Source organism: Oryctolagus cuniculus, chromosome 13, assembly GCF_964237555.1.
Source record: "Oryctolagus cuniculus chromosome 13, mOryCun1.1, whole genome shotgun sequence".
Classification (NCBI taxonomy): Eukaryota; Metazoa; Chordata; class Mammalia; order Lagomorpha; family Leporidae; genus Oryctolagus; species Oryctolagus cuniculus.
Genome location: NC_091444.1, coordinates 36,026,463 through 36,098,032, shown reverse-complemented (window position 1 = coordinate 36,098,032; position 71,570 = coordinate 36,026,463). Strand labels below are relative to the sequence as shown.

General features: G+C 43.8%; 2 protein-coding genes across 5 annotated transcripts; one reads left to right on the top strand and one right to left on the bottom strand.

Annotated features, from left to right (window-relative positions):
- Nucleotides 1-15,510: 15,510 nt before the first annotated feature.
- On the bottom strand, nucleotides 15,511-16,459 carry LOC103350965 (uncharacterized). Its single transcript, XM_008268402.4, has one exon. The coding sequence runs from the start codon at nucleotides 16,457-16,459 to the stop codon at nucleotides 15,617-15,619; it is 843 nt and encodes a 280-aa protein (XP_008266624.2). The 3' UTR covers nucleotides 15,511-15,616.
- A 127-nt stretch (nucleotides 16,460-16,586) lies between these two features.
- Nucleotides 16,587-65,103, top strand: DUSP10 (dual specificity phosphatase 10). 4 transcript variants are annotated; one of them, XM_051821348.2, is made up of 4 exons: nucleotides 16,587-17,111; nucleotides 19,232-20,085; nucleotides 59,866-60,237; nucleotides 63,853-65,103. In XM_051821348.2, the coding sequence occupies exons 2-4, from the start codon at nucleotides 19,275-19,277 to the stop codon at nucleotides 64,116-64,118; spliced, it is 1,449 nt and encodes a 482-aa protein (XP_051677308.1). In that variant the 5' UTR covers nucleotides 16,587-17,111; nucleotides 19,232-19,274; the 3' UTR covers nucleotides 64,119-65,103. The 4 variants fall into 4 exon arrangements, with proteins under 4 accessions (XP_051677308.1, XP_002717543.1, XP_008266622.1 ...); XM_002717497.5 differs by having other exon boundaries at nucleotides 16,965-17,170; XM_008268400.4 differs by having other exon boundaries at nucleotides 16,975-17,216.
- The last annotated feature ends 6,467 nt before the right edge of the window (nucleotides 65,104-71,570 follow it).

The following is a 71,570-nucleotide window of genomic DNA, read 5'->3' as shown; positions in this document are numbered from 1 at the left end:
CTGGTCATTGAATATCTTCTCTCTGTGTTAGACATTGTACTAGCTATGTGCATTCTGTCTCTCAATCCTAATCCTCACAAAACTCTGGAAGGCAGTGTTACTATTCGCATTTTACCAAGAATTAAATTGACATGTAGAAAAGATAGGGAGCTTTCATGCAAGAAAAGAAAAAATGTTGGGGTTGCATTTTGTGATTATCTGTTTGTTCATGTTCTGTTTGTTTTTTTAAGTCTGTTTCCTTTCTAAATGGTAAGACCTTTAAGTGGCAGGGAATGTGCTAATTTTTCCCACCAATGAATCCCAGGCACCTTAAAGGTAAACAGAGTAGGCAATTGGGTTAACATGCCAATCATCTGATCAAATTAAACTCCCGGGTCTCTTGAGTCTAAAGACCCGTTTTGTTAAGAGATTTGGTCCTTGATAATTGCTATGCTTGTGTCAGAAAATTTTGGAGGAGACATAAATGAGTGTCATATTAATGATTTTTTGAGGTGGCTCTCTGTCATTTTTGGCTAGGTCTTGCTAAAGAGTATATATCCTGACAAATAGGGCCAGGATGTCCAAGTATTATTTGGAACAACTGTGGGGTTGAGGGAGAGGAGTGAGAGGACAAAGATTATGTAGTCACCATGTGTAATTCAAAATGTTTTTTTTTTTTTTTTTGACAGGCAGAGTGGACAGTGAGAGAGAAAGGTCTTCCTTTTTCCATTGGTTCACCCCCCCAATGGCCACTGCGGCTGGCACGCTGCAGCCGGCATGCTGCAGCCAGCACACTGCACTGATCCAAAGCTGCACTGATCCAGGTGGTTCTCCTGGTCTCCCATGAGGGTGCAGGGCCCAAGCACTTGGGCCATCCTCCACTGCACTCCCAGGCCACAGCAGAGAGCTGGACTGGAAGAGGAGCAACCGGGATAGAATCCGGCGCCCCAACCAGGACTAGAACCTGGCGTGCCAGCGCCGAAAGGCGGAGGATTAGCCTAGTGAGCCGCGGCACCTGCCCCAAATGTTCTTTTGAAATGTACTTTTTAAAAGTAAGCAGAAGCTGGTGAAATTGACCTTTATAATATGATTTGGTGGCACTTGTGGTGCTCCAGGTTAAGACCTCACTTAGGCTGAGACTCCACTTGGGATGACCATGGAGTGCCTAGGAGTGAATCCTGCCTCTGCCTCTGCTTCTAACCCAGCTTCTTGCTTAGGCCTCAGAGGGAGTAGATTATGGCTCCGGTACTTCCGGTCCCTGGCACCCACGTGGGAGACCCAGATAGAGTTCCTGGGTTTTAGCATCAGTCTGGCCCCACCCCAGCCTTTACAGGCATTTGGGAAATGGACCAGTGGATGGAAGACAGATTCATTTCTTCTCTCTCTCTCTCTCTCTCTCTCCTTGTAATAGATTTTTTTAAATTTAAAAATTAGACTTTGGGGCAAGTGTTTGGCACAGTGTTTAACAGCATTATGGCCACTCATATCTCGTATTGGCATGGATTCGAAATATGGCTCTGGCTCTCACTGCCAGCTGCCTGTTAATGTACACTCTGGGAGGTAGTAGATAATGGCTCGAGTACTTGAGTCTCTGCCACTCATGTGGGAGTCCTGGACTGAGTTCCTAGCTCCTGACTTTGACACAGCTTGTCCTTGCTGTTACAAACATTTGAGGAGTGGACTAGTGGATGGGCCATCTCTCTAACTCTCTCCTCTTGTTTTTCAAATTAAATCAAAGAGAGAACAATTTAAAATAATGTTTTATTTAACAATATATCTACAATATTACTTCAACAAATAAATCAATATAAAATTATGAATATGCTGGGTTTTTTTCGTATTGAACCTTCAAAGTCTCTTGTGTATTCCACACTTAGTTTAAATCTTAAAATGCAGATCAGCTACAGTTCAAGGCACTCACAGTTAGTGGCTATAGCAGTGAATAGTGTGGGTTCAGAGAGGCAAAATCTGGTATGTGGACAAGCTCCACCAAAATCACTAGAAAACATGCTAGGAAATGCAGAATCTGATCTTACCCCAAGACCTACTGAATGAGGTCCTAGATACTCTGTGTGCATTTTGAGTTGGAAAAATGCTGGTCTAGGTATCAGGCAGAGAGCTTTCGGTGTACTGGAAACCAGAGAGGGTGAGCAGTACCATAGTGTTTTGATTACTATAACTTTGTAGTATGCTTTGAAGTCAGGTATTATGATGCCTCCAGCTTGATTTTTCTTGTTCAGGATTGCTTTGGATATCCTGTGCCTTTTGTGATTTTCCTATTAGGATTGCTTTTTCTAATTCTGTAAAGAATATCTTTGATATTTTGATAGAGATTGTATTGAATCTGTAGACTGTTTTAGGTAGTATAGACATTTAATGATATTGATTCTTCTGATCCATGAGCAAGGAATATCTTTCCATTATTTGTGTGTCCTTGATGATTTCTTTCATCAATATCTGATAACTTTCAATGTAAAGATCTTACACTTCTTTGGTTAAATTTATCCCTAAATATTTGATTTTTTTGTGGATATTATGAATAGGATTTCTTTCTTGATTTCTCTGTGAGTTTATTTTTAGCATATTAAAAAGTTCATTTTTTGTATGCTTACTTTGTAACCTGTAATTGTACTGAATTGGTTTGACAATTCTAATAGCTTTTGGGTGGTGAGTTTAGGTTTTTCCATATATATCATATCATCTGCAAACATGGATGATTTTACTTCCTCTTTTCCGGTGTTGATGTCCTTTAATTTCTTTCTCCTCCCTATTTGCCCTTGCTAAACCTTATGGTACTATATTGAATAAGAGTGGTGAAGGTGGATATTATTGGCTTGCTCTGGATCTGAGAGGAAATGCTTTCAGTTTTTCCCATTTTGGTATGATATTGGTTATTGGCTTGTGATATGACTAATGTTATTTCTATATCTAATTTGTGAAGGCTTTTTATCATGAAGAGGTGTTGAATCTTACCAAATGCTTTCTCTGCATCTATTGAGATGACTATATTTTTAGTTGTTGGTCTTCATTCTATTGATGTGATTTATGGTGTTTATTGATTAGCAAATGTTGAAACATCCTTGCATTTGCAGGATAAATCCTACTTGATCATGTTGCATGATCTTTTTGGATTCAATTTGCTAGTGTCTTGTTGAGAATCTTTGCATCTATGTTCATTAAGGATATAGGTCTGTAGTTTTGTTTTCATGTCATGTTGTTGGTTTGGGTATCAAAATAATTGCTGGCCTCATAAAAGTAATTTAGCAGAGTTCCATCCAGTTCAATAATTTGGAATAATTTCAAGAGCATTGGAGTTACTTTCTATTTGTAGATTCAGTAGTAATGCTATCAGGTCTTGGATCTTCCTTGTTGGAATACCTTTTATTACTGCTTTAATCTCATTTTGGAGTCTGTTTAGATTATCTATATCTTCTTGATTTAATCTTGGTAGGTTATGTGAATCCAGGAGTTTGTCCATTTCTTCAAGGTTTTCCAGTTTAGCTTATAATTCTTCATAGTAGTTTCTCATGATCTTTTCTATTTCATTGGTGTCAGTTGTAATGTCTACTTTTTAATCTCTAATTTTATTTTTTTGAGTTCATTCTCTTTTTTCTTTGCTGGTCTGACTAGAGGCTTATTCATTTTGGTTAACTTCTCAAAAAAGCAACTTTTTTCATTGATCTTTTGTATTGTTTTTTCAGTTTCAATTTCATTCATCTACTCTGATCCTTATTATTTCTCACCTCCTACTAATTCTGGGTTTGATTTGTTCATGTTTTTCTAAGTCTTCAAGATGTATTTCTCTTTTTTAATGTATTCATTTAATACTATAAATTTCCATATTAATACTGCTTTTGCTGTATCACACAGGTTTTGATATGTAGTGTTTTCATTTGCATTATTTTGAAGAACATTTTTATTTCCTTTTTAATTTCTTCAATGACCCATTGATCATCCAGTAGCATATTGTTTAATTTCCAAGTATTTATGAGTGTTCTAGTGTTTTTGTTGACTTCTAGTTTTATTACTTATTACTTTATGGTCTAAGAAGATATATGATATGCTTTCAATCTTTTTTAAATTTTCTGAGGCTTGATATGTTGCCCAATACATGGTCTATCCTAGAAAATATTCCATGTGTAATGAGAGCAATGTGTATTATGTAGCTATTTGGTGAAATGTTCTATTAGTGTCTGTTAGGTCCATTTGCTCAATAGTATGCTTCAACTCTGATGTATCTTTATTGATTTTCTTTCTGGATGATCTGTCCCTTGATGAGAGTAGGGTGTTGAAGTCACCCGCTATTATTTTATTGGAGTCTATCTCTTCTTTTATGTCTAATAGTATTTTCTGTATATATCTGAATGGTCTTGTATTTGGTGCATATATATATATATATTTATTTATTTGATTATTATGTCTTCTTGCTTTTGTCAAAATATAATGTCATTCTTTTTCTCTTTTTAAAGTTTTTGACTTAAAGTCTGTTTTATCTGATATCAGAATAGTTATGTCTGCTTGCTGTTGGTTTCCATTTGCCTGGTATAATACTTTCCAACACTTCACTTTCAGATTAAGTGTGTCTTGATTTATAAAGTGAGTTTCTTGTAGGCAGCATATAGTGGGGTTGTGGTTTTTTTTATCCATTCAGCCAATCTAAGTCTTTTGGCTGGTGAATTTAATCTATTTACAGTTAAGGTTAGTACTGATAGATAAGAACTAAGACTTGGAATTTTGTTGATTGGATAATGATTCCACTTGCCCTGTTTAGTGGTGACATGTATTTTCATGATGTTTGCTACTAATCCAGGACACCCTTCGGAATTTCCTGTAAGGCTGATCTGATGGTGGTGAATTCTCTGTTTTTGCTTACCTGGAAAATATTTTTCCCTCACTTTTAAAGGATAGTTTTATGGATATAATATTCTTGGTTAGAAGTTTTTTTCTTTTTTTTCTTTTCTTTTTGACAGATGATCCGAAGCCAGGAGCCAGGTGCTTCTCCTGGTCTCCCATGTGGGTGTAGGGCCCAAGCACTTGGGCCATCCTCCACTGCCTTCCTGGGCCACAGCAGAGAGCTGGACAGGAAGAGGAGCAACCGGGATAGAATGCAGCGCCCCGACCAGGACTAGAACCTGGTGTGCCAGCGCTGCAGGCAGAGGATTAACCTAGTGAGCCGCGGCGCTGGCTCAGAAGCTTTTTTCTTTTAAGACCTTGAATATATCATCCCACTGTCTTATGGCCTGTAGGGTTTCCGCTGAATAGTCTGATGCTAATCTAACTGGTTTTCCTTTATACATAACTTGATGTTTTTTTCTTGCTGTCTTTAGGAATCTCCTCTTATCTTTAACTTTTGACAAATTGACAGCAATATGCCTTAGAGAAGACCTTTTTTGGTTGAGTCTGCTTGGGGTTCTTTGAGCTTCTTCTATCTGGATGTCCGTATCTCTTTGAAGTCCTAGAAAATTTTCAATTGTTATTTCATTTAGCAGGTTCTCAATGCCTTTTTCCTTTTCTTCTCTTCAGGAATACCTATAGTATGAATATTTGGTTGTTTAATGGTGTCCCATATTTTGCATAAACTTTCTTCCTTTTTTAAATTCTTTTCTCTTCCTTTTAATCTGATTGGGTTGTTTCAAAATTCTTATCTTTGAGATTTGAAATTCTTTCTTCTGCTTGGGCTATTCTGCTATTAAAGCTTTCAATCATATTTTTTATTGCACGGAGAATTTCATCTCACAAATTTCTATTTGGTTCTTCTTAATGAGCTCTATCTCTTTAGGAATATTTTTATTCATGTTACTCATTGATTTCCTCATTTCTTTAATCAGTCTATCTGTATTCTCCTGCATCTCATTGAGTTTCCTTGCAATCATTATTTTGAATTCTATATCTGTCATTTCATAGATTTCCTTAATTTCAGCATTTAATTCTGAAGAATTAATCTTGTTCTTTGGTACCTTACTTCTTCATGTCTCCTGTGTCCCTGCATTGATGTCTGCTCTTCTTTATGGAGTAGGCTTTATTGGAACAAGAGTTTAGGGTTTAGTAGGGTATCACTTGGCTTGTTGTTTTGGCATTGGTTTCTAACTGAGCTCAGTAGTGTAATCTCTGAGTGATTTACTTTGTCTTAATCAATATCAGCTGTGTCCACAAGGGACACAGTGGTATAGACTCCTGCAGTTCATAAGGATAGAAGTGTGGCTTTGGGATGAATAAGGGTTATCTTGGATCTGTATCTTTGTCCCACAGAGCGGTCAGTGTTGGTCTTCTTGATGAATGTGATAGGCAGGGCCTTGTTCTTGATGCTGATGGAAACAAAGATTTGTTCTCTTGTCCCACTGCCAAGCCTGAATGATGCCAGGGCTTGTGGCACCAATTGCTGTGGCTTTAGGACTGTGTGATATGGATGGATCCTTCCTCAGACACTACTAGGAGAGTCCATCCAGAACTGTGGCTAATAATACCAACAGCCCTAGCCTTAGGACGAGAGGATGTGAACCTGATCCTGTTTCAGGCCTACAGGGTGACTACAAGGTATACAGGAAATTTTACGCGGGAGAGTATGTGTCCAGAGAGTTTGAATGTGATAGATCCTTCTCTATGTCCACCAGGTAGATTCCAGTGGCACTGAGAAATTTAGAATGAATTGTTACAGTCCTGGTGTTACAGGGAATAGTCAGGTCATTACCCAGATCTCCCAGGGTGGGAGCAGATTCTCTCATGGGCTGCTTGTGCTGTGAACTCCCAGAAGCTAAGCTCAGCTATCTCACATAGAGTGTGTAAGCATAGCTCTGGGGCTAATACCACAAAACTCCCAGAGTTGCAGGATGCAAGGGCTCCGTCCTGTGCCCCACACATTGCCCTGACTCTGACTACAATGCCGGTAGGAGTAGAATAGAGGCCAGCTGCACGACTTTTCACTGCCAAGTGTGGCATCCTTTGCGGGTGGGGAAGGGGAAGAAAGCAACGCAGCTTTCCTGCTCCATGTCCGGCAGTTGCTCAGACCCCAGTCCACTCTCCAGGTTGAAGTAAAAGCCAGCAGGTGTCTGTGGAATTCCTGTCAGCTAAATCTGCCAGCAGCAGGGTGTGCAGCGATTTCTTCCTATTGCAGAGGTAAGATGGCAGCTCGCAGCCAGCAGCTGACTGTGCTGGTGGCTGGCAGCGGCCGTGTCTCTGTCTTCTCTCCTTTAGTTCCGCAGAGTCTTCATTGTTTTTTCACTTTTCCAAAATTTCCACCAGTCAGAGCCCTGGAAACGTAGTCCTTCCGTTGTTCTTTTCATATCCCAGAGCAGCATTAGTGTGGCTGCACACTACTCAGCCATCTCGGATTCTCCTACAAATCCAATTTCAAGTTGAGAGTCGCAGCTCAGTTTTTCTAGTCCTTGGGAACAGGAATTGCAAATAGAACATGCAATTGGCTAGGATTCCCTGTGAATTAGAGTAGTCCTGCAGAAAGGTGACACAACTGCTCAGCACCCATACCTGCTATACCTGCATTGGCAGGTGAATGAAATACGGCTTCTGCTCTCTGTTTGACCACTCCCAGATCCAATCTATTTCTCTTCTTTACATTCTGACTTTTTGTGAGCTGGACATGTATGTCATCAATAGCCACTCCTACCAAAACTAAAATGTTAGTCAATTCTGATAGGGATTTTTGTCTTATATGATGAACATCTTGAATTGACTTGACCTCACCTGACTTGAGCTGAATTCATCTGAGCACCTACTGTGTGCCAGGGTGGCACTGTTGCCTTAGCACTCATTATCTGCAAGGGCCAAGAATGTACAAATACAGTTGAGTAGTTAGCACAGAGTAGACACTTCAATTCATCCAAACACAGATTGACTGGCAAAGAATGTGATTATGAAATGCTTGTTTATTTACCACATAAACCAGAGACAATTCTGAAAACTCCCCCAGGATGAGAAATATGGGAGGACTTGTGCCACCTTCACAGAGCACTTGAGACAGCCCTTCTTGGACTGCTGCTCCCCATCTAATCCAGAATCAGGACAGAGCATATCCACCCGGAACATAAAGAATCCATTGACTTTCAAGCAGAGGCCTTTGATAAAATGCCTTTCTGAAGACATGTTTATCAGCCTCAGTCACATGCTAGAAAATAAACACTGGTCAACCTGCCAAAGAGATTAACACCAGGAAACACCAGGAAGTATCTGTCTTAGTGTTCTAAGAAGGAAGAAGTTGAAAGAGAAAGGGAAGTAACTAAGAAGAGGGAATTTTCTAAATATGGGAGATAATGTTAAACATAATTTTCTCTAAGTTTTTAAAAATTATTTTATTTACAAGGCAGAAAAAGATAGAGAGAGAGAGAGAGAGAGAGAGAGAGAGAGAAAAGAGAGTCTTGTATCCATTGGCTTTCTCTCCAAATACCTGAAAGCCAAGAATTCAATCCATGTCTCCCACATGGGTAGCAGGGACCAAAATACTTAAGCCATCACTTGCTGCTTCCAAGGGTGCACATTAGTAAGAAGCTGGAAGCAGGAGCAGAACCAGGGCTCAAGCCCAAGCACTCGGATATCGGATGCAGATGTCCTAGCTGGCAATTTAACCTCTGTGCCAAATAATCCACCTTGAATAAAAGATAATCTAAATTTTCAAAAGTCCTGGCAGATACAAAAATCAAGAATGGAATGGATTATAATCAGAATATGTTGATATTTTCATAGATGCAAGGGAAAAAGTAATGGAGTTAATTTGTCAAAAGGACAATATGTAGAGTAAATAAAAAACAAGTGCTTTGAAAACCATAGAGCTTCCCACAATAGATGTTTGGTTAATATATTTCTAAGTACAAATAATTCAAAAGATTTAGTTCTCTAATCTGACAGCTAACACAAAAGGCCAAATCAGTAGGTGTGAGGTGAGCCAAGGGCATGCATCCAGAAAACCAATGACTCAACGGCATGCCCATACTATGGTGTGAATGGTTAGGAGTCCCTAATGCTCACCTGTTAAAACCCTAAGGCATGGGGCCGGTGCTGTGGTGCAGTAGGCTAATCCTTCGCCTGCGGCGCCAGCATCCCATATGGGCGCTGGTTCTAGTCCCGGTTGCTCCTCTTCCAGTCCCCCTCTCTGCAATGGCCTCTCTGCAAAAGCAGCAGAGGATGGCCAAAGTCCTTGGGCCCCTGAACCCGCCTGGGAGACAAGGAAGAAGTGCCTGGCTCCTGGCTTCAGATAGGCACAGCTCCGGCCGTTGTGGCCATTTGGGGAGTGAACCAATGGAAGGAAGACCTTTCTCTCTGTCTCTCCCTCACTGTCTGTAACTCTAACTCTCAAATAAAATAAACAAAATCTTAAAAAAAAAAAAGAAACCCTAAGGCCCCCCGAGGGTGACGCTAGGAGACCAGGAGAGCAGCCCCAGATCCTCCAGGAGCTGATTTGGTCATGAGGACAGAGGACCTCATAAAGGACATCAGTGTCCTGCAGAAAGAGGGCAGAGGGAGGACTTGGCAGTCTGCAAGCAGAAGAGGACTTCAGTGTGCTGGGCCCTGGTCTTGGACCCCAGCCTCCCGAACAGTAAGAAATATGTTCCTGTTTCTTGCAAGCCATCTATTTAGGGTATTTTTTTTTTCTTTTACTGTAGCTGGAACAGACTAAGATGGTATGTTTAAGGAAAGTGTTGATTTATCCATTCATTCATTCATTCACCCAAAAGAAACTTATTGAGTTGCCACTAAAGGCTAGCTCCTGTGCCAGGTGCTAGGGGTAGAAAGGCAAATGAGACATGGACTTGGTAATACAGTTGTCATCTGGTCTGCCGTAAATGCACTGGTCCAGCCTGCAGCAGTCAGCAAACTGCTGACAACATTGAGAGCAATATTTGGGATGATTCTGAAACTAAAGTCAAGGTTTCACTCAGTCCCTGACATAGAGGGTGCAGTTGTGAGAGTGAAAATGCATGAAGACATAATGGACTCTCAGAAGTTCAGGAAAAACAAAGGGGAAAATTACAAATTCTTATGAAAATGCAATTAAAAATATCCTGGCCGTCTGGAGCCCTAGGGGGATGTGATAGAAGTTTATAAAATCACAAATAAGTCAATTAAATAACCCACAATAGTTAAAAGCAGATGCTCTGGCACCAGATTGTCTGGGACCAAAGGCTGACTCTGCTGCTTTCTAGCTGTGTGACCTTGGACAAATCACTGAACCTGTCTGTGTTTCTGTTCCTTCATCTTTAATAAAGATGCTAATAAAAGCACACAGTTCGAGCGTCTGTGTTGATGTGAAAGTTTAAATGGCTTAATGAAGGAAGATCACAACAGTGCTTAGCACAGAGCACTTGCTTCTTACCTGTTACTTCCTTTCTTCAAATTTTACATCTTCAGGTCGGATCATATTGAATTATCAAGATAAAAAAAAAAGTGCATTGTGAAACCATTGGTTATCTAAAGGAGCTTGCTTTACATAGAAGCAGCGCAGTCCTCCCCCACCAGGAGAGGCTGAGGTTTGATTGGCGGCCTTCGTGTGAGACTGAAGCAAGTCCTCAGGCAGTGCTTGTCTACCACGTAGCTTTGCATCCACAGCACACCTCAGTCTCACAGCCTCTGGGGTTGAGGGACTGTGGCTCTGACAGCTTCCCTGATGGCTCGTCTTGGCCAAGGGGAAAACGTTAACAGTGCTCAATGTAGAAAGACATAGGAATAGGTATCTGTCACACTGGAAGGTGTTGCTGGAGACCCAGGCCAAGGATTTGGCTTTTTGTTATTTTCATAAAGAAAGTAAGTGTTTTGTCTACACATGTGGACCCAGCCTGAATCTTCATGTGACAAAGAGCAGTAGTTGTGTGTGAGGGCACAAATGGACAAGGAGAAAAGCCTGGCTCCGTGGAAATGGGGTTTTGTCTTCCTGTAAGGGGGTGGGGAAATTATTCATTCCACTAGCCAGTCCATCATTTCTTTTATTATTATTATTTTTTATTTGAAAGACAGAGTTACAGAGAGAGGTAGAGCCAGAGCCAGAGCCAGAGCCAGAGAGAGAGAGAGAGTCTTCCATTCTGCTGGTTCACTTCCCAAATGACTGCAATGGCCAGAGCTGAGCTGATCTGATCTGTATGGCCAGAGAGAACCAGGCTGGACTTTGAAAAGAAGTCAGGGGCCGGCATTGTGGCATAGCAGGTAAAGCCGCTGCCTGCACTGCTGGCATCCCATAAGGTCGATTCGAGTCCCGTCTGCTCCACTTCCAATCCTGCTCTCTACTATGACCTGGGAAAGCAGTAGAAGATGGCCCAAGTCCTTGGGCCCCTGCACCCATATGGGAGACCCAGAAGAAGCTCCTGGCTCCTGGTTTCAGATTGGTGCATCTCCGGCCGCTGTGGCCAACTGAGGAGTGAACCAGTGAATGGAAGACCTCTCTCTCTGCGTCTTCTTCTCTCTGTGTGTAGCTCTGCCTTTCAAATAAATAAAAATCAATCTATTAAAAAAAGAAAAGAAGTCTGAAGGGGGGTGGCATTATGGTGCAGCAGCTTGAGCTGCTGACTGGGGCACCTCCATCTCATATCAGAGTGCTGTTTCCAGTGCACCTGCTAACACACCTGGGGAAGCAGCAGAAGTGGCCTGAGGACTTGGTCCCCCGCTACCCACCTGGGAGACCTGGAAGGAGTTCCTGACTCCTGGCTTCAGCCTTTCACAGTCCTAAATGTTGAGGTTATTTGGGGAGTGAACCAGTGAATGGAAGATCTTTCTGTCTGTCACTGCCCCCCAACTCCGTCGCTCTGCCTTTTCAAGTAAATACAAATATATCTTTAAAAATATGTAAATAAGGTCTGAGGCCCAGTCCTGAGTCCACACACATGCTATCTCTGTTGTTTTGTGTCTCAAATTTCCCTGTAGGTAAAATGATGAACCAGGATTAAAACAACAAAACAGAATAACAACAGCAACCACAAAAATTGGATTATTTCTTCAAAGGAAATTTTCTGTTGGATTCTCATGAATAAAACATTGCATATATTTCTATATATCTATCAAGTGTGGAAGGTGGTGGGGGTGGGGTGGGAATGTGGTCACACAGCTCCACCAACTCTTCCCTGCTCCACCTCAATTGCCTGTATTTACACTGCTATCCTATCTTCCTCTTTAACCCTAACATAGTATAAAACCACCGGCCTAGAAAGGCTATACATTTTTATTTATTTTCATTTTATTTGATAGGCAGAGAGACAGCAACATATAGACACAGAGAGATCGTTCATGGGCTCTTTCACTCCACAAATGCTTGCAATAATTAGGGCTGGGCCAGGCCAAAGCCAGAAGTCAAGAATTCAACCTGGGTCCCCAAAGAGGGTGACAGGGACCCAAGTACTTGAGCCATCATTCACTGCTTCCCATAGTACACATTAGCAGGAAGCTGGATCAGAAGCAGAGGAAGTGAGACTTGAATCATGCACTCTGATATGGGATGCAGACGCCCCAAGTGGGGTCCCAACTGCTGTGCGGCACTTTCCAACCACTCAGCTCCTAGAAGGGCTCTGGAATTCCTTCTAGAGCTAGCGTGGCTGTGGGGCCTTTAGCATCCCAGTGACCTCAAGTCAGAGGATCTAGGATCTATAGGATCTAGAACAGCACTGTCCAGTGGAAATATGTGAACTGCATGAGTCATTCACAGTTTTCTAGTAGCCATATTCTAAGTAAAAAACAAAGTATGTAAATTTAATTTTAATAGCATTTTATTTAACCCAAAATATGAGGCATTCAACATGTAACTGATATTAAAATAACTAAGGTAGAGTAGTTCCTCCTTATCCATTGTTTCAGTTTCTGTGGTTTCAGTTATTTGTGGTCAGCCATGGTGTGAGAATATTAAATGGAAAATTCCAGAAATAAACGATTCAGAAGTTTTAAATAACTTCTATGACAGTATGTCATTGTAATTGTTCATTGTCATTATGAACTGTTAATTTCTTACTGTGCCTAATTTATAATTAAACTTTATAAGAGATATGCATGTATAGGAAAAAATATAGTGCATGTGGGTTTGGGTACCATATGCACTGTTTCAGGGGGCTGCAGAACATTTTGGAACATATAACCTACCGATACGCGAAGATGAATACATTTTACATTTTGACAAGAACCTTTTCAAAATTCAGTGTGCACTATTAGCTTACAGCACCTCTGGATTCAGACAAGCCACATTTCAAGTGTTCAATAGTTATATGTTGCAAATGGCACCCACACTAGAAAACACAGCTATGGAACATTAAGTGGTTCTGGGATGTTTCCTGAGTCACAGATGCATTCTGCTGTGAATACAATGGGAAAGATCTGCAGGCCTCCTGTGTCCAAACTCATGAGTAGTGACATCCTCTGGGCCTGCTATGTGTCCGCCTCTGCAGTGGTCACTGTCCTTGTCCATCTGTGCTGCTATAACCAAAGACTGACATTAGGTGATCTATAAAGAACAGAAATGTCAAACAGCTCTGCAGGTTGATAAGTGCAAGATCAGAGCACTGGTAGATTTGGCGTATGGCTAGGGATCAGTCTCTGCTTCCACGATGGTGCCTTGGCATGGGTACTGGGCCTTCATGTGGTGGAAGGGACGGAAGGAACACACCTACTTCCCCAAGCCCTCCAATGAACACTCTCATCTTGTTCATGAAGGTTCCATCCTCATGACTTCATCACCTCCTGAAAGCCCTACCTCCTGATATTGTCACGTTGACAATTTGCAACACACGATTTTTAGGAGACGTTCACATCCTAGCTGCTGCCTCCTTCAGGCTGTCCTCCTCAGCTGCTCCCTGGGCCTGAAAAGGTGCATTGCAAGGTATTTCATTCAGCTGGCCTCAAAGATCTCAGTGGCTTACCACTCCACTTTTCTGTTCCTCAGTTCCTTCCCCACTTCCCTCTCGATATCATTTTTATCATGGGATTTATTATTTCCAAGTTTATTCTGTGCCTTAGGTCTGATACCTCCAGGAGTTCACCTTTACTGTAAAGATTATTTGGAAGACCAGACCTCTTCTTCCATTACCCCGCATGCTTAACCAATAGATTGCACAAACAGGAAGTAATTTAATGAACAGTTTTGTCTAAAACACTCCGTATGATATCTTTTATGTTGGTCTATGTTAGCTTCATTTTTTAGGCTTTGACACATAGCACTTTGCACTGAAACAATCAATTCTTTTTTATGATGTTTGTAGGAACAAAGCTCTGACTCAGTACATCATGCTACAACACCTAGATATAAGGAGGATGCTTCATTACGGCTGAACATCAAGGTTCTTCTGGTTATTTGTATACAGATCAGACTCATAGCCACTGGCTGACTGGCATTACAAATTTCAATCTCAGGGCAGTGTTTCATATGGTGTTCTTACGTTATGACTGAAAAACAGGAACAAAATCACCCCTACGTAGTAGTAACTGAGCAAACCTCTGTATTTTTTTTTTTCTATTTGTTCTACCACTCTATAATCTGAATATAAATTATACTCTTAGAGATGCTTAATTTTAGAAAAATACTTTATTTCTGTAAATGATTTGGTGATTACTCCATGTTTTAGATTTGATAAGGAATTTTGCCATCTTTCCCAATTTTTCAGCCTGAATGGTTTAGATTCTCAGTCAACTAGATTATAATAATTCACTGGTTTGAAACTATAATAATCATCTCATTAAATGAATTACATTTCTTTTTGAAGTTACTTTCTTCTTTTGGGCCTGTGAGAAAAGCTGTTAAGAACTTTTTTGGCAATTGTATAAATCCCCACTTTGGGCTTAGATACTGAGGCATTAGCAGTGAATTCATAATTTATAGATCATAAGCACCTTGAAGTAGAGGCACCCCATTTCCTGAAGCAAGTACAATGAGTTTCTACTGAGTGCCCTTTATCAGCAGTCTTGTCTTCCCCTGAGCACTTGCGTGGGCACTTTTCCTTTTTCTTTCTGAGCTAGGGTATTACTGCTCCTGCTAAATAAACCAACCCTGGCTCTGGGTGAACACTGGGGGTCAGAATCCGGACTTAGACCTCTCAGACTTTGAGTTAACAAACACTGTTTCCCAATAGTTGCCTGCTTGCAGCATTTCAGCCCCAAATAGATTCAGGGTAGACCCTCAAGGAAGTCCTCAGATGACTGGGATTACCTACAAACCCACATTCCTGGCCTTGACCTGCTGATCCTCAAAGCTGTGAGAACCTCATGTGTTATCAAGGGCCTGAATGCATGCAGTGGGCCTACCCAGTTTTTTCCTATTTAAAACACTCAGAGGCACTTGATGCTTGTTCAAACTTTAGTGTGAGAAGTTGGACTGTGTATGGGCCTGCACTTATGCAGAGGTGTCCAGGGGGATTTCTTCCAACAGCTCAGTGGGCACAGTTGGCCAGCTAGTCATGGCTTGACCCCTCCTGGTTTCAGACCCACATTGCAAGCAATTATATAAATATGCCCTACCACTTAGTCTATTTGTTAGGCCTGGAGACTGAAGCCTTTCTCTAAATACCTCCAATCAGTTAATGAAGAGACAGAGAGGGGGAGAAAAAAAAAATCACAGCCATCTATTTCCATAGTGTTCATCCTGTTTTACTGCATCGTCATTATTTCGCTTTGTGCCCCCTCCTCCCTGAGACAGGGGTGCAGGGGAGGGAGAAAAAGCTCTCTTTCTTCAGGATTCTTTGTTGTAATATCTCCACAGTTCATCTGGGTTTTTCCAATCCGTTTTGTTTTCCAGGGCAACTTTCCTGAAATTCTCCTGGCATTTTCCTGAGGCGGCGACCAGCAGCTTGCCCCGGCCCCGACTCGTGTCCCCTGCGCACCGGCAGGGGACCCTTCTGCCGGCCCAAGTCGGGGGCACGGCGAGCGGCGGCGCGGGCTCCTCGGCGCTCCTCCGGCTCCGTGCAGCCAGGCTGTGGACGCTGGGCTCCGGCTCTTTGCCGCCCGCGGCCGCTGTTCCAGAAGCGCCGGGCTGGCGGTCCTCCGCTCGCCGGGGACCGTGCTGGGTGGAGGGGCGGCGGCCGAGGCCAGCACGGCAGGCGGGCTGCGGAGACCCGACGCGCCGCGGGGGAGACGGGGTGGGCGCCCACTGGGGCGAGGTTCTGGGGCCCTGGGCGGTGCGCTGCGGGGCGCGGGGCGCCGGGCCCAGGGGAACCGCAGCGGTGCAGCGGCTCAGCGCCCGACCGCGGTCGTAGCGGACGTGGCCCCAGGCCTCTGCCTCCTCCGAGCAGCCCTCCGCCGCGCCACCTGTGAGCTCAGGGTCGAGCCCGGGGGCCCAGGCAGGCGACGGCGGGGGCGTGACCGGGTCGCGGATACCGGAGAACAAGAAGGAGGCGCGCTGCCGCTGCGCGGGGTACCAGTGGGGCCGCCGGTGGGGCAGCGACATCTGCGGGCCGCCCGGAGGAGGAGGGGCCGAGTGGCCGCCGGCCCGCGGCGGCTCCGGAGTCGGGGCCCTCGGTGCGTGGCCCAGGGCGGGCGGGGAGGGGGCGCCGCTCGCGGGCGGGCTCCGAGGCATCCCAGGGGGGGAGTCTTGGCAAAAGTGGGCGAATCCCGGGGAGGGTCTGTCAGGTCACAGCTCTCCCAGGTGGAGCCGGAGGTTGTCCGTGGTCCCCGGCCTTCAGAAAGTTACTCCGGCACTTTGGGCCGTCAGTCCAAAGGAGGGAGGAGAGATGAGGAGGCCGCGCGGCGGGTCTCAGGGCGAGGGGCGTGTGGACGGAGGATCCGGTCGAGGAGGGAAGAGCCTGGTTTAGCCCGAGCCGCCCATTGACAATTCAGCCCCGGAAAGGGTTAAGGCGGCGGGCCGCGCCGGCTTACATGTAAATAGAGAGCAGCTGCTCCGCGCGGGCCCCGGCTGGCTCTTTTAAGTTTTTGATTGGTTGCCAATGACATCACCGCCCGTGTTCTAACACAGAGGACCTGGAGCCGCGTCGGATAAACCCGCCCTGACGAGGCGAGGCCACGCCCACAGCTCCGCCCCCCTCGGCCGCCCATTGGCCGCGGGCCTCTATGAGGTAGCGGTCGGTTTTCTCCGGATTCCTACTGGCCCAATGCGCCGTCGGTCGCAGGCCAGCCCGCCCCCTCAGAATCTTACATTTACAGTGTAGCAAAAGAGAAAGTAACTATGTTGCTGCTGGAGATCAATGAAGCCAAGTGAATGGGGGCTGAAGGTGCGAGTCCTTAGCTGAAACCGAGCGCCGGGGGGTGGAAGGCTACACTTATTGATGAAGTAAGTGGAAGTCGCCGGGGCCACTCTGGAGAGCCCGGGAGTGGAGGTGCGTGTCTGTGCGTGTGTGTGTGAGTGTGTGTGTGTGCGTGAGAGAGGGGAGAGGGAGGCGCGATGCTGACCGAGGAGCCCCAGCAGGTACGCTTCCGAGCTTGGGGCTCCTGGCCCCGCTGCCCGGTGCGATTACTCGCCCTGCAGCCTACTCGAGTCGGGGGGCGAAGCAAAAGCGAGGTTTGTTGGGATGCTTTGCGGCAGTTCTACTAAATGCCCGGGGCTTCTCCACGCGCCGTGCGGCGGCGAGGAGGGGGCCACGTTCCGTGCCCTCGGAGCGGGCAAGGAGCACGGGCTAATCACTTAGTTTTTCTTTCCAGCCCCTGCCTAGCGGCGGAAGGGCGGCTGGCCAGGGCAGGGGGGCTCAGTTCGAGGTTTCTCCGGGAGGTTTCCTGGGCCAGACTGGATGGTTTCACGCGCAGCACAGACGCCCGACCGTCTGCTGCAGGGCTGCAGATCTGTCCGCACGCCCGGTGCGTGTGTGCGGGCCGCGCACCCCGTGTGGAGGCGGGGGTCCCGGCGCGCGAGCCTGCGGAAGCGCTGGCGCGCCCCTCTCGGAGGAAGCAGACTGTGGATCCTGGACGTGCCCCACCAGGTAACACAATAGCAAAGACTTCGGCTGCTTGGTCCCGCTGGGACACAGTTACAGCTTTTAGAATATGGAATAGTACTCGCTCCTCCAAAAAAAAAAAAAAAAAAATACTACGCATACGCAAGGGAGCAGTGTGTGTGAGAGAGCGACACCCGAGTCAGTGGGGACCTGCGGACCTGGTGGTGGGTGCATGCCCCTATGTGCGCGCGTGTGTGTGCGGATTCCGCCTGTGAACACTTTGGCTCTGTGTCAGAGAATGGTGACGATCGTGTGTAGACGGATGATAGATGACATTTTTCCCGGACAGCTCTTGAAGTTCGTTTGGGTGAGCGGCTCTTGCTCGGGGTTTGGTTTCTTTGCTGTGTGCATGTCTGATAGAGGAGTCAGTGGGGTCGAGTTGTAGGGTGTCCCTGAGCCCACAGGTAGGAAGGGACCATTCCTGTTCAGGTGGTCTCTGAAGACATCAGGGGTAGACTCCTGGTCTCCACTTCCCTGCCTCCCTTCAACAGGGACACGCTAAAAGGGAAGTCTTTATCCCATCCTTACTCTCCAAGGGGCAGATATCTGTATGGGATTAAAATCCTATACAAAGCAGCTGCTACCCACTGAGAAAAGCTCCAGGATGCATAGCAGGGGAGATGAAGAGGGCAGGAGTGCAGGAAGGATGGGGGGGAGGGGTTTCCATAGATAACTCCTTCGCTTCAGATTTTGTTTTAGGACACCAGTGTTTAGTGCAAAGGGGGGGGGGGATGCAGATTAATTAATGAGGCTACCAGAAAGCCTGTGAGGTTTTAATATGACTATGTTGTGCGTTTCAAAGGACCCAACAGAATGGAAAGCAAGACTCGCTCCTGGCCAAAGAGGTTCACTTAGGGGAATCCTTTCCCTCTCAGGTGCAGAAAGTTGACATCCGCCCTAATGTGTATTTAGCTGCTGTATATTTCTGTAAGCCTTGGCAATGCTCTTCGTCATCCCTCTGGCTTTGCAGGGAGTGAAGGGATGAAGTGGGAAGCATTCGAAGGTAGGCAATCAGGGCTTTCTCAGTTGCAGAATCCTCTGCTCAGGGCGTGAGGCTCAAAATAGATGCCTCTTAAGAACCTTCCTTTCTGTCTTCAGCTTTCCTAATTCTTGGTGCTTGTACCTTCTCCGAGACTGAACTTTGATGTCAGTCCATGACAGGTTGCTCATTAACATTTACAACATTAAGTCTGAATCGAACCCTAGACTTCACAGCAAAACTGATGGGGGCCCTCAGATTTGCATCCTCCTATGAATACATCCAAGCTTTGATAGCGGCAAGATAAAGGGCACTTGGGACTACTCTGCTCCGAGGGATGCAAAGGCCTTTCCTAGGGATTGGATGAGACTGCCTTTTGTATCACGTGTTTTTATTCTTTCTTTCCCCTCCCCCTTCTTTACAGACTATCTTGAGTTCTTCTTGAATTGCCAGTTTTCAGCCTCCTCATGCCTCCGTCTCCTTTAGACGACAGGGTAGTAGTGGCACTGTCTAGGCCCGTCCGACCTCAGGATCTCAACCTTTGTTTAGACTCTAGCTACCTTGGCTCTGCCACTCCAGGCAGTAACAGCCACACTCCTGTCATTGCCACCACCGTTGTGTCCCTCAAGGCTGCGAATCTGACGTATATGCCCTCATCCAGCGGCTCTGCCCGCTCCCTGAATTGTGGATGCAGCAGTGCCAGCTGCTGCACTGTGGCAACCTACGACAAGGACAATCAGGCCCAAACCCAAGCCATCGCCTCGGGCACTGCCACCACCGCCATCGGAACCTCTACCACCTGCCCTACTAACCAGATGGTCAACAACAATGAGAACACAGGCTCTTTAAGTCCATCGGGTGGGGTGGGCAGCCCTGTGTCAGGGACCCCCAAGCAGCTAGCCAGCATCAAAATTATCTACCCTAATGACTTGGCGAAGAAGATGACCAAATGCAGCAAGAGTCACCTGCCCAGCCAGGGCCCTGTCATCATTGACTGCAGGCCCTTCATGGAGTACAACAAGAGCCACATCCAAGGAGCTGTCCACATTAACTGTGCCGATAAGATCAGCCGGCGGAGACTGCAGCAGGGCAAGATCACGGTCCTAGATTTGATCTCCTGTAGGGAAGGCAAGGACTCTTTCAAGAGGATCTTTTCCAAAGAAATTATAGTTTATGATGAGAATACCAATGAGCCGAGCCGAGTGATGCCCTCCCAGCCACTTCACATAGTCCTCGAGTCCCTGAAGAGAGAAGGCAAAGAACCTCTGGTGTTGAAAGGTAATGACTGCCCCTGCTTCCTTCCCGAGCACAGTCCTGATTAGCTGAGCTCTCTTGGGTTTTCTCTTAGAGGTGACCCCATTCTCCTTTCCCTGGATGCCAAAAGCCAAAAGCAACCTTCTTCTTGCCTTGCCCTCCATGCCCTTTCTTTATGATTTTTTCTGTAGTGAGATAGACTCAGTAGCATTGAACTAGAAGCTAAAGGTCTGGGTGCTAGCCTTTACTTGGCTTCTGATTTGCATTTTGCAAGTCATTTCACCTCTCCGAGAATGTTTTCTCATCTTTCTAAAAGGGGGCTTTATATCACCAGACGGTGTCTCAAGTCATGCCTGCTCTGGTGGCTCACTGTTCGAATCACTAACTAGTTGGAAAGTTGTTGTCTCTCAGACTTAACCTCTGTGCTGCTGGAAAAGAGGAAGCAGCAACTATGGTGCATTACAAGTAAGCCTACAGGTACCAGTTCTTTTCATGGGAAATTCCTCCTCTTTCTCATTTTTTTCACCAGCTTGACTTTTATACAGTTTATCAAGTGACCTTCAAGAAGGGCAGTGATCTTGTTACTAGGCCCCATGGAAAGTATAAGTGCTCCAGATACATCCAAGGCAATGGGGACCTTTCTATGAACATTCCCCGACCCATTGTTCTTTCTAGCCTCACCTGGAGACAGCTGGCATCATGGTTCCTCCCAATAGAGAGTGATGGGCCACTCTCCCCAGTATGCTATCAGACTAACTCTGAGGTTAGTACAACTGAACCCTGGGAGGAGGAACTAATTACCTACACCTCACATCTCTGAACCCCTTCCATTCGGCTTTGCCAGCATGTTAGGCAACTCTTGTGCCCAGCCCAGTTGGGCCTGTTTGGCTTCAGATTGTGTCCTTTGGGGAACTGCGCATCACTCCTCATTGGCATCTTCTACTTGATGGTGGGAATGAGAGAGAGCCATCTTCTTTCTTGTCTCCTTCTGTATGTTGAGACAATGTACATAGCTTCTTGGTGGCATCTTCAGCCAATCTCTGAACATGTGTTGGGCACTGCGTATATATGTTGCAACAGGCTATTTATCTCGAGCAAGTTAATGGTTTAGTCTTCTTGTGACAGCTCTGCCATTCTCCTTGTCTTTCCAGTGATCATTCTGCCTTGTGGTAATCAGTGTTCTGGGAAATATGGCTCTGAATTCCTCTGATATACTCTCTCCACTTCTATTCTTCTCTCCCCTCCTCAAGCTTGCCCTACCAGAAGGCTCTGATGGAAGGAGAATATAATAGAATTCTTTGCAGAGACTTTTGGGAGCTCTGGATAATTTCTGGTGGTGATGGATTTCCATGGTATCACAAATCTGTTCAGATTTCCTCCATGTAGCTCAATATTTTCTTCTGTATTCTTGTTGGGTTGACTTGTCGTAATTCCCTGTAGGTTCTTCCTGCTATTCTTCCCTCACCATAATCTTGGCTTGTCTTTTTCAGGTGAGAAAATACCACGGACAAGTTTTCCATATTTAATAGTTTGTCTTGGGGAGCAAAGAAAAGGGTTGCAAATCATCTTGTTGGTGTCCTCTTTGCTCACATACTGTAGGATATTTTGTTCTTGATAAAAATCAGAACTTCCGTGTCTGCGTAATCTGGGGAGAGGTATCAGACAACACATGGACTTGAACATGTGGGTGCTCAGGAGGGGTTGCAGATCCTTCCGTCTATTTGGCAGTGGGTGTTGTTGAGTCTAGAGGTGGCTTGTGGATCATTGAGAAAGGGGTCTCCTGGGTGCTACCGATGAAAGTGGGGTGCCTCTCACCTCTGGTGGATGCAGCTGGGACCGCGGGCAGCTGGGCCTCACTCCTCTGTGTCAGGGAGTAAGATTGCCTCAGTGGGGCGGGGCCGGACATGCTGCTGACCTCACCACTGGGCGCCCTGGGCGGCCGCAGCAGGCGCTCTTCATTTTCGGAGTTGGTGAGGCACCGCCGAGGAGGTTGGGCTTGGAAGACGCACTGGTGGTAGAGGTTGGATTATTTGTAGTTTGGGTACTTTTTCTTCTCATGTCTGAGAATTTGGAGTGTCATCTGCATTATTTACTAGCGTTGTTGTGTTAGTATCTTTTGGAAGAATGGCCTAAAATTGGAACCAAGATGGGAAAGGTATGGATCAATATTGGAATGTCCCTCCGTAAGCTTCCCTTGGGGTTGAGGAGACCTTGCTAGTGCAGTGCCATGGAGGTGAAGGATGGGGTGGGCATCTCTGGAAAGGCCTGGTCAGCGACTTCTCCCAGAGACTTCTTGAGTGCTTCAAGCAGACCATGCTGGTCTGGCTCTCCCTTGAGGGCTATTTTGGTCTTTCCCTCCCTTGAGAGTCTGAGATTGTATTTCAGCAGGAGTTGTCACGGTACCATTTTGGAATGAGTGAATTTTGCAGGAAAGAGTTGGTGGCGGGGTTAGATAGCATATAAAATAGAAACTCCTAAGGCCTGGCAATGTATTTTCAGAGATTTCAGTGCAGTCGCGGGTAGTTTATGGCCGAGCCTGTGGCTTGTGTTTGTAAACACTGGTTGCTACCCTCCCTGTCCAGGTTTATGCTCCTGTTTCCTTGCCACGCTCTCCATTTTTGGTGCCGCCTGTCAAGTTGTGTGGCTGCTGGGTTGCCATTTTAGTAATGCTGTGTCAGGCTGGGAAGAAACTGATCGGAGGCGCGGAAGCCCCTGGGATTAAGTCACTGGTCTACTTTACATTCCCCTCCCTGCGGCGACCTAGGTCGGAAGGCTTGTTTTATCCTCCTTCTCTGAAGAGTAAATGGCCATCAGACTCGTGCCTCTGTTCAGCCTGCTGAGAATGATCCCAGTGAACAAATATTTAGGGATTTGCAAAGTCTTTGAAAGAATTACAATCTATTTTACCCAGTTTATTTTTAATCAACTGAAACCTGGTCTCTAGCCAAAATGAGTGAGGCGGCTCGACAGTTCTCAACCTTCCTTAATCAAAGTTGCTGCTTTTGCCATGTTTGTAAGACTCCTTTCTTTCCAGCAGAGTTGGGGTCAATGAAATATTTTGTCACTTACCTGTGTCAGGAGGGGCTGCCTACCACCACCTCCTCCCTAAAGATAGTATGTGCCTCGAAACATTTTATTATAAAAATTTTCAAAATAAACAAAAGCAAATAATGAATACCATGTATACCCCTCAGCCAGGTTAAATAAGTTTCATTATTTTCCCTGTTTGCTTTCTCTTCTTTTTTTTTTGTTGAAATAAAGGCAGTATTTTCATGTACTTAGTTAATATTTTGAATTTAACAAAATGGGGAATATTTTGTGGTATGGTATAAATGACATTTTCGCTCTTAAATACTTAAGTATCATGTACAGCTTTTTGAGTTTTTGCCAAATTTAGAATCCCGCTGTGACTGACTGGCTGACAGGCCTATGAAGGCGCTTCCCTCACTCAGAGTGGGAGGGATGAAGGGCCCTTCATGCCTCTCCAGAGCTTCTCTGGGGTCCATATCTTCTCCTCACACAGTGGGATGGCAGAGCCCAGGCCTGCACTTGCTTGGTGCTTTTAAGAACAATGCCTGACTGACTGATGGCTGAGTGACCACTGGCTGGCTGGTTGGCCTGCTCGACACCAAAGGCATCTGGGAGGGGACAAGGGAAGGTGAGGGTGGTAGTTTCAGAGGCTGATGCATAAGGAAGATTCAAACCCAGAGTGAGTTAGTTAGCTTGGCTTTTTCCTTAAAGATTTAATTTTATTCATTTGAAAGGTAGTGTTACAGAGAGGAGAGAGAGGGAGAAATAGAGAATCTTCATCCAGTGGTTCACTCTTCAAATGGCTGCCATAGCCAGGAGCCTGGAACTCCTTCTGGGTGTCCTAAGGGAGCTGGATTCGAAGTGGCACAGCTGGGACTCAAAATGGCACTCATGGGGCCGGTGCTGTGCATAGTAGGTAAAGCCACTGCCTGCTGTGCTGGCATCCTGTGCAGTGCCCATTAGAGTCCAGGCTGCTCCACTTCTGATCCAGCTCTCTGCTGCAGCCTGGAAAAGCAGTAGAAGATGGCCCAAGTCCTTGGGCCCCTGGACCTACGTGGGAGACCCGGAATAAGCTCCAGGCTCCTGGCTTCGGATCAGCTTAGCTCCAGGTATTGCAGCCATTTGGGGAGTAAACCAGTGGATGGAAGACCTCTTTCTCCCTCTCTGCCTCTGCCTCTCTGTAACTATGCCTTTCAAATAAATAAATAAATCTTTTAAAAATAAATGGCACTTGTATGGGATTGCCAGCATTGCAGGTGGTGGATTAACCTACTGCACTGTAACACCGGCCCCTGGAGTTAGCTTTTTATGCTATAAAACATAAGGCATAACTCCTGAACAATGAAAAACATTGATGACACATTTTCCCTAAGTCAAATAGGATTCTGAAATAGACACTCGTAAGCAGTATGGAGTTCAGTGACAAACTGGATGGCTGTGTTTAGAAACCTCAGGAACATATTCTTTCTGTTCTTGCTTCACTTTGTCTCTCAGGGATATCAAGAGGGGTTTGGAGATATGTGAAATACAGACATATCCACATTCACTTACTTACCATTGCTATTCTGAGCCTTTGATTAACATCCAAGGTTGAATGCCAAATGCTAGCCTTATAGAAGTGGGAGAAGTGAAGGCAGGACTTGGGATCTCATGGGCCTGAGCTCTTGGTTCCCCCCTTCCCAGCTGTAGCCCTTGGGCAAGTTGCTTTATCTCTTAGTTCCTTAGTTCCTTAGTTTCCTCATTTACAAAAAGAGGATGTATCAGTAGCCATCTCATAGTGTTAGTTTAGGAACCAAATGCACTGATGTGTGTAGTGTGTTTAGTACAGTTTGTCTTCAGCGGTAAACACTCCATAAATGTAGCTCACTGTGATTATTACTGTTGATTAAACAGAAATGATAGTGCCTGTAAAAAGCTAATTTTGGCTGCTCTTCCAAAGGAGTGCAAATAACAAGCTAGGTATAGCGGAGTATGCATGCGTGTCTGTGTGTGTGTGTGTTGCTATGGCCTAAAAATATCTTGGTGACTGTTACCTAATTTAAGTAGCATACAGTTGGGAACGCCAAGTAATTGCAAAAACATGTTGGGTCAAGAGGCCAGAGTAATTTGGGCATATTCTAGAATTATTTATTTGTAGGGGCATTTGTTAGTAGGTGATGATAAATCTGTCCCAGTAGCATGGCCCCAACTAAATGATGAAAGTATAAAACTTTTAGGCTCTGTTTTTGCTGGCTTCTCACTAGGCCGATTTATTTTTAGAATGAGGATTGTAGTGTGACTATAAAAGGGTGGAAGGAGGGGGACTGGGTTCCAGAAGCTTTGGTGGTGATGAGGCAGGGTATGAAGGAACAGGACGAGGGAGTTGAGTGGCCTGCCAGTTTCTTTCAGCAGGTCCTGCGCCTTTTCCCTCAACTGCTGCACAGTTGCCTGCACTCCCTCGGAGCTCAGATGTCTCCTCTCCTGCTTCTTAATTAGAATGGATGTGAAGAGAGGAAGGACGTGAGCTCGTTCCCCATTCAGGTTCTTGCTCCGTCTCCTTATTCACTACGTGCTGAGCAGAGGGGAGTTTTGCTTACTTACACTTGGGTTCAGATCTAGGCTTTTCCACCGAGCAGCTGTGTGCGTGTGTGTCCTTCAGCAACCTGGATGACCTATCCAAAGCCCAGGTGTTCACCATTGTGACCTAGGGACAATGCCAACGTGACAGAATGAGAGGAGATGATGTAAGTAAAGTGCCTGGCACATAGAAAGCTCTGGGTAAAGTCATGACCCTGGGCTTCCCTCCACGACGCGTGCCTTTAACGAGCCTTCCAGGAGAGGGAGGGAAACGGCAGGTTGTTCTAAGCACCGACGAATGGGCGACTGTTACCAATGAGTCCTCCTGTCCTCAGCAGTTCAGAACTCGTTGAGTTCATCTTCCGGCCTGTCAAGGACAACTGCGAGAAGCTCCTCTCCTTGCAGTGGTAGATGATTATCTTCTATTAGAGAAACTCAGATTGGGAAAGAAAGCTAAGTAAAGCAGTTTGTCTAATTCTGTTTTCAAAATATATATGTACAGGAGAAAGGAGAGGGAGAATGGCAATGTTCTGCTTGTTCCTTTAGGCAAAAGCCTCTGGGGTATAACAAAGTCACGGGCACAGAAACTGCCACAGCCTTTTGGTTCCTGTATGTCCAGGGCAGGAGCCTTTGGCCAGAGCAGATCCTCCTTGCGTTCACTGTGTTTTCAGCAGCCAGAGTCTCTGTGCCTTGGCATTGTTGGAGAGCAGCCTCAGCATACAAATGGGTTCTGTTGCATTGCCCAGGCAATCACAACCAAGTTAGGAGAAAAAGAAACATGCTAAGGACAGAAATTCTCATCCCAGGCAAACTCATCTCGCCTTTTTCTTGAGTCAAAGAATCCCAGTGTTTAGAACAACAGCAAACTTTTGGAGTCCGCTAATCTAGTAGTTTTCACTCTCAGCTGTGCATTGGTATCACCTGGGGGAGATTTAACATCTATGATGCTCAGTTGCACCTCCAGAGATTCTGATTAAATTGGTCTGGGGTGCAGGCTGCATGTCAAGATGTGTAAAAGCTCTCTGGGTGATTCTAATGTGCATCCAAATTTAAGAACCACTGATCTAGTCCTGTCTTCTCATTATGCAGTTATGGAAATGAGGCCTAGAGAGGTTTATTGCTTGTCCAAGGTCACATGCATGATTAATTTTAGAGCCTTGATCCTTAATGTGAAAGTTGGTCTTGCCAGCTCAATAGATTGATGTGTGTGTGTGTGTGTGTTTTAAAAAAAGATTTATTTATTGGAAAGGTTGAATTAAAGTGAGACACACACAGACAGAAACAGAGAGCTCCCATCCTTTGGTTCATTTCCCAAATGGCCATAACAACTTGGGCTGGGCCAGGCCAAAGCCAGGAGGCAGGAACTCCATGGGGATCCTCCAGGTGGGGCAGGGGACAAATTATACAGGCCATCTCCTGTTGATTTCCCAGGTGCATTAGCATGGCGCTAGACTGGAAGTGGAGAAACTGGAACTTGAATAAGCACTCATATGGGATGCTGGCATCCGAGGCATCAGCTTAGCCCTCTGTACCACAATGCCTTCCCTCATGTATGTGAATTGTTAGCTAATAATTGCAGTATCTGATATATAATATAATCTGATGTATATGTCTAAATAATTTTGAGTACCTTTTATTCTTTAATTTTACAATTCAAGTCTAGAACTGAAAGGACTCAAGTTTAAGATTTTTTGCTCCAAAGGGCCAGCACTGTGGGTAGCAGTTTGGGCCTTTGCTTTTGGTGCCAGTATCCCAAGTCCTGTCTGCTCCACTTCCGATCCAGCTTCCTGCAAGTGGCCTGGGAATGCAGTGGAAGATGGCCCAAGTGCTTGGGCTCCTGCACCTATGTAGGAGACCCGATAAAAGCTTCTGGCTCTTGGCTTTGGATCAGCCCAGCTCTTGCCATTGCGGCCATCTGAAGAGTGAGCCGGCAGAAGGAAGACCTTTCTCTCTGTAACTCTGCCTCACAAGTAAATGAATGAACTTATTTAAAAAAAAAAAAAAAAGACTTTTGCTCCAGCAGCTGACATGCTAGTTATTTACCTACAGCCTAGAGATTTGGACCAAATATTAACATTAGTTTAATCCTACCTTTTAAGGAATTTAATTATTTAGGAACAGCTGAAAAACACCTATCAAAATGTCCCCAAATGTCTCAGTCATTTAGGGACTTTTAGGTAGGTGGTCTTTATGGTTGTCCAACTTGTGGGTTAGAGGAAATTCATCCATTTGTTCCATAGACACTACTGAGTGATTTCTGTGTGCTAGGCATCAGCCTGTGGGCCGGGGAATCTGCCATCATAGTGCTGACAGTCCAGATGCTGGAGTGACAGCACAAATGGATGAGACCAATCTTCCAACTCTTCCCTGCCTAGAAAGTGTGCTGTGAGTGTGTATGTGTTCTCCATCCTTTTCTGCCTCACAATCTTAGTGAGCTGTTCATCTTCAAGAATGTTGTTCTCTTGGGATGTACATATTTGTACATTTTTTCTCCTTTCTTCTCTTTCAAGAAAGAGCCTAGTCTTCTCTAAGTGCATTGTGTGCCAACAGAATTTCTTTCCAGTGTGTTGGTTCAAAAAGAAATGATTTGCTGGTTTTTAATGGAAAAAGAAATATATGTGTTCTTGCTGCCTCACGGCTCAGGGCTGACAAGCCTCTGTTCAACAGAGTGGAACTTTGTAATTTGGACCCCAGTAATTTCGGATATGTTGCTGGTAGGAGCCAGGACTGTGTTTATTTTCCCTGAATGCCATCAATGAAGAGAGGACTCTGTAAGCAAAGAAGTGTTGTAAACAATATTTCAGGTTTTGGCCTGCTTAAAAAAAAGTTTGTAAGTACAATTAAATACCTCTCTAAGGAAAAGAGCTAGGATAAACACAAAACCTGTGTAATACCCCGAAACCATCTGAGCCTGCCTTCAGCGAATTTTCATTGCTTATGTTTTTATGTGCCATCTCTTCTACATTCATGGGATAGACTCCTACTCACTCAAAAACTAGATGAAGGAAAAACAGTGAATATGGATCATAGCTTGCATTTCTCTGCAAAATATTTAAAACTATATATAATATTCACATTGTTGTAGTCTTCTAATTATTAAGACTCCTTAGATGTTTTCACCCATACTGAAGAGCCAAATGTAGACATCATTGCTTTCCAGGTGATGTCTGTATCATTTGTTAGTACTATGATTACTTAAAAGTTGGAGAATCTAGGAGGATGCTTCGTACAGTTACTGGACAATGGAATTGAGAGAAGTGTGTTTGCTGCAAACATTTTTTGGAAGTTATGCTTAGTTTTTCATCATATGATTTTCCCTGAATCTTCTGAAGACCCCTTACAGGCACACACTTTTTGAAGTACTGTGTCATGTGTATGTCCCCTGCCCTTTGCAAGACCCATATTTAGTGCAACTTAAAAGAAAAGGAACGTTGAGCCTATGGTTTTGGATAAGGAAATGAGCTGTGCTGGGCTGGCACTTTCATACAAGATAAAGGCTGTCACTCTGTGCTCTGGCTCTGGCAATGTGGAAGGTCATTTACAGGAAGGGAAGGGTTTGTGCAGTCGTCACATTATTTGTCTTTTCCTTACTGTTTCGTTCGTGGTGAAGGCCTACTCATGCTCTCCACCCCCAGGTTATAATTTCTGGAAAACAAAACAAAGCCCAATTCTTTCTGAGGGCTTCCACAAAGGTTTCACTTTCTTGTCTTAGTACTCCACATAGGGGCCCACTGGGCATTTTTGCCCATTCTAATATCAAATAAAAGATGAAATTGCCTGATTCCAGAGTAGCATCAGGCCGGTCCTCCCTTTAAGGAGCTTAAGTCTTTCATGTTATAATAGGAGCTTGACTAACCGATCTCATGTCCCGAGATAAGGAGGCAGCCACCACTGTACGTCAGAACATCGTTTCTGGTTCTTTAATATGTTACATTTATTCTACAGAAGAAATTATCTCATGGTCTTTGAATCATAGCCCTGCAATCTACTACCACTGGGCTAAATATTACCAGCTGTTGCTCCTGGCAAAGGAGAAGAATACATGGATTGGGAAGTGAGAGAGGAAGGGCAGAGGGAATAGAGAAAGAAGAGCCCCAGGGCAGTAGGTACTGCCAGGATGGCAATAACACGGCTACCGGTTCCTCATGTTCTGGGCTCTAGGGTTCAAGGCTGTATTATTGCCATTAGTCATTACAGAATCTCTGCTTCCCACTTAATACAACTAGATACAAACTTCTAAGAGGTCTTCCCATGGGGGTAGGGGACACTTTCTTAATTTCGTATATTTCTACTTATTAAGGTAGTACATTTTCTTTCTTTCTTTTTTTTTTTTTTTTATTAGACAGGTAGAGTTATAGACAGTGAGAGAGAGACAGAGAGAAAGGTCTTCCTTCCATTGGTTCACTCCCTAATGGCTGCTACGGCCGGCGCTGCACCTATCTGAAGCCAGGAGCCGGGTGCTTCTTCCCGGTCTCCCTGGCGGGTACAGGGACCCAAGCACTTGGGCCATCCTCCACTGCCCTCCCGGGCCACAGCAGAGAGCTAGATTGGAAGAGGAGCAACCGGGACTAGTACCCGGCACCCCAATTGGGACTAGAACATGGGGTGCTGGCGGTGCAGGTGGAGGATTAGGCAAATGAGCCACAGTGCCGGCCAAGGTAGTACATTTTCATTGTGGACATTTGGTCAGTGGTTAGAACACCACTGTGGGATGGCCACTTAGCACATTGTAGTGCCTGCTGTGAGTCCCAGCTCCACTTCTGATGCAGCTTCCTGCTAATGCACAACCTGGGGAGGCAAGAGATGATGGCTCAAGTACTTGGGTCCCTGCCACCCAGGTGGGAGACCTGGATGGAGTTCCTGGTTCCTGACTTTGGCTTGGCACAGTCCTGGCTGTTGCGGGTATTTGGGGAGTGAACTAGTGGATGAGAGATCTTTCTTTATCTCTATCTCCATCTCTGTCTGACTCTCTGTCCTTCAAATAAAATTAAAACAAGTATAAGTTTTGGGACCGGTGCCGTGGCTCACTTGGTTAATCCTCTACCTGCAGCGCCGGCATCCCATATGGGCGCCGGTTCTAGTCCTGGTTGCTCCTCTTCCAGTCCAGTTCTCTGCTGTGGCCCGGGAGTGCAGTGCAGGATGGCCCAAGTGCTTGGGCCCCTGCACCTGCATGGGAGACCAGGGGAAAATACCTGGCTCCTGGCTTCGGATCCACGCAGCACCGGCTGTAGTGGCCATTTGGGGAGTGAACCAACAGAAGGAAGACCTTTCTCTCTCTCTCTCTCTCTCTCTCTCTCTCACTGTCTATAACTCTACCTGCCAAAAAAAAAGTATAAGTTTTAAGTTACTAGTTTTTTAAAAGATGAATCTTGTTCTTATGAAGTGATATTTTAGTCTTCCTGCAGAATATTATTTAGCCATATGCAACTACTCTGAATCTGACCAACCCATCATCCCTGAAATTAGAAATTTTTTTTCTAGTTAGTTTTGAGGGGAAAAAAAACCCTGCAATTGAATGCTTTCTGTGAGCATTTGGCTATCCTATATGTGTCTTCAGTTCTAAGAACAGCTCAGTGACTGTGGGTTTACATTCTCAGTTTTAAATATAAGGAATATGAAGCACAGATTAAATATTTTCTCTTGTTGTCCACTAGCAAGTGGGAGAACAAGAATGAATCAAGTGCTTAACACATTAGTGCCAGGCTCTTTTCAGGCTGGCCATGTACCTGTCTGTAAGGGAGCTGTAGAGCTGTCCTTATGGTTGTCTTGGTTGTGCTTTAGTTTTAATACCGTCTTTCTTCCCCCATTATCTTATAGATCCTCACATGAACATTCCAAGGGTGAGAAGAAGGGGCCTATTCTTTGTCCTTAGAGGAGAGAACTGGCTTCCAGTGACCTAGCCCTAAATTGTATCCCAGCCTTTGGAAAAATCTAAATTTTGGTCATGGCAGAATTTTTTTAAGGAGTAACAAATTGATTAAAGAAATATTTTCAAACTGCCATAATCATCTCTACCACTTGTGAAGAGATTCAGTGTCTCATGCTATCAACTGAGTTTCCATATGAATACCTGTGACTCACAGAGATCTAACACTTATCTAACATGGCTCAGTTGGTGCATGGTAGAGCCTGGGTAGACATGGCTATGCTTCTGGATGGTATATCTTTTTTTTTTTTTTAAGATTTATTTATTTTATTTGAAAGTCAGAGCTACATAGGGAGAAAAGGAGAGTCAGAGAAAGAGAGAGAGCTCTTCCATCTGCTGGTTCACTCCCCAGTGGCCGCAATGGTTGGAGCTGTGCCGATCCAAAGCCAGGAGGCAGGAACTTCTTCTGGGTCTCCCACATAGGTGCAGGGGCCCAAGGACTTGGGCCATCTTCCACCACTTTCCCAGGCCATAGCAGAGAGATGGGTCAGAAGTGGAGCAACCAGACCTCAAACTGGTGCCCAGATGGGATGCCAACACTGCAGGCGGTGGCTTTACCTGCTACACCACAGTGTCGGCCCCTGGATGGTGTATCTTTAATGCCAGGAACCTTCAAAATCATTGTGCTGGTATTCTGTGGATGAGGATGATGTATCTTTCTTCACACATTCGTATATTCCTTTACCTTCAAGAGTGAGAAGTAGGTGAGTGGGCAGAGGGATAGATGCAAAATTAGAGAGAGTGAGTAGGGAAAATACATGTGACTACATCCTGAAGACCCCAATGCCCAGTGGTATTCCAGCCCTTATGCTTTGTCTTCCTTATCTCTCCTGTTGGTGTGACTGATATGTGAACTGTCGATTTTTTTTTTCCCCCTCCAGCATATGAAGAAAGAATCTCTAGTACATTTTCATTACCCTTTGGGAAAGTGAATTCTCTGGGATAAGTGAGCAGAGATCCTATCAGAGCACTGACTATTTGTTGATTTGCTTTTCTGCCTTCTTTGCCCTTCTTATCTCTGTTTTTCCCTTTACAGCCTAAGCCTACAAATACAGCTCAGGCAGTCTGGGGGTGTGGCAGGGCACACCCTGGAAAACAACAGAATGAACACCCCTGACAGGTGAAGGACTGGCCCCTTGGGAATGCTGCTTTGGGAGCAGTATTTGTTCAGGTGGATTTTGTCTCCTGTCCACGCACCCAGCTTCATCCAGTGAAAAGGTGTGACTGTCCTCTCAGATGCCAACTGGAAAGTTAGACCACCTCACCCCAGACACCCCAGGTCCTCCAGTGGTAGGGTCGGGGAAGCGGTGTGTGCATGAGCAAGGTGGTAGAATTAGTGTCTAGAGAAGACAGTCAAAAAATAGGAGAGGGGCCGGCGCTGTGGCATACTTGGTTAATCCTTCGCCTGCGGCTCCAGCATCCCATATGGGCACAGGTTCTAGTCCCAGTTGCTCCTCTTCCAGTCCAGCTCTCTGCTGTGGCCTGGGAAAGCAGTAGAAGATGGCCCCAGTCCTTGGGCCCCTGTACCCACATTGGGAGACCAGGAAGAAGCACTTGGCTCCTGGCTTCGGATTGGCGTAGCTCTGGCCGTTTGGCCGTTTGGGGAGTGAACCAACAGAAGGAAGACCTTTCTCTCTGTCTCTCTCTCTGTCACTGTCTGTAATTCTACCTGTCAAATAAATAAATAAAATCTTTAAAAAAAATAGGAGAATTCTTTAGTCTGGAAAATAAAAGTAACTGATTTTAAGAAAGTTTTAAATTCAAGAGTATTAATTTTGGTGCTCATAAATTCTGATATTCACATGACAAAGTGAATTTTCTGGATTGCAACCACCCCAGGATGACATTGGAGATGTTGAGAGACCATACTGATAAGAGTTTCTTGCATAACAAACACCCACTCTGTATTAACTGAGTTTGTTTTAAAAAAGGAAATTTTTCATGGAGCATACTGTCATACAACCTGAAGAGACAACTGAGCATTTGGTCAAATGGTTCCATTTTACAGATAATGGAAACTGATTACTTACCCAAGAGAATATACATATCCAGTAGCAGACTGGCATAGAATTCAGGTTTCTTAACTCTTAGTTCAGATTCTTTCTTTCGTTTTAATTCCAGCAAGCCTATCATCCTTTGATTTCTATCTGAGTTAGTATTGTTAGCAAATCTTGTGGGTCCAAATGTTTCAGCCAGTTCATTCCATGATTCCTTTCTTTTTCTGATGAGCTTATTAAGTGAATTCTCATGGAATGAGCCGATGGTGCTCTCTCCCATTTGTATTCAGCCTTCCTAGTAGGAATTGATATCTTTTCTTGCCGAGGAAGTGTAATTCTGGAGTCAGACTGCTGCATTTGAATTTGACATTAGCTCTTACTATAATAAAGAACTTGGGCAAATAAGCTTATTTGTACCTATAAAATTAGGAGGGTCACATCACTATTTTTTATGGAGTCCCTTGCAAATTAAATTAGATAATGTATGTGCAAGTGCTTCAGACAATAATATATAATATTTAACATTTACTTGAATTTTATCATAATTATAATGTTGACTATTTGCAAAAATAATAATCCCTCTTCTACTTATGTTCAGGGGATATATGAGGGACATAGGTCAGTAAAATTATTTGACATCTTCACTAGTTCAGTATAAGAGAAGACTTTTTGGGCTTGGTAGATCTTGGAAAAAACCCAGTGTTTCTTGTGGGGCAGGTAGATAACAACATCGGTATTCTGTTTGCCTTTCTGAATCAGTGCCATACTGGAACACTGCACGCGGTTCCAGGTAAGAAGATCGTGTAAAATTAAGTCTTAGCAAAAGCTCTTCATGCATACACATTGCTGGAATATTAAGGAGATTTTAGAAAGAAAGAAATAATATGCTTATCCCACCTTCACTGGCCTGGTTTCATTTTTACATATTCTCTTCATTCTTTACCCATATAAGTGCAGGTTTTGCAAAGTTTCTCATATAGAAACTGAAACTCATTTTCACTTTATACTGCATGTACTTTTGCTTCCTGTATTGTCATCCTAGGCTTTTCTTCATTAACCCTGTACTTGTTTTATTACCACATTGTACTTGCCTAATTTGTCTATTTAATGGAATAGAGATTGTTTTCTGTTTTTTGATTTGATAAGAGAAACCTGTTAAGGGAATCCCTCATTTCTTTTTTTTTTTTTTTCTTTTTTTTTTTTTTTTTGACAGGCAGAGTGGACAGTGAGAGAGAGAGAGAGAGAGAGAGAGAGAGAAAGGTCTTCCTTTTGCCGTTGGTTCACCCTCCAATGGCCGGCGCGGCCGGTGCGCTGCACCGGTGCACCGCACTGATCCGATGGCAGGAGCCAGGTACTTCTCCTGGTCTTCCATGGGGTGCAGGGCCCAAGTACTTGGGCCATCCTCCACTGCCTTCCCTGGCCACAGCAGAGAGCTGGCCTGGAAGAGGGGCAACCGGGACAGAATCCGGCGCCCCGACTGGGACTAGAACCTGGTGTGCCAGCGCCGCAAGGCGGAGGATTAGCCTAGTGAGCCGCGGCACCGGCCGGAATCCCTCATTTCTAACCTCTTCCCATCCCACTCTTTTAGAGGAATGGGTGCCAGCTGCCAGCCAGTTCAGGCTTATTTTCTTCACTTTGTCATTCCTGCTTTTCTCTCTGTGATGCATGAACTATCCACCTATCAAAGCTGTTAGTTTTTCTGGGTCAGTGATTGGCCTAATGGTTTAAATGCAGATTAAGACACTCCCAATCTGGATTGAGTTCTGGTTCATTGTGGGCATTAGAGGATGGGCTCCCTTTCTCTGTTTCTGCTTTAAAATAAATAAATAAGAAAAAAAATTGCTAGTGTTTAGGGAAGTCTTTCACCTTGAGCACACACATATGTACCTTCACACAAATGTATGTGCACACGTACACAGCACACATTTTCTAAGGCATGTGATGCAAACCTTGAACTTCCCCTTTGGAGGGTAGAGTGAGGAGGTTGGGAGGCCTGCTCTGTGCTGCTGCAAACCAGAAGCCAGTGTGAAAGTCAAGCTTCATAAATAGGGTCACTCCCACTTTTCAGCTGTTGATAAAACACTTTGGACGGACAATAAAAACAATAAGTCAGACTTTGTGATGCGCAGTGACCTGTGCACATGTCAACATTGCCCTTGCTCTCTTTATTTAACTCCTGGGGTTGTAGTGCGGTCCCAAAGTCTGCTGAGTGCTTGAGCAAACACAGGCAGCGAGAATACATCAGCATGGAAAGACAATTCCCATTTGTTCTTTTTAGCAAATTGAGGTAAAATGCCCTTTTAATAGGAGATAATTCTCTGACAATTAGCTTGTCTTCCTTGATAGTACATGAATGGATTGGATTTATTATAATTAATTTCGCACATTCTATACAAATGCATTTGCCTGCCCTCACTAGGTGAGTCTCTTCACTCCTACTGGGAGAGTAGGTAGGATGGCCTGCCCCATTCCAGTGAGAATCTCAGGAACTGGATGTATGTGAGAGGGACGTTGTCCTGCAGCTCTCACTTACAAAGGTTGGGAGAAGCTGAGAGTAAGATGCTGCTGTCGGAAGCCACAGATCTGCGGTGGGCACTTGGCACAGCACTTAGATTGCTGCTTAGGGTGCCCGGAGTGTCTGGTTCTAGTGCCAGCTGCTTGTAGTCCCAGCTCCACTGCTTCTGATCCACTGTCCTTCCAATGCACACACCCAGGGAGGCAGCAGATGATGGCTCAAGTGCTTGGACCCCTGCTACCTACATGGGAGAACCAGATGAAGTTCTTGGCTCCAGGCTTTGGCCTGGCTGGCTCAGCCCTGGCTGTTGCAGGCATTTGGAGAGTGAACCAGAGGATAGAAGATATTCTCTCTCTGTGTCACTCTCTCTTTCTCTACCTATCTCCCCTGCCTCCTTCTCTGTTTCTCTCTGCCTTTCAAATAAAATGAAAATAAGTGACGGAAAATTTTAAAAAGGCATGCAGATTTCATGTTGATATTACATCTTTTTTTAAAAAAAATACTTTAAGAATGCATTGGGCCTGAGAATCATATGCTACAAAGCTGCCTAAATAAATAGCTTGAACTCGGTCTCCTCTAACGACACTCTTCTGAGTTCATGGTGCAGGGGTCTTCCCAGGGAGTGGAGAAGGTGATTGGTTGGCGGCTGCACAGGTTTTGGGGATTGGCCTAGGAGGGGGTAGGAGCCCAAGCTCTTCCCTGCAGTTTTTCTTTCTCCCCGCTCCCCAGCTACTCAGAGATCCTGGAGACAGCCCCACCTGGCTGCATGCTGCTTTCCACCTGTCTTTTCCCATCACAGGTCCTGTGCATGGCTAGCATTGAAACACGCTGGGGCGATATGAGCGTATGGGAACAAAAGGGCGGGCTGTGGACAATCCTCTGGATTCTCCATACTCTGAGTTGAAGCTCTTCTCTTCCTGAGCAGATAGTGGCTGTCTGATGTGCTGTGGGAGCTGACTTCCTGGTGCAGCGTGGCTGACAATACCTAACCTTTTAGTCATTGATCATGTTACCCAAATGTGTGTGCATACACACGTCCACGGACACATCTACAATGGAGGATGAACATGACATCAGCATGAGTTCATTTAATGGAGATAGTAACACTCTTATTATCTCCATCTCTGCTGTCTCATGGCGGCCACGTGCCATCTGTGGCTCTTGAACACTTGAAATGAGACATGCTATGTGTGTACAAACATCCTGGATTTCAAAGACTTCACATAAAAACAATGTAAAATTTTTCCTTAGTTGCTTTCATATTGATTACATATTAAAATGATATTTTACATAAAATAATTTTTAACATATTCAGTAAAATATATTATTAATTTTACCTGTTTCCATTTTTGAATGCAGCTACTAGAAAAAAAAATCTCATGACATAATAGCTTGCTTTACATTTTGACCAGTTGTTGCTGATCTCTGTATAGTAATAACAATATTATTACCCCTGCTTTTTAGATGTGGAAACTGAGGCTGAGGTAAGTTAGGTAAGTTGTCCAAAGTTACAACAGGAAGTCAAAATCAGATTTACTGGACTCTGGATCCTGCACTCTAGATCACTATGACATTGTTGTATAATGGAGAATTGGAGAATTTGGCCTTTGTCCTCCAGATCTGGAAGATAACCTCAAAATGTCCAGAGAATAAGTGTGTCACTATTACCTGCGATTGCTCTCTTAGATCCCACCTAATTATCATAGGAGTTGGTCATCACAAAGACCAAACATGTGATCAGAGGATTAGGACTGCATATGAATCCAGCCTCCTCCGCAGAAGAGAGTGGGACTGCAGATGAAGTCAGACTGCACAAGGCCTATGATTTAATCAATTATGCCTAAGGAATGAGTCCCCAGTAAACACTCTGGGTCGTGAAGCTCAGCTGTGCTTCCTGCTCGGTGAACACGTGGCTGTGCCAGCAGAGTGATGGGCCCTGGTTCCCCAGGGAGAGATCCAGAAGCTGCATGTTCCAGACCCTCCTCACCCTTTCGCTGTGTCTTCATTTTGCTACTCTGGTTTGTACCATTTATGATAAACTTGTCATCACAAGCGGTGTGCTTTCCTGAGTTCCATGAGTCATTCTAGTGAATTATTGAACCTGAAGTGTTGTGGGAACCACAGGATTTTTAACCAGTTAGTCAGAACTGTGAGTGGCCTGGGAACCCCTGAACTTGCAGCTGGGCTCCGGAGGTGAGGATAGTCATGCTGGGGACCGTGGCCCTGGCTTGTGGAGTCTGCGTCGACTTAGGTCAGTGTTCAAATTGCACTGCCGCATTGCAAGTATAGACTGACTGCCTTTCATCTGGATATTGGTATTGAGGGCACAATGGTCAAGAGAGAGCTACATGCTTGCTGGTCTCTCAGACCACGTTTCCTTAGTGACAATGGCCAGCCAGTTACACTCTAGACTTGTAAAATGACTCAGTCGTTGAGCAATTGTTTCTGACCGCTAGGCGCAGCCTGGAGGCAGGCAGGCCACTGACACTTCATGCCCAGTCCCTCTAGGCTGCAACGTTTTGGGCCGTGTCTATTTCATCACCCAGCTAACATCATGTGCATGGTTGTGACATACACAATGTGCCGGCCCCTCTTGGATACCAGGGATTCTTAATTATTGATGTTGGGATTGAATTCCTTATGGGGAAAAATGTAGGATGATCATTATATGGGCACAGGGCATTTTATTTTTCTTTGGTTTTTTAATCTTTGCCATTATCTGGAATCATACTTCTGTAGCATATCCTACACATTTCATAAACAAGGAGTTCGAATCAATGGTTGCCTTTTCTTTGGGCCTTTGTGCTTGCAATTTTTAGCCAGGATCCCCCATATGTTTTTATTATTCTTTGTTGGTTTGGTTTCTCCTTTCCTGCTTCACTGTCTTTTGTCTGTGGTCAGATTAAACATTAGCCTGCTATTCCTGCTCAGGCCAAGCCCTTGTCCTGCAAGGTTCTAGTAGATTACCAGTTGATAGCAAGTTTACTCCTGTGAGGACATCTTGGGGCCACCCTAGAAGGTGAGTGCTGTGGCTCTTGCAAGGAAAGTTTCCTGTACCAGGAAAACCAGAAATGAGACAAAGGCTGCGGGGTTGTAAAATAGGCTTCTGGAACCTCCTGTGATGACTTGATTTCTTTCTAAGGAGGTCTGGCGCCAGCCACCTCTCACCTGGCCACTCTGCCAGGCTTGCTGTACACAGCTGTTCAGTTGAAGTCTGGTCACAGGCCACAGCAGGGTGCCATGAGGCAGCTCTCTTTGTTGCTCTCAGTGATGGTGGGAGAGTCAGGCCCAGTGTCTAGGAGGGGTAGAGCAGACTCAGGCACAGACATTAGGCACGCTCATCTTTCAGAGGCCAGAGGCTTTGGGATTTCTTGTCTACCCTTGAGGAGCACCAGAATGTGTGCCCTGTGAGAGAGCCAGGACTATAGCAGCTCTTTTATGCGTATGAGGTAATGCTTATAATTGATTTTAATAAAGCTCTTATGATTTGATATGACCTTATGGTTACAAAGTTTTCCCAAGAGTTAATAAGTGGGGCAAGAGGAAGCCAGAGTTCTTGATCGTGGATCCAATGTTAGATCCCTTGAGCAGGAGGCAGAAGATAGAGGGCCACCAGGGAGTGGGGAAGATGGGGAACCATCTGCTACTGCTCCCCATGTCTCAGCGGGAGGCCCACCTGCCTCTGAGAGGGCCCAGCATGAACTTGCTCAGGTTTTTTTTTTTTTTTTTTTTTTTTTTGACAGGCAGAGTGGACAGTGAGAGAGAGAGAGAGACAGAGAGAAAGGTCTTCCTTTCACTGTTGGTTCACCCTCCAATGGCTGCCGCGGCCAGCGCACTGCACCGGTGCACCGCGCTGATCCGATGGCAGGAGCCAGGTGCTTCTCCTGGTCTTCCATGGGGTGCAGGGCCCAAGTACTTGGGCCATCCTCCACTGCCTTCCCTGGCCACAGCAGAGAGCTGGCCTGGAAGAGGGGCAACCGGGACAGAATCCGGCGCCCCGACCGGGACTAGAACCTGGTGTGCCGGCGCTGCAAGGCTTAGGATTAGCCTATTGAGCCGCAGCACCGGCCCGAACTTGCTCAGTTTTATACCCCATTGATGGGCACTATGCCCTCAGCCCTTCGTTAGTGCTTAAGAAGTACATGTTGAGCAGGACTGAAGCCACCCCCTACTGCTCACTGACATCCCGGAGGCTGCATGATCCCTCTTAAGCCTTCTATTCTTTTTCTGGACTACTTTCCATTTGCTTCCACCATTCATTGCTCATGCAGAATGTCCAACAGAATGGGACATGAGGATGGGAGAAAGGGTTAGAGGTCACCAAGTGTAATTTTTCTTGGATCTCAGTCTTCCCCAGGGGGCACCCACTTGTCACGTTTAAGACTCAGCACTACTCCTGTAGTTTGCCTCTTCCTCTTGTGTCTGGACAGCCCTCCCACCCAGCCAGGGGAGTGTCAAGATTTCTAAGTTGCTGTGCTGAACTTACCTGACTGGTCCTGCACCTGCTTGCATGAGTCATGGTGTGATAACATCACTCAGTTCAATCTTTAGTGTGTTTTTAAAATATTCCTTTTGTTGAATTTCCTCTAGTGCTCCTTCATCCCTCCTTTCTCTCATTAGATTTATCTTTGGAAGTTTTTTGGTTTGCCATTTAAAGATCTCCAAAATTCCTAGCATAACGCTGGATAGCACATAGTAGGTGCTTTACAGTGAACTGGTCATCTCTCATCACAGCCCAATGTTTATATGGTCTGGAGATATTTAATATGCTAAACACTGAATACCCACAATTTTCACTAATAGCTACCATGTAGTAGCTCATTGAATTCTCACAGTCACTCCATTGTGGCATGCTGATACTATTATTAATTTGATTGTATAGAAAAGAAAGTAGTGTACAAAATGTTAAACAGCTTTGTCAAGATTATACTGTAAAGTTGTAGAAGCAGCCTGCCCCTGATACCCTGAACACTTATGCTATATTTCTTCTAAGACAACACCTAGGATTTCTTGTGACCCATGCTTTAAAGATACTAAGTAAGGAAGAAATTAGTTATTTCAGAGACTTCCAAGTGTTCTGAAGAAAATAAGGCTTCATGTTAGGGTGAGAGAGAGGGAGAAGGGCAGTGAAGGAGAGAGAGATGGATGAGAGAGATGGATGAGAGGATGGCGATAAATTGAATGACAGTGAAGATCCTCCTGAGAAGACAACTTTTGTTCTGAGGTCTGAGTCACCCATGTGAGTCTAAAGGGTCTTAAGAGAACTTTTCTCTTCTGTACTCTCACAACACGGAACACTCTGGGAGCACTTCCCTGCACACCAAGCAGTTGCCCGGCTGACACAGAGTACTTGTCCTACAACTTAACTCAGGTCTGGAATTGCCTATCTGGAATTAGCATCAGAATCCACAGATTGAGGGCTCAGTCCTACAAGTTAGTCCCCTACTTCAGAAAACAGTCACCAGATGGACCAGCAGTAATTGGGGTACCCACAACCCCATCTTTGGGTTTGATGACTTGGCTGAGACAGCTCATCAAACTCAAAATAGTTACTTATACTTTTTTATTAGACTATTACACAAGAACAGCCAGATGGAAGAGGTGCTTAGGGCAAGTTCTGGGGAAGGGGCACAGAGCTTCCATGCCCTTTCTTACTGCACCCGCCCCTCCAGGCACCTCCCGGTTGTGGGTGTCAAGGGAGGCTTCATTAAGTAAAATGACTGAGTAGACCATTGACCATCAGCCCCTCTCTCCTCCCTGAAGATTGTGAAGTGGGCTGAAAGCCCAGACCCTTTAACTACGATTTGGTCTTTCTGGTAACCAGCCCCCCATTTAAGCTATTTAGGGGCTCTCAGCCACCAGTTATCTCTTCATACCAAAGACACTATCACCTCTCTGGAGCTTCCAAGGGTAGTAGGATATGTGTGCCTGGAAGCAGGGGTAGGGACCAAGCATGCATTTGTCATTTTATCACAACATCACAGTGAGGAGCTATGGGAAGGGAGTTGCAGGAAGAGGAAACAGCAGGGGCAAAGGCCCTGAAGATGAATCCAGTTACTCAGGCCTCACACATCCTCCAGCACTGACCTCATTCTTGCCATTGTTCATCCACATCTGGTTGAGCAAAGTTGCCTTGAAGTTACTGAATGCAGCAATGAGGAGAAACTTCAGGATGATCCAGTGTCCTGATTTTATTTATAGAGGTGGCAAAAGAGGTCAGAGAGCTAGAAGCCAGTGTCACTTCAGTGTAGAAAGAAGAGCTTCCTTCCAAGTTCTTGCTTTCAGGCCTCTCTCAGCCTGCGTACAGCTACGTGTGGCTGCAGGGGCATGTGGCTGGAAAGTCTAACAGTGCCAGAGTGAGGAGCAGGCTCTGTCTGCTTTCTACACATCCCGGGTTGAACTGACCATGGTTCGTGTGGTTGTCCACTTAGCCTCAAGTCCATGTTGACAGTAAATAATTCTAGCCACCTCCTCCAAGGGCGGACTCTGAGGTGGTTTCATCTTCGCCTTCATTTCAGTACTGGTCTGCCCGGGCTGGGACATTCTAGCTCTTTACATGATGCAGACTTGTACATGTCCAGTGCCCAGAGACCTTTCCTGGACAGTTGATCTTCCCAAGCTCAGCCCTGGTGGGGTGGTCTGACTGTTGGGCATGGCTAGCAAGGTGAATCTGACAGTTGATTGCTAATGTTCAGTCTTATTTAGTTTTCTTGCCAAATATAGAATTCAGCTCAGTGACTTGAGGAAGCTGTTGCTATATTTTCCATCAACTGCAAACACTGGTTCAGGAAAACACTTTAAATTTGGATGCTGGCATTTGATCCTTTCCGCTTCCACTTCCTGAATTCCCTAAGCCACAGACCTTTGACCTACAGATCATATTAAAATCTATGAGGTCATCAAAGGTGTTTGTTTCGCAAAGTGGTTTTTTTCAAAGCAGGCTAAGATGCACACACATTTTTGACTGGGCACTTTTACATCCAATGGTAGTGGCAGAGCCCAGCCTGGGCTTCCCTTGTGTAACCTTGCCTTGCTCCCTGCTTTTCCTCCGTAACTTGTGCCATGGAAGTTTCTAGATGACCTTTTGTGAATGTAATTTCCAATGCGGAATGTTTCAAAGTAGAAGTATGCTCTCCCTTGAGGCTTGCTCTTGGCATTTCTAGAGATTTATTTAATTGGACTTTACTTAAATCCCATTGGGAAACATACTTTTGCTTGCTGTGAAGTTATGATATGTTTGATTTGGGGTCTAAAATAAATGTAGTTCTCAGGGAGAGGAGTGAATTGTTAAACAATTGTTTTCCTTTTGTACTGGGGTCTGGTTTAATGAAGAGCTTTACTGGGCTTTCCTCTGTTTGTTTGTTTAGCGATGCTTGATTATTTAAACTTCTCCTGTACTGGAAAGCCAAGAATGCTTTCCATCTCTTCAGGGCGTTAAACAATAATGCAGAGTATCTGGTGGAGCTCTTGGGAAAAATATGGCTTTGTGTTTTGTAGCACTCTTATTCTGTTAACATTCTTCCCTCCCATCCTTCCAGCATGATCTCATGGATTTTTTTTTTCCTGTCCTTTAATCCATCTTGATGGATTAACAAGTATTGAGCTTTTTAATAAGCAGAGAAGGTGGAGCCCTAACATGATGCAGAGTAGCCTCCCGGAGACCTGGAATGCTTCCAGCTAAAAATGTTCTTAGCGTCAGAAGCATGCTGCAGGGAGAGCTTGGGTCGATGCTCACCCACCGGGAGGGTGTACCTAAGGAGGAGGGCTGTGTCTGGGAAAGGAATGGGATTCTGTCCTTGTCACTGTTTCATGCAATTAAGGTTCTGCTAGCACCCAGGAGTTGGAGGGCAGCCTCACAGTTCTTAGAATTTCTGTGTTTGAATGTTTATCCTCTGTCTCCTCCCACTGGACCCTGAATGGTAGGGGCATGGAGGGGGAAAGAGGGTAGACATCTTTTTTTTTTTTTAAGATTTATTTATTTATTTGAAAGTCAGAGTTACACACAGAGAGAGAAGGAGAGGCAGAGAGAGAGAGAGAGAGAGAGAGAGTGTCTTCCATCTGCTGGTTCACTCCCCAATTGGCTGCAATGGCTGGAGCTGTGCTGATCCGGAGCCAGGAGCTTCTCCCAGGTCCCCCACGCAGGTGCGAGGGCCCAAGGACTTGGGCCATCTTCTACTGCTTTCCCAGGCCATACCACACAGAGCTAGATGGGAAATGGAGCAGTCAGGACTCTAACCATATGGGATGCTGGCACTGCAGGCGGTGGCTTTACCGGCTATGCCACAGAGCTGGCCCAGAGCATGGACATCTTTAGCAAGTAGATCACCTCCATGAGCCCTAGAAATGTTGAGGGGAGGGGTTTGCTCTTAGATATAAGAGATTATGTGACTAAAAGTGAGAACTAACTTAATGTGATTGGGAGTGGGTCTGCTAAGAAAACCCAGGGACGGAGCCATGTGTTTTTGGTGTGCCCTTCTCCCTCGGGACTGGCTGGTCTGTCCTAGCACAGGTAAACTTTACACGTAGAAGAGTGGAAAAGCTGGAAGGAAACCTGAACTTGCGAGTTTCCAGGAACATAGGGCACTGGACTTCCCAGTCCTTCAAACCCCACTCTTCCTCCCAGACACTGGTTTATATTTTGATAGACACACTTCTGAACAGATAGTCGCTCATTTACTGAATCCCAAAGCCCTGTCCTGAAAGTTAAAGATAATTAATTTTGCTTTCTTTGATTGGCATTTTTATTGGTGGGAGTCAAACATGGTCTAGAAGCTGAAGAACTCTTGGAAGACGTGAGACCCCATAGGCTGGGCCTGGGGGGTGGGGAGTGGGAGAATGGAGGGCACTCAAGACCCATCAGAAAGGTGATTTGCTCTGACCCTTCCATTCTGGAAGTCACCTTCCTGTCCTCTGGCAGAGCAGGAGCCTTGGGGAAGTCAGTGAGCCCCCTGGGGTTATTGGGTGATTCTTACTGAAGCCTTTTTGAGACAGAATGGAGAGGGTGGTTGTAAAGACGGGATTCTTTGCCATAACAGTTCCTTTGTGTGTGTGTGGTGTGTGTGTGTGTGTGTGCGCGCGCGCGCGCGCATGAGAGAGAGAGAGAGAGAGAGAGAGAGAGAGAGAGAGAGAGATGGAGGAGGGGCTCAGCCATCCTTCCCATCACACTCTCAACTTTTATAAGAAGTTGGAACAGATTCTCTGTGAATTAATTGGACTTTAAACATCGCTCCCTCTCTTTTCTCTGGCCTGTGACTCCTGATGGGTCTATGAAAGTGGGAGGGAAGAGGAGAGAGGAGAGGGGAGAAAGGAGAGGGGAGAGTCAAGGGGTGCTCCTCTCTGTCACACTGAGTGGGCTGCTGGCTCTGGGAACTCCAAGATCTCACAGTTTGAATCCTGCTCACATAAAAGTCATCTGCTCATTAAAGTAACACAAAGCTGTTTAATTGTTGTCTTTGTGGAAAATTGCATGACTGTCATCAGCTGTTGCTTCTGGCAGTGCTTTCTGTTCTAATGTAAATAAATGAGGTAACAGATTTAAAGAAACAGACTGTATTTACATACTTGTGAAGTATCCTCTTAAACAATCTGCCCATGTTATTCAAATACACACAAATTAAACTTGTGGTATCCCAAACACTGGTTACTCTTGAAAGCCTTAAAGTGGAGAGGGTGGGACAGACGCCTTGGGAGTGCAGCTCCCTTCATGGGAGGGTAACAGGAAGCTGCCTTGTGGAGCAGCCTCAGCGGGCTCTGGATGTGATCCCCAGCCCTTTCTGTACACATTCCTTAGAAGACAGGACTGGGACTCTAGACACCAGAGGCCACTTCTGAACCGGGAGGGTTGGGTGGTAGGGGCAGAAGAAGCTTTTAAACTGTGAGGACACATTCCAGGGTCAAATCTGAATTTGTTGTAAGGCTTCCAATTAAAACTTTGTCTTCAATTTTTATAAACCACAATTCCTAAATCATTGCATCTTTCTGACTCAGTGCCCCTCACCTCCACTTTACAAAAATTATTTGAGAAGCAGAGATAGAGAAAGAGAGATACAGAAGAGAGAGGCAGAGAGAGAGCTCCCACCTGCGGGTTCACTCCCCAAATGCCTGCAATGAGTGGCAGCTAAAAGCCAGAGTCAGGAATCTATCTCTAGATCTCACAGGTGGGTGGCAAGAACCCAACTAAGTTGTTCATAACTATGCTGGCTCCCAGGGTCTGCATTGGCAGGAAGCTTGAATCCAGAGTTGAACTAAACACAAGCATCCAGCAGGTGACAGGGGCATTTCAAAGAGGATCTTTACTAGTATCCTAATGGCTGAGCTAATTCCCACCCTCAGTTCTCTTTGTTGATACACAATTTAAGGAACAATTTTTATTTTTATTTTTGTACACATATTTGAAGTTTTAGATGTTAGTTTCCTTTACAATTCTCCATTAATTTTTTAATATAATTAATTTGTATTCATTTGATTACCCATTTTTAAATTTTTTATATTTTCATTTATTTTTAATTTAATTTAGTTAGTTTTTAACAGATACAATGTGATTTGTGGATACAATTCTAAGAACATAATGATATTCCATTTCTCCCACCCTCCTCTTCTCTCCCCTCTACCCTCCTGCCTATTTTTAGTTTTTGAGATAACATATTTAAATTTACATCACAGTAAAAAGGCTTAATACTTCACTGAATACAGAGTTTAACAAGTAAAAAGCAAAAAAAAAAAAAAACCCTTGTTTAGTGGAATATGGACAATGATAAGCAGCAATTGAATGGAAAAATGACCATTTCACCCATATACAGTGAATTTTAAAGTAATCACAGATCATTACAAATATAGTAGTATAACATTTTTTACCATTGATTTGACAAAGTTTTACAAAACTATATTTGCAGCAAACTGACACAGATATTTCTTTTTTTCTTCTGTTAATTTTGGCTTCCACATCTGAGAGAACATGCAATATTTGCCTTCGTCTGGCTCATTTCACTCAACATGACATCCTCCAGTTGCATCCATTTTGCTGCAAATGATAGGATTGTTTTTTATAGCTAAGTAATATTCCATTGTGTATATATACCACATTTTCTTTGTTTAATGATGTATTTATTTATTTGAGAGGCAGAGTTACAGAGAGTAGGAGAGACAGAGAGTGAGGTCTTCCATCCGCTGGTTCACTCCTCAAATGGCCACAAAGGCCGCAAGTTGAGCCTATCCGAAGCCAGGAGCCAGGAGCTCCTTTCAGGTCTCTCATATGGGTGCAGGGACCCAAGTACTTGGGCCATCTTCTACTGCTTTCCCAGACTATAGGCAGAGAGCTGGATCAGAAGAGGAGCAGCTGGGACTCAAACTGGCACCAATATGGGATGCTGGTGCCATAGGCAGAGGCTTAGCCTACCATACCACAGCGCTGGCCCCATTCATCTGATGATAGACACCTTGGTTGCTTCGAAGCTTTGGCTATTGTGAGCAGTGCTGCTGTAAACATGGTGGTGTAGGTATCTCTTTGATTGATTGTGTTCAAGTCTTTGGGGTACATACCCAGCAGTGGGATTTGTAGATCATATGACAAGTCTATTTCTAGTTTTTTAGAAACCTCCACACTGTTTACCACAGTGCCTGCACTAATTTATATTCCTGTAACAGTGTGTGGTGTTTGCCTTTCTCCAGATCCTCATCAGCATTTGTTATTCTCTTGTGTTTTGCAATTTAGCCATTCTGACAGGGGTGAGGTGATACCTCACTGTTCAGATTTGCATTTCCCTGATGTCTAGCGATGTTCAGCATTTTTTTCATATATTTGTTGGCCATTTGTATTTCTTCTTTTAAGAACTACCTGTTGAAGTCCTTTGCCCACTTCTCAGCTGCATTGGTTGTTTTGTTGTTGTTGCTGTTATTGAATTTTTAAGTTCCTGATATATTTGGGATGTTAATCCTTTGTCAAATAGGTGGTTTTCAAATATATTTTTCCATTCTGTTGGATGTCTCTTCACACTATTGAGTGTTTCATTTGCTGTGCAAAAGCTTCTGAGTTTGATATAGTCACATTAGTTTAGTTTTGTTTTTGTTTTGTTACCTGTGCTTTGGGGGTCTTGTCCAATGTCTTGGAATGTTTCCCCTACATTTCCTCTGGCAACAATAGTCTCAAGTCTTAAAATTTAGGTCTTTGATCGATCTAGTTGATATTTATATGTGATTAGAGGTAGGAATCTAATTTCATATACATATATATATGCAGAAGAATGAAGTTAGATCCCTCTTTATATAAATATATGTATATATATATATACATATACATATTTTGCCATTTAGGCAAGAATTTTAAAACCATTCTCTGTATTGAAGACATTGCAAAAATTTCATTAATCAACAAAGGAAGCGATGTATTTGAAAACATAAGAAAAATACAGGAACCCTGCAAAAAAGGTAATGATTAAAAGTAGTTGTAAAAGTATAGGAAACCAAAATTTGTGAAGAAAGCATATTGCTAATTATATAAAGATTAGGAAGAAGTGGAGGTGATGGTTTTTAATTCTTGCTAGTGTCATAGTCAATACTGTTAGCTTATTTTAAGCTGATGGATTTTAGAACCCACCAATCTGTTGAGGTGAAAGGGATATCACTTAATTTGAGGGACAAAAAGGAACCAGGATACCGGATAACTACATAAGTAATGCTGATTTTCTGTAAGTCTCAGTGGCCTAAATTCTAAGTCCAGCAGAAAATCCAATGAAACTGTAAATAACCCCAAATTCAGGCAAATTCTTTTCAGGACTTTAATTTTTTTCTCTTAAAACATTAATCACAATTTTGTTGATATTTATGACAAGAATAACTTTTTGTCTGAGAAGATAGTTTTGTGAAGGATTCTTGGAGTGATTTCTTCCTATCGCTTGTCCCTAGGCAGAATAGACATCAGGGAGCTCTTTGCACATTATTTTTCTTTTTCATAGTTATGTGTGGAAAGAGACTGACCACACATCACAATAACTTTTCTTGAGAACACCTCTTGGTTTCTAGCATATCAGCAGATCTTCTGTCTTCTTGGGAAAGATCTCTAAGTCCTGTATACAAAAGAAATTAAAATCAGAGTTGTGTTGCACTTCAAGAGCTTTGCTTCCATTCAAGCTGTTGATTTGGATATTCATAGAAAAAAAATATGGAAATAAGTGTCAGTCCTTCAGTTTTACTCGTACAGTGAGGCTGCATGTATACATATATTAACTTACCAAAGCCTATTTTTTATAGAGTGACCCTGAGAAAAAATATGAACACTTAAACTTATTGAGGAAATAGAGTATAGGATATTTATTCAAATATTTATAAATAAAAATACTAAAATTTTATATTTAAGCCAATACAATTATATATACTGTAATATATTTATATTACATATTATATATGAATATATATTACATATTATATGTGTATATTATATATAATATATTTATATTACTTTTTTCATTTTTAACTTTATTACAAAATAATGTATTATTACAAAATAATATATTTCCATATAATTTTATTCTACCATTTTCAAAATTGATTTGATAGCTAAATATAATCACCCCACAATTGTAACTTTATACTTATAATCTCTAATAATGCCATGTGTAAATTTAGAGGTTGATAAGCATTTCTATGAAAATAGGAATAATAACATTTTCATTGTAGAAAATGTCCTAACCATTACTCTGATATGATATCTAGCATATCTCCCAAAGTGCTTTCCAGTTTTCTGGGAATGTTTCCACAGCTGAGTCTAACCCCAGCGCTGCTGGAAAAGATCTATTGTAGAAACTGTATGTTTTTTAACTTTTATTTAATGAATATAAATTTCCAAAGTACAGCTTATGGATTACAATGACTTCCCCCCCACAACTTCCCTCCCACCCGCAGCCCTCCCCTTTCCCGCTCCCTCGCCCCTTCCATTCACATCAAGATTCATTTTCAATTCTCTTTATATACAGAAGATCAATTTAGCATACAGTAAGTAAAGGTTTCAACAGTTTGCACCCACATAGAAACACAAAGTGAAAAATACTGTTTCAGTACTAGTTATAGCATTAAATCACATTAAGGACAAAGATCCTACATGAGGAGTAAGTGCACAGTGACTCCTGTTGTTGACTTAACAAATTGACACTCTTGTTTATGGCATCAGTAATCACCCTAGGCTGTTGTCATGAGTTGCCAAGGCTATGGAAGCCTTTTGAGTTCACCGACTCTGATCATATTTAGACAAGGTCGTAGTCAAAGTGGAAGTTCTCTCCTCCCTTCAGAGAAAGGTACCTCCTTCTTTGATGACCTATTCTTTCCACTGGGATCTCACACACGTGGAGATCTTTCATTTAGGTGTGTTTTTTTTTTTTTTTTTTTTTTTTTTTTCCCCAGAGTCTTTTGGCTTTCCATGCCTGAAATACTCTCATGGGCTTTTCAGCTGGATCCGCATGCCTTAAGGGCTGATTCTTTTTTGTACCATTATTTTTCAATACATTGTTGTGTTCATATAGTAATATATAATATTACAGATATATGAAGGTTTTCTATACCTCTATGTCATGTATATAACTTTTCTATGCCTCTATTTGAAACATTTTTAGAAATGATTATTTTGGGCCTGGCGCCGTGGCTCACTTGGCTAATCCTCCGCCTGAGGTGCCGGCATCCTATGTGGGCACCAGGTTCTAGTCCCGGTTGCTCCTCTTCCAGTCCAGCTCTCTGCTGTGGCCCGGGAGTGCAGTGGAGGATGGCCCAAGTGCTTGGGCCCCTGCACCCGCGTGGGAGACCAGGAGGAAGTGCCTGGCTCCTGGCTTCAGATCAGCACAGCGCTGGCCATAGAGGCCATTTGAGGGGTGAACCAATGGAAGGAAGACCTTTTTCTCTGTCTTCCTCTCACTGTCTGTAACTCTACCTGCCAAATAAATAAATAAATAAAATCTTAAAAAAAAAGAAATTTATTTTTTAAGGATGCATATGACCATTGATAAAGTTAGATTTTCTACTGAAACCTTAAGACATAAAGAAGTAAATGGAACAAGGTTTCCAAGCATCAACCACAAGACCCAGCACCCATTCTGTGACCCATTTTGCCCTAAGGTTGTGGGAGTCCAAACATACCCAACAGCACTGAGTCCAGCCTGTCCAAAAGCAGAGCTGCAGTGAGCTGCCCTCATGGTCTCTGTGTGGCCGTTCCTTCCCTGGTTACGCCTTTGCTTGGGACTACCTCGGGGAGACAGTCTAGTCTTTACTTCTCTGACCCAGCGATACCATCTTTCAATATCTCCCTCTGGCAATGCCTACTATGACTGCTCTCCAGCAACACTCCTGCATCTGGCCACCTCCTGTGCTTGTTAGACTCTCTTGCTCTCTCTCTCTTTAAAGATTTATTTATTTATATGAAAGGCAGAATCACAGAGAGGAGAGACAGACAGATCTGCTACCCACTGGTTCACTCCCCAAATGGCTATGATTACCAGGGTGGGCCAGACTAAAGCCAAGAGCTGGAAGCTGCTTCTGTGTGGGTCTCCCACATTGGTGGCAGGGTCTCAGGGACTTGGGTCATCTGTTGCTGCTTTCCCAGGCATGTGAGCAGGGAGCTGGATCAGAAGTGGAGCAGTCGGGACTTGAACTGGTTGCCCATACAGGATGCCAGTGTCACAGGCACTGGTTTAATCTGCTGCACCACACACAGTACTGACCCCTGCTTATTAGCTTTTTTATTCTATTGACGGCTTTTATCCAAATACTTACTAAAGATATCAGGATGGGTGCTTTATATCCAACCTTCTTGAATAATTTCAACAGATCTGGGCAGTAGTATCCTCATTTGAGAGTTAAGGAAGCTAGCCCAGAACGCTCTGTCACTTTCAGCAAGTTATATAACTCTCGTGGGGCAGGCCCTCTATTCCAACTCCTGGTAAACTCTCTCTCTGCTCCCTTATATATCACAAACTGCCTTCTAGAGTGGGCTTTTAAGATACATTCAGTGAGAATTTACATCTCCTCCCACAGAGCCCAGACAGTAAAACCCCATGAGGTGAGGGGCTCATTTGCATACAGGTAGAGCTTCCTGCAAGACTTAATAACATACCATGCCAAATAATCCACATGTTGAAGTCAAGATCATGAGGGTAATTTAGTTTTAAGAGGTTTTGAGGAGCTTTGCTGCCTCCTTGCTTATGCATGCTCACACATTGGACATTTCACCTGTGAGCCAGCCACACTGGCTGGAGGGAAGCAGTCAAGCGACCAGATCATAGGAACCCTCCCCTGACTCAGTCCCCACCAGCACGATCTGTCTCTTCCCTGGGTGGCAAAGCTGTTTCTTTATCCCTTTATTTGGTACATGACACCTATGGAGACAGCACTCACACAACTCATTCTGTCTGGTGCAGTGACCCTTCATGCTCCCTGAGAAAGACATTTACACTCCCTGGGGATAGGTCGAAAGAAGTACCATTGGCTGGCGCTGCAGCTCACTTGGCTAATCCTCCGCCTGTGGCGCCAGCACCCCAGGTTCTAGTCCCGGTTGGGGTGCTGGATTCTGTCCCGGTTACTCCTCTTCCAGTCCAGCTCTCTGCTGTGGCCCGGGAAGACAGTGGAGGATGGCCCAGGTGCTTGGGCCCTCCACCCACATGGGAGACCAGGAGGAAGCACCTGGCTCCTGGCTTCGGATCGGCACAGTGCACCGACCCTGGTGGCCATTTGGGGGGTGAACCAATGGAAAAGAAAGACCTTTCTCTCTGTCTCTCTCTCCCTCTCTCTCACTGTCTAACTCTACCTGTCAAAAAAAAAAAAAAAAAAAAAAAAGAGAGAGAAGTACCATTGCTTTTAGGGAAGCCCCTATGATAGTATCTCTGTGATATCAGTCTTTCTTCCTCTTATAAAAATGATATCTAACTTTTATATAGCATTTTCTCCTTATTTAGAGCCCTATGTGATAGATACAATTATATACAAATCAGAGAAGTAGGAACTGAGGCGCAGAGACATCAGATAGCTTGCCGAAGGTAACACAGGTGATGAGTGAGATGAACAAGGATTCTGACTCAAACAGCTCAGTCTGATCTCTGTTCTTCACCACTTTCATCAATGTGCTATTTTACTTTAAAAGTCTGGTCACCCAGTAAGAAAAACCAGGCTACAACCAGGGGTGATCAATCTGCCTGCAGCAAACTTGCAGTAGAGTCCAATGTTAGCATGCATGCGCGTGTTTACACACACACACACACACACACTTTTCTTGGACATTAATTAAGTCTGCTGCCCTTCAGTGGGAATTTTCTTTAAATTTCTGGAAAGTTCTCACTTGGCAGCTTAGCAGAAAACCAAAGAGCTTGTGTGTAAAAGTGCTGTCCATCTTTAGAATATGGAAATCTCTTGCTTGTAAATTCTGCATTTGGATGTGGCTTCTTTAACTCCCTACCCAGCACATTGCTTCTGAATCACAATATAGAGGCCTCTTTTTCTAGGAGTGCAAGAGACAAAACAGCAACGGGAGCTGAAATGAACTATAAAGGGAGGCTTCCCACGAAAGCTGGAATCCATTGCTTCAGTGAGACTGTCACTTATCTGAGCTTTTCTTGGAAGAAACCAGTGGGCGGTATTCCCACATATTTTACTTTAAGGGTGCTGGGTATTCTTTGCTGTTGCCATTCAGAATCGATGCACTGACCAGACTCATTTTGGCAGGGAACCTAGTCTGAAGATAAGGCTTGAAAATGTTTGCCCCTCAGCATTAGTGCTCATGCCTTGAAAATATTTGCACTGGTAACTACAAGCTCTGTGTGCATAGGGAGGTTAGCCAGTGTGGTAGAGATTAGGGAGATCAGAGAGGAGGGGAGAAGAACAATGGTGATTTTTTTTTTTTTTTAAGATTCATTTATTTGTAAGAAGGCAGAGTGATAGAGTGGGAGGGAGAAATCTTCCATCTTCTGGTTCAATCCGCAAATGCCCACAACAGCTGGAGCTGGACCAAGCTAAGGCCAGGAGCCAGGAAATTCAGCCGTGCAAGAGTGGGTGGCAGGAACCCAAGCTCTTGGGCCATCATCTGTTGCCTCTCAGCTGCATTAGCAGGAAGCTGGATTGGAAGGGGAAGTGGAACTCAGCTCCAGGTATTCCTATAAGGGATGAGAGTCACCAGCAGCAGTTTAACCTGCTGCACCACAGCTTCTGCCCTGAGCACTTTCGTTTTAAAAATGCTGTCATCCTCCGGACAAATCAGGAATCCAGACATACAGTCTTTTCGGGAAAATGAGACCAAACAAAATGAAATCAGATATATTTGTCCAGGAGGGATTACAGACCTGTTGTTTTCCTTATGACAAAAGTATATTATTCAAACTTTAGAATTGTTCTGATCTTTGTTCCTAGGTTTTTTAAAATAAAATTTTCAAAGTAAAATCTCTGAAATATGAGCTTGCTTACCACTTGGAGACTTTATGTTAAGCAGTATTTTTTAGATCTTTAAAATGATCATTTCCCAAAGTGATTTTTTCAAGTGTATACCATGTGCTAGACATTGTCTCACAGTACTGTCTTAACCAGTGTAACACCTACAGCAGTCCCACGATGTAAGTACAATTATGATCCCTGTTTGCTTTGCTGAGAGTGAGAGTAAGAGTGGGGGTAGAGAGGGAAGAGATATCTTATCCTCCTGTCTACTCATTTACTCCCTAAACACCCACGAGGACTGGGACTCGGCTGAGCTGCAGGTGGGAGCCAGGGACTCAATCCAGATAGCCCACATGGATGGCAAGGACCCCACTGCTTGTGCCGCCACCTGGTAGTTCCCAGGTTGGCTGTATGAGCAGGAAGCTGGAATAGGGAACTGCGGCCTGGAGTCAAACCCAGGCTCTCTGACATGGGACTCAGGTGTGATATTCAGTAGCCCAACTGCTAAACCAAGTGCCCATCCCATGGATACCTGTTTTATACATAGGGAAACTGAGGAACAGAGAGGGGAGCAACATGGGCCAGATCTGATCTTTCGGGTTTGCCGTTGCTGGGATCCAGACTCAAGCAGCCTGGCCTGATGCCCCTGTGAACCACTGCTTGCACACAGGGCTCTCAGGGGATGCAAGCATCACCTGACGTGAGGGCAACAGGATACTAGGGTGATACAACGTTAGTTGTCAAATACCTGGTTTATATCAGAACTTTTACTAGATTTCCTGAACAACCATTCTGTAGGCAGATGATGTTATGACCACTTTATAGATTGGTAAACTGAGGCTTCATGAGTGAGAGTGATCTATACCATGTCTCCCAACTCCTATGAAGGGTGGACTCCTAACCGCATCCTGGATCTGTCTACTTCTAACCCCTGATTTCAGACACCATTCGGCACTGTCTCTGCTTTGTGAATTATCATGCAATATTTTTTTTCAAGTCATAACAAATATCATAAAAGCTCCTCATTAAGTGATCAGTAATTTGGCCTATGGTGCTACGTGATGAGGGAGGACTGGGGAAAAGGAATGGGAGAGAACACCCTATTCGTTTAGTCGCCCCCTCCCTCTGCAGCCTCCAGTTCTAACTGCTCCACGCCCCAAAGGAAGAAAACACTGCTTCCTGCAGACTTCTCTCTGAAAACCCTCCACTGTGAGCCTCCACTGGTTCCTTTGGCTTTAAGCACCAGGCACAGAGGGAGTTTTTAACCACAGTACATAGACGTGCATAACCCTTAATGAGAACTGATGCCCAAGTTGATCAGCCGACTGGCAACTGAACAGACTGCTTCCTCGGACCCTCCATCACAATGTGCTTGTCTGGCTAATGTATTTGAATTATAATAACTCCCTTTCTAGCCTCTCTTGCAAATATGAGCAGAGTTCCCACATGATTTATACATGCAATACACACATAAATTTGCACATAAGCACGCCCTGTGATTCGGCGCATTCTGTGTGTGTTTGTCTCAGATTCCCTCCTTGGCCCCCACCCCCATGGGTTTTTTCCCCCATTAGGCAAATGGAAGGCCCATGCCACCTGTTAGCATTACATCATTGGCTCCCCAGAACACAGTTGCACCAAAGGCCTTAAACAAAGTAGTTCTTCTTGTATTGTTTGCACTCAAAGAGCTGATATCATGCCAACTGATGTCATTGTATGTCTTTGTGTAACTGCTATGGCAACTGGGCAGGTGGGGAGCCTCCAGCTGATGTCATTGGGAAAGGAGGTGCAGAGACAGAATTTTAAAAAGCTCTACGCTGCTTTTTTCTGTGTGTGGGGTTTTCTGGCTTGCATTTAAAAAAATAGTTGCTTTTAAGACAAGTTACAGCTTGAGTACCCTAAATAAGAACAGAGAGTCCCCCCTCCCCAGTCACTTCTTTTGAGTTTGTTGTTTTGTTCTTTCCTCTCATCTTATATGGAAAAATGTAACAACTGCCTTTTTCTTAAGAAAAAGTGAATTAGGTTCCCATCACAGAATCTGTATGAAATCGCTTCCTTGGGTTCCCATGGAGGCAAAACTGAGCAGATTTTCAATAACTCTTTAGAGTCCCTGTGATGATGACAAGTTTTACATTTTTTTAAAAGTATTTAGTGGTGAAGGGTGAAGTTTTTCTGTTTTTCTATTTTTTTCTTTCTATTTTGAAAAATGTCTCTTTGGGCCTAAACTTTATTGTCAAGATTTCATAGCAGAAAAATCTCATAATATATATGGGCAGAGTTTAATTAGGAAAATCAATTACAATGAGTTTAGGACTATTTTTTTTCTTTAAAAAACAAAGGTTTTGACTGGTTTCTGGTGAGTAAATGATCATAGTATTGCCCCTTTGAATTTTCTTTGTGACATCACCTTACCTTACTAAAAATGTGACTTCCCTGTTTCACTCAACTGACTTCGTGTCTGTCAGCTGAGAAACTCATGAGACTCTGTCCAGATCACAGTCCGGAGATTCCTGCTCTGGTTACCAAAGGTGAGACTCAGAATGGAGACAAACATGTCGCGCTCAAGGACTCGTGGACAGAGGGACTTGTCTTCCTTCCACATGACCGAACCCTGCACACACTGTGTTTTCGGCCTTACCTCCTGAACTATCAAGAGAGGCAGGCATTCTCTTCGGGGGCTGATGTGTCCTGTGGCTTTCAGCTGAAAAGGGTCCTCTATGTTCTCCCTCTTTTCAAATTAAAGACCGGAGGTCGGTTCTTCTTGCTTAGAGTTAGAGGTTAGTTGGTGGTGATGATGGCAACCCCTTGTCTCAGGCTTGTCATGTCCTCCTCTATTGTATGATTGGAGCCTCAGAAGAATGCTTTGGGCTCATCAGTGTGTCAAACAGTGTGCAACAATCTTAAGGGAAAATGTGAATAATCAATAATGATCCCTACATGTTCCAACTTCATTGTTTTGTTTTTTTGCATAGTACTTCAACTTTTCATGAATATTTTTGAAATGTTTTTCATTTAATATTAAATAGAAATATTGTCATTGTTTTCATCTCTTTTAATTGCTATATACTATTCCATGGAATGAATGCTTTCTTTTAATTTATTTTTAATTTTTAATTTAAATTTTAATTTCTTGCGTTTTAACTTTTATTTAGCAAATATAAATTTCCAAAGTACAGTTTATGGATTACAATGGCTCCCCCCCATAATTTCCCTCCCACTCACACCCCTCCCATCTCCCACTCCCTCTCCCATTCCATTCACATCAAGATTCATTTTCAATTATCTTTATATACAGAAGATCAATTCAGTATATATTAAGTAAAGATTTCATCAGTTTGCACCCACACAGAAACACAAAGTGTAAAATACTGTTTCAGTACTAGTTATAGCATTACTTCACATTGGACAGCACATTAAGGACAGATCCCACATGAGGAGTAAGTGCACAGTGACTCCTGTTGTTTACTTAACAATTTGACACTCTTGTTTATGGTGTCAGTAATCTCCCTCGGCTCTAGTTATGAGTTGCTAAGGCTATGGAAACCTATTGAGTTCGCCAACTTCAATCTTATTCCGACAGGGTTATAGTCAAAGTGGAAGTTCTCTCCTCCCTTCAGAGAAAGGTACCTCCTTCTTTGATGGCCCCGTTCTTTCCACTGGGATCTCACTCACAGAGATCTTTCATTTAGGTCTTCTTTTTTTTTTTTTTTCCCAGAGTGTCTTGGCTTTCCATGCCTGAAATACTCTTATGGGCTCTTCAGCCAGATCTGAATGCCTTAAGGGCTGATTCTGAGGCCAGAGTGCTATTTAGGACATCTGCCATTCTATGAGTCTGCTGTGTAGCCCACTTCCCATGTTGGATTGTTCTCTCCTTTTTTGATTCTATCAGTTAGTATTAGCAGACACTAGTCTTGTTTGTGTGATCCCTTTGACTCTTAGACCTATCAGTGTGATCAATTGTGAACTGAAATTGACCACTTGGACTAGTGAGATGGCATTGGTACATGCCACCTTGATGGTATTGTATTGGAATCCCCTGGCACGTTTCTAACTCCACCATTTGGGGCAAGTCCAATAGAGCATGTCCCGAATTGTACATCTCCTCCCTCTCTTATTCCCACTCATTATATTTAACAGGGATCACTTTTCAGTTAAATTTAAACACCTAAGAATAATTGTGTGCTAATTACAGAGTTCAACCAATAGTATTATAACAAAAAAATACTAAAATGGATAAAGTATTACATTGTACATCAACAGTTGGTCTTTTCCATGAAACAGATAATGTTGTAGTGAACACCTTTATGTACCTATCTGATTATATTTGAATAAATGAGGTACATGAGATATACCCCCATAAATGAGACTGTACTTGCTTGGGAGATATTTGTATCTTAAAAATGTGGAAACAGGCACAGTTTAAACTTTTTATGCAAGGCCTATAACTCTTGAGAGGTGCAGAACACAGCCTCCACCTCAAATCTATGTATTCATGGATCCGTTCGCGGCTTCCTAGAGGGTTTGTATACGCACGAGTCTCTGAAAGTTGAATACAAGGGATCAAGGGGCTCTGATTCTGTTTTGCTTGAAGTCAGAGTTGACACATCAGGAACCAACCTGAAAAATGTCAGAAAGGGATCATAAGGATATCTCATGTCACTCTGCCCTGTCTTGTTTATTTTGAGCATTTCTCTGCTTCTCCACCTCTGGGCCCACTCAACACAAACAGTACTCAAAATAGCTAATACTTGCTGAGCAATATCGTGTACCAGGCAATGTGCCAAATTACATGTAGTCATTCATCTCTTAATGACACAGAGTTGGATGCCATTACCCTCATTTGACAGATGGGGAAACTGAGGCAGAGGCAGAGAAATGAGCTTAACCAAGTTACAGAGCCAGGAAGTGGTGGTACTAGGAAGATAGCCAAGGTGATTTGGCTGTTTCACAGTCTCTGCTTGTGACCACTCTGCTGTATTGGGACCACACTTGGCCTTGTGGGTAAGATGAACTACGAAGGGTGCAAGATTCAGCCAGAATTCTCTGCCTGAGGAGGCTGTCCCTTCCTTCCTCAGCTCTCAAAGTGCAGGGTTCTAGGAAGGCCACTGAGCACAGAGGCAGATCACATTTGCAGCTGATGCAATTGCCTTGCTACACAGAACCTTTTCTTGGGAGACATCCCCCATTAGTGATATCCCTGAAGCTTGTCCCGGGTCTCCAGATGGACTTCCTGTTGTTTTTTCTGTCTGTTTTTCTGCCTACCTACCTACATACCTCCCTTGAGTACGTAAGCAACAAAGTGCACTTGTTCCTGCAGGGGAGGTGGCCTTTGGGGCCAGCTCTGGTCCTAGGAATGGTCACTCTGGATTTCTGTGTTTGTGTTCCAGGTGGACTTAGTAGTTTTAAGCAGAACCATGAGAACCTCTGTGACAACTCCCTCCAGCTCCAAGAGTGCCGGGAGGTGGGGGGCGGCGCGTCTGCGGCCTCAAGTGTGCTACCTCAGTCCCTCCCCTCCACCCCCGACATCGAGAATGCGGAGCTCACGCCCATCCTGCCCTTCCTCTTCCTCGGCAACGAGCAGGATGCTCAGGACCTGGACACCATGCAGCGGCTGAACATTGGCTATGTCATTAACGTCACCACTCACCTTCCCCTCTACCACTACGAGAAAGGCCTCTTCAACTACAAACGACTGCCGGCCACCGACAGCAACAAGCAGAACCTGCGGCAATACTTTGAAGAGGCGTTTGAGTTCATTGGTAACTATCTCCTGTGGGAATTCCCAGCCACTGCCTTCCTTTCCCTCTGGCTCTTGCTTTGATATCAACTGCAAGGTCTATTCCTGTCTTGCAAAAATAAATGCTGCTCCGAGGTGTCACAGGCTGTGACCCCTAGTGCAGCCAAAATGTTCTCCTAACCTGTTACCTGGGAGTTGCATGGGGCCATCAGAGGCAATCAAACAAATCATTCCATTGGTTTTGGATCTGTTCAACTAGAGAGTTTCATTCCTCGCCTTCTGAATGCAAAAGTGATGGGACTTAGCACTCTGTGCTCTGTAACCAGAATGGCTGGGAAGTCAGAAATTGGAGGCCAGAGCTGGACCTGCTGTTGCCTGCTCCTACACAGTGCTCCTCAAAGGCTTGCAGGAAATAAAATGCAAGGGTATTTCAAAGGGTCATGGCAGAGTGCAATTAAAAGTTTATCTTAGCTTGAAAGTTTTTGAAACTCATTCATAGTTTTTTTTTTTTTCATAATATGAATTTTCCATGAACTTTTTGAAGGCCTCACATGATACCACTTCCAAACACACCTAAACCTTCCTTTTGCCCTACTAAGACTTATTCATACAGCATAGGAAGTGATTTCATTTCCTGACCTTGAGTTTAAACTAAAATTGCCGTTGGCATGACCTTTGGCATGAGGTTGAAGCAATGGTAGCATTTGCTGAGGGGTTGGCTCTGAAGAAGCCTCCGATAATGCTGTAGTGGACATCTTTCTGCAGTGCATCATTGCAGAGCAGAGAGAGGAGCGGGGTAGAGTGGTGACGTGTTTTCTTCTTATTTGCGTTGTCTCGGTTTTTAAACAGTGGCTAGCCAAAGCTCACAAATGTTAGTGCTAGTGAGATGGTACTAGATTTCCCTTTTTAGTTTGCCCCAAAACTCATGGAAGGAGGAAAGATCAGGTTGCAAAGCCTGAGTAGTTCTCAAGGAGGAAAATTCTAGCAACAGCAGACTTTGATCTCCAGAAGAAATCAGTTAACAATTTAATCCTAATTCTAATTGCAATGTTTGCTGCTTCTATAGTTTCAAATGTTTTAAGGCTCAAAATATGATTTGGAAAATAACAGCACCTAGCAGATACTCCACATTTTTTTTTTCAAGTGACTCCAACCTTTATAACTATAAAGGGATGGCCCTGTACTTTTCCTCAATATTCTAACAGATTGTTTAGGCGCCTCTGTCAGGGGAGGAAAACACTTTGGTACTTTTTTATTTCTTATCAGAAAAAGCGTCAGGTTTAACAGCCGTTAAATCTGATGGATTTGCTGTGGAGTTGGCAGCTCTGGTTAATTTTCCCAGCTGTTTTCTTTGCTAATTGTGCTTTCAGTGTAGGGCCATGGGATAGTCAGTCTGGAAGGAAATTATGAATGGGCACTGAACTTAATGAAGCAAAATGACTTCTCCAAGGCTGTAGGGATTCTAGTGTCAGAGAAGAGACCAGAATGCAGGCTTCTTAACTCCCAGGCAAAGGATCTTTCTACAACATCCCTTTCTCAGTTGGCAACATTGGATGCAAAGGTACCTCGGATTCTGTATTAATAAAATCTGAACCAAACCCTGGGCCCTGAGGAAGTAGTATTTGTCAGCAAGTCGATGAGGAACTTCCTGCTTGATATGTGATACTATGACTGTGATTCCATCTGCCTCAGTCCAGTTGGGGAAGTTAGGAAATCGCTCTGCATTTACCGAGTAGCATTAGATAAGCTTGTTCTAAGAGGATTTCAACTGAAGCACTCACATTCCTTTTGGATTATTCAGGCTTACCTGTTTTTTAATAAGGACAACAGAAGCATCAACAAGCAGATTTAGCCTAAAGAACAATTCAGAACCACATACTACATGGGTACAATTTTATTTTCATTGTTATCTTATGGTATAAACTGAAATCTTATAGTCTAGCTTTATGGAGAACATAGCAAGTTTTATAAGGATAATAGCATTCACCAAGAATCTAATATATATTAAGTAGATCTTGGGTTTGGGGTTTAACTGGCTATTTAATTTTTCCTAAGTCCAATTATAATTATTCTGATATTCTGTGAGGCTGGTTCTCTGGTGTCAGTCTTAATAATCAGACAGGAACATTGAGATTCTATGAAGTTATACTTCACAAAGTTATACTCATACAGCATCACTCAACTCAATGTGTAGTGGGACCAGTAGTCAAACCTACCACTTGGCAGCTGACTTCCTTAGCACCTTCTTTTCTGGTCTTGGTTTGGGGTTAATTAATAGTATGTGCTAATGAGAAGAATTTTAACAGAAAAATGGGAAAATACTTATTTTTCTTGAAACACTTTTATCTACGGGAAGTTTCATTTATAGATTTTTAAAATGAAAGGTTACCTTTTATTTTTTTTTTCTTGATCCACTGGTGGGACACCTGGAAAGCAGTTTGAGTTAAATCCCTATTCTTTTGTTTATCCTGCTTTCTCAAACTGTTTAATTAATATTCCTTCAGGGAAGCTTTCTTGGATATATCTTTTAGTCTACAAGTATCATTAAGAATCTGTTCATGCAGCGCCCACAAGCTATTCTCCCGAGCTTTTACTGTATCTGAACCCTTAGCAAGCTCTGTTCCCGTCAGTTGTATGTGGCCTCGGAGCCATTGCTTGAATTCCTCCACTATCTACATCATGGTCATGCTAGAACACCATACATGAGACACAGGGGTTAAAGATGCAAAAGAGAAAGTGAAACCTTGGGACTGCGTGCTACAAACCTCTAGCTAAGTTAAAAAATTGGCTTTATTTTGAGACGCTGAACATAACAACTTTCTAGTTGAATTTTAATCTCTCAGCCTTGGATCAGGGTTTGGTGAGACTGAAAATCTTACATATATATTGCCAGTTCCTGTACTGAGCAGTTCCTTAGAATAAAGAAAGAAATGTGTTTTTTTTTTCCCTCTATCACAAGTAGGAGAAGCATTGTTAATAGCACTAGTTTCAATAGGTCACACAACTTGACAACTAACTGAAATTAACCTCTTTAATCAGAAGATTATGCATATATGAAAATACTTCAGAAAATTTATGGAAAATACATATTATTTCAAAGTTTTATGCCAAAATAATTTATCTTTTAATTCCATTTTCCATGAACTTTTTGAAGTACCCTTGTGTGTATGTGTGTGTATTTTCTCCTTCTCTTCTGTTTCTTCAATATTATGATTCCAAAAAAATAACAAAATAGCAAGGGACAAGACATTTGAGAGAGAGGCCCAAAGGCTCTTAAGATATACTAGATCTGTAGCTTGTCTAACATGTAAGTGCATTGTGCTGTGGGTCTAGCCTTAGTGCACTGTTACCACTTTTGTGTAAACCATTCCTGTGAATGATTCCTTTACTGTGTCTTCTCTTCAAATGTAGACATATGTATGACTTCTTACTCATGCTAACACTGATTTTAGCCAGTTCTGGAAGTTGTAATATTAACATAGGTAATTAGTAGATTATCCTTAGCTTTAAAATAATGTTACTTCATTCTTTCTCTCCAAAAGAAGGAATTGTCAAATGGAGAAACAAGTTAATATTTGTCCATCCACCTCTTTGTCCTCCTTTAACCTCCTCTCTCTCTCTCTCTCTCTCTCTTTAGAGGAAGCTCACCAGTGCGGGAAGGGACTTCTCATCCACTGCCAGGCTGGGGTGTCGCGCTCTGCCACCATCGTCATCGCTTACTTAATGAAGCACACTCGGATGACCATGACTGATGCTTATAAATTTGTCAAAGGCAAACGACCAATTATTTCCCCAAATCTCAACTTCATGGGGCAGTTGCTGGAGTTTGAGGAAGACCTAAACAATGGTGTGACACCACGAATCCTTACACCAAAGCTGATGGGCGTGGAAACAGTTGTGTGACAACAGTTGGATGATAGCGATTACTGCTCTCCATCAGGAGATGGAGAGGAAGGGAGAAGGATTCAGTTTCTTTTTTTTCCTATTTTTTTTAGTTGGGGGTAAAGTTTGTGAATGGAAACAAACTACTTGTTTAAGGACTTTTTATTTTTAACAAGTGTGAGAAGACTATAACTTTTGATGCCCTTGAGATTCACTTCCCACAAACTGAAAGCAGGGAGGCTACAAAGGTCATTTTTTTTAAAGCCAACAATAAATATATAAGAAAACTTCTTTTCCCCCTTTCCTTTTAAGCTATTTGTAGAGTTTATGACTAAATAGTCTGTGCAGGTTCATAGACCTAAGATACTATACTTTAAACCAATTAAAAGAACCAAAAGTCAATAGCAGCGACATTGAATCATGAAGGCCTGGGGTCTGCCTGGGCCATCCATATGGAAAACAAAAACCCAACCAAACGAAGCCCTGTTGTGCTCACTGGTGCAAGGAGAGGGTCAGGGCAACTTACATGGTCGAAGAACCCTTCACACATTCTTGAAAGAGACAAAGGATACTGTTGATTTTGTGCGTTTCATGCTCTGGATTTATTTTTCCTTTGTCTGGGTTTAAGAGAGTTTTGAAATAGCAAGGAACTGACCATTATACCACATGCCTTCACTGGCTTCTTGTGCAATAATATGGTGTTCTGAGTGTGCAAACAAGTTAGAGCTGGCAGCTCAATGATAGAAAAATAGTGCATATTTGCCAGCTTGGAGATAGAAAGGAATTCAATAATATCAATTACTTTCCTCCCCACCTTTCCCCTCCCCCCTCCCCCTTTTTTTTTTGGATTTGATTCTGATTACAGTGCCATAAACCTTGTTACATATGTATATCAGAATGTAAAAAAAAGAAAAATTTATTTAAAAATATTTTTCGCAAAAAAAAGGTGTGTTTCTGTTGATTGTGTAAAAATTTATTTTCATTATATAAACAAAATTCATTTTGGGATGTGTCTTTTATTCTCCCCGTTTTACGTCAATTCAAGTTTAAGCCTCTTTTACTTTGGTAACTTGTATGGATTGCATAACTGGAAATGAAGCATACATTTGTTTATAGAGGAAGAGAGATGAGGAAGAGAAAATATTCTCTGTTCTTAGCGCGAAGCAGAGAGCAGAAGGCACCGAACTCTAGGACTGACGTGTGCAGTTGTGTTCTCTTTGTTCCCACAACCTTGTTACACTGGAAAGTCTCAGCTACAGAAAGCCTGAAGCTATGGGGGGGGGGGGGGCAGTTCCCATGAGCCTTTGAGACCAGGCTACCAAATGGATTGTTTCCCCCAGGGGGCTATTTGATAAATATTTGTGACATTCTGCCATTTAGGGGTCTTGATGGTCCCTACTTGCCTCCATTACCACTTGCTTCCTTAACATCTTTGGTGACATTAACCATGTCAATTATTGGTTAATTGCAATTCCTTGCTCTTTTCCCAGCAGACTGAATTCAGTTCCACAAGTACAACGTGTTTGGGATAATACTTGGTTAATACATAGCTGGGTTCTTCTCCACAAATAATTGAGGTTGGGGAAGAATACATTCCAAGTATTTTCTATGTTTTATTAACATGCACATAGGTGTTTACAGGGACTTGGCCATAAGGAAGATGTAACAGAAAACTGAAGTTTATCTGGTGTGAGTGGAAGAGTTGAAGGATCCTGGCATGTCTGAAGATATGTTGCTTTATTTGACATAAATAGTTTTGTGAACATTTGCTTACAAATGGTAAAACAAAATATTTTAGACACTTATTTTTTTTAAATAGTTCTCCTTCCAAAGTGATTTAAATTTTCTTTTGTTAGAAAAGTGGAGATTGAATTCAACAGGCATTACCTGAGAGTTGTTTGGGGTTATGTTAGTGCAAAGAGTAAAAGAAGTGAACAATAAATCTCTCTTATGGTGTTCTCTACTCAGCCAACTAAAAATTTCCTTGGAGCTAAATCATATTTAAGGAGTTAGGATGATATTTAATTTAATTTAAATATATAGCAATTTGCTAAACATTTCTTTTTTAAGTCCAAATGTTAAATTTTCAAGTGTAAACATTTTCTTCTCCCCCTCTCTCTTAACAAAACAATAAGAATCAATCCAGTTTCTCTCTTTTTTTTTTTTTTTTTTTTTGACAGGCAGAGTGGACAGTGAGAGAGAGAGACAGAGAGAAAGGTCTTCCCTTGCCGTTGGTTCACCCTCCAATGGCCGCCGCGGCCGGCGCGCTGCGGCCGGCGCACCGCGCTGATCTGATGGCAGGAGCCAGGAGCCAGGTACTTATCCTGGTCTCCCATGGGGTGCAGGGCCCAAGCACCTGGGCCATCCTCCACTGCACTCCCGGGCCACAGCAGAGGGCTGGCCTGGAAGAGGGGCGACCGGGACAGAATCCGGCGCCCCAACCGGGACTAGAACCCGGTGTGCCGGCGCCGCTAGGCGGAGGATTAGCCTAGTGAGCCGCGGCGCCGGCCCAGTTTCTCTTTTTTGGCTATACAGAAATGATTTATGGTTTTAGACATTTATGATGTTCACAGAAAGCCTATGCTGGGGCAGACAGAGATCCTGCCAGCCAGCATACCATGAATTGTGAGAGGGACTCGGGCCTTTTTCACTAATCTGCTTTGAGTCACTCGGCCTCCATTTCTTCATGAGGAATGTTAACCACTCCATGAGAATAATATGAATTATCCAAGTCATTGCTCTAGAAACCAGATTCCCCCCGGATTTCTGGGCCTCTTCGGATGCCTGGGAGCTTCAGGGCTGAGCTAGGAAATAATTGTGCATCTTTCTGAGAAAGCAGAGTTTCTGACCAATGCAAGGATGCTTCTTGGAATTCAGCAAGGAATCATTTATGCTGAATGAATGTGATGATTTAATAAAATGACTCTGTAATATTGCTAACTTAAAAGACATAGAGCAGACATTGTTACCTTTATTTTGACAGAACAACAGCTGTAGCCTCTCTGAATACGTTTATTTCAATAGCCAATACTTTTTTATTCAATGCATGTTAACTAGGATGGATGTTTTCCATTTTATGGATGAGCTTATGCTGGCTACTTACACAAAAAGCAGGCAAGGTGAGAAGCCGGGAAGGGAAAGTGGCAAATGGAGGACGTGCACCAGCGAAGACACCAAAGAAGAAATGCACGCGACCCAGCAGTCATACACTGGTGGGAAATGGAGAAGGATGACTTTTAAAAACATGAATGAAATATGAGAAAGGAGAAAATAGGAGGTTAGCGTGAACCAAAAAGGGGAAATACAGAACTAGGACCTGACTCTGACTTGAAAAGTTGACTGAGAGTGATAACAAAGTGCTCTAACTCATTCTGACCTTTCAGCAAGCTAAACTGAATAACGATGAAGCAATAATGGCATTCACCTTGCTTGTGGTTAGGGTCCTCTAAATAAGCACATTTGTGTTTTATTTTTTCCTAAACATATCACATCCGATCTCAGGAAATACATGTTTTGTTTTAAGCTGTAGCTGGAGACAGTCATTGTTGAGTGGATGGCAGGTTTGGGGGGAGAGTGTGGTAAACTGAGTATGAAGTCATGACCAGGAGATGAGCAACAAAGTGTTTAGGAAGAAGTGGCCAAAATTGCACCTGTCTATAGAACTTCCTGCCCTTTGGAAGTGATAGACCATGAATGCCAATACTTTCCATGGTTCCTGATTTCTGTCTCTGTGATAACCTTTGCTGATACTAGGTGTAAGATATGTCAATCATGACTTGATCAGAGGAAGAAACCCTGGATGATACTGAATGAAGAGATTATTCTACATTTGTCAGTGTGTGGTGCAAGATACATGAATCAGGATTTGATCAGAGGCAGAAACACTGACAGAGAATGAAGGGTTTATTCTGGGAATTAAAACTCAGGCAATTACGAGACCTTGTGAAGTCACAAGGAAATCTTGCATCTCATGATATGGGTAAAGGCTCTGTGGGTCAGCAAACCAGCAGAGAGAAAAGTCGGACATGAAGTAGAAGAGAACAAAGAACTGGGACAAACTAGAACCCACATCAGCCTTTTGCCAACCTCACTGGAAGACCTGGAGAAGGAGCTAGGGTCCTTGTGTATGGAGTTGCCCATTTCCCTAGCATCTAAGATTCAGCAAAGTGAAGGCAGAGGTCCAAAGAGAGCTTTGAGAGCTACAACCACAGCCACTACTCTAGGTCAAGGTGAGTCACTGGATCAGTGAAAATGTGGGCTAATTATATGGGTTCCCAGTGCCCCCTTCAAAGTCTGATGCTCCTGCTTCACTTCTGACTTTCCAACTCCATGCAAATTTCTCTTAGGATAAATTGATCCAGTGTGAAACAGGAATGGGAATCCTGGGAAATATAGTTGCTACTGATTTAGCTAAGTCGATACTGTACAAAACCAATGTAGCCCATCACTTGCCAACTTGGCATCCATGTATATTTTGTTAAACCTTACATAGCTTCTAAATAAAAGCATTAGCAAATGATACTGTCAGTTAATAAGATGCAAGTGCCACTTCTATAGATGATAACACATTTACTCTCTCCCCCAAAGAAGACACATAGCCCCTTTTGATAGTTTATTTTCTTCTACCTGATAATGGCTTCCTTTGATGTCCTATAATTTAAATATTGAGATATAAAGATTTTCTGTTTTGAATTGTGTCTCCCAAAAAGGTGTGTTGAAATCCTCAACTCTGGAGCCTGTAAATATGATCTTATTTGGAAACAGGATCTTTACAGATATAATTAAGTTCAGAAGAGGTCATACAACCACCAGAAACAGTGAGAGAGGCATGGGATATATTCTCTCTCCAAGCTTCCAGAAAGGATCTGACCCTGCTGACACCTTGATTTTCAACTTCTGGCCTCCAAACTGCAAGAGAATAAATTTCTGTACCAGCTTGTTGTATTTTGTTACTGCAGCCTTAGGAAGTTAATACACAGGATAATCACTTTTATGGCATTTTATATTAAATGGAATATAGGAGAGAAAAAAGAATTGGTTGGTATAAAACTAATATTTATATAAAATGAACTTTTGTAAGATATTAATTTCTAGCACTGATCTTGTGATTAAATTCATAGGATTGGCCGGCGCCGTGGCTCACTTGGCTAATCCTCCGCCTGCGGCGCCAGCGCTCCGGGTTCTAGTCCCAGTTGGGGCGTCTGTTCTGTCCCGGTTGTTCCTCTTCCAGTCCAGCTCTCTGCTGTGTCCCGGAAAGTGGAGGATGGCCCAAGTGCTTGGGCCCTGCACCTGCATTGGAGACCAGGAGGAAGCACCTGGCTTTGGCATCGCTGGCCGTAGTGGCCATTTGGGGGGTGAACCAACAGAAGGAAGACCTTTCTCTCTGCCTCTCTCTCTCACTGTCTAACTCTGCCTGTCAATAAATAAATAAATAAATTCATATGATTTGTGTTGGTAACAGTCTTCTTTCATTGTCCATTCCACATACCCTTTTTCCTCAGCAAGGGACCTTGTCATGGTCCCTTACCTGTGGCAGTGACCTAAATCTTCATTTTTGAAGTATCTAAACTCTATTAGCTTTTTGCCACTGCAGCAAAATACCTGAGGCAGTGTAACATTTTAGTATATGTGCTGCCCAAGTGGGCACTGAGGCAGTGTAACAGGATAGAGGGGAAAGGTGTGTTTCCGCTCCCAGTTTGACCTCTGATGAGGGTGGTAGAAAACAATGGTGGAGCACAAAATTGTTAAGCCAGGAAGCAGAGGCAGCGTGAGCTCCACTCAGGCTTAATTATCTTATCCTTGTGTGGGAACCACCTTTCCAGGACACACCTACGATGACCTGAGGACCTCCCATCAGTCCCACTTCCTAAATATCATTCATTGGATTAAGCTTCCACCTTCTTAGTACCATGTACTTATGACTGAGGTTTAAGCATCTGCATGATTGGGAGCCAGATCATACGGCTCCATATGGGTGCCGATTTGAGTCCCAACTGCTCTACTTCTGATCCAGCTCTCTGCTATGGCCTGGGAAAGCAGTGGAAGATGCCCCAAGTCCTTGGGTCCCTGCACCCACGTGGGAGACCCAGAGCTCAGGCCATTGCAGCCATCTGGGGAGTAAACCAGCAGATGGAAGACCTCTCTCTCTCTGCCTCTCTGTAACTCTGCCTTTTAAATAAATAAATAAATAATTTTTAAAAGAGTCTTTACACCTTTTAACTGCTTCAGAGTGATGGATAATATGGTAAGACTATTGAATATCATGGGCATGAGCCTGTTCCCACCATTCATTTTGTGCAAAGTTCAGTTCCTTGTTCAGAAGCAAAGTATTATTGAACACTATGATGGTGAATTAGGCATATAAGAATTCTATAAGTCCAAAGTGCTGTGGGTAAGGAAGGCAAACACATGTGAAGAGTAGGAAGTGAGAACAAAGTGCTGCTCTTCCATCACAGAAGGGGTCCAGAGTTATTAACTCGCTGTCCCAGAGCTGGCTGCTTTCCCCAGGGAATGGTGCTATTTCAAGGGTTCAGCATTGGTCTCTGCTTTTCATGAGTTGTATGCTTGGCTGCAGCTATATACTTTTTTTTTCTTTAAAGATTTATGTATTTATTTGAAAGTCAGAATTACACAGAGAGGAGAGGCAGGGAGAGAGAGAGGTTTTCCATCTGCTGGTTCACTCCCCAATTGGCCGCAATAGTCAGAGCTGTGCTGATCCGAAGCCAGGAGCCAGGAGCTTCCTCTGGGTCTCCCGCACAGGCTCAGAGACCCAAGGACTTGGGCCATCTGCTATTGCTTCCGAGGCCATAGCAGAGTGCTGGATCGGACTTGGAGTAGCCAAGACTCGAACTGGCACCCATATTGGATGCTAGCACCACAGGTGGCGGCTTTACCCTCTACACCACAGCACCAGCCCAACTATATATGTATTAACTTTGGTGAGTGGAAGTTTATTCCAAACCCATGCATACCCTCCATGTTCACTACCATGGCTAATTTATTCATGAACTCATTGGTCAAGGACAGGAATTCACACAATGTTTCATCTTGCCCATAATTAAGATCCTGAGGTTGGCTTTGGTGAGCATTCATGTGGAATATACTGTGTCCATTCAGAAAGATCCATCCAGTTACTTCTTCCCTAGACTTCCCTGTCACCAGTTTTCCAGTTGTATTTCCTTTAAGTCCTTGATTATCCACCCAAACACAGCCACCCCCAACGATGCAATGTAGAATCGTACTTCTGGCTCTCTCTTCTTTCAGGAAAGTGAAAAATCTGTTCTGTCTGCTCTGAAACTTCTTCATCATTATCCTCCTGAGCCACCCCAAAGTGGGACTACAATGATCTAGCCATCCATTCTTGGATGATACCCGGATATGATGTAAAACTTTCTATAAACTGGGAAAATATCTTTTCTATCCACTGTGTTTTCACCATTAGGCCATTGATTTAAGTTCTAGGAAGTACTGCAG

Coding starts and splice junctions, on each gene's coding strand:
- LOC103350965 (XM_008268402.4), bottom strand. CDS start 16,459: ATGCCTCGGAGCCCGCCCGCGAGCGGCGCCCCCTCCCCGCCCGCCCTG.
- DUSP10 (XM_051821348.2), top strand. CDS start 19,275: ATGCCTCCGTCTCCTTTAGACGACAGGGTAGTAGTGGCACTGTCTAGG. Junction 20,086..59,865: donor AGAACCTCTGGTGTTGAAAG/GTAATGACTGCC, acceptor TTTGTGTTCCAG/GTGGACTTAGTAGTTTTAAG. Junction 60,238..63,852: donor AGAGGCGTTTGAGTTCATTG/GTAACTATCTCC, acceptor CTCTCTCTTTAG/AGGAAGCTCACCAGTGCGGG.